The sequence below is a fragment of the Aythya marila genome (genome assembly GCF_965140915.1).
Source record: "Aythya marila genome assembly, chromosome: 14".
Lineage (NCBI taxonomy): Eukaryota > Metazoa > Chordata > Aves > Anseriformes > Anatidae > Aythya > Aythya marila.
Window position 1 is genome coordinate 16,442,127 of NC_139055.1, and position 71,731 is coordinate 16,513,857.

At 46.5% G+C, this 71,731-nt stretch overlaps 1 protein-coding gene across 1 annotated transcript; it reads right to left on the reverse strand.

Moving 5' to 3' along the window:
- Positions 1-6,983: 6,983 nt before the first annotated feature.
- Positions 6,984-20,320, reverse strand: SLC25A48 (solute carrier family 25 member 48). The gene is made up of 8 exons (XM_082771455.1): positions 20,188-20,320; positions 18,759-18,802; positions 15,605-15,676; positions 14,541-14,793; positions 13,806-14,054; positions 12,256-12,389; positions 9,526-9,655; positions 6,984-8,960 (listed from the first exon to the last, which is right to left on the reverse strand). The coding sequence occupies exons 1-7, from the start codon at positions 20,267-20,269 to the stop codon at positions 9,533-9,535; spliced, it is 957 nt and encodes a 318-aa protein (XP_082627581.1). The 5' UTR covers positions 20,270-20,320; the 3' UTR covers positions 6,984-8,960; positions 9,526-9,532.
- Between the last annotated feature and the right edge of the window lie 51,411 nt (positions 20,321-71,731).

Below are 71,731 nucleotides of genomic sequence, written 5' to 3' on the forward strand. Positions count from 1 at the left end.
CTGCAAGCTGGCTCTCCCCTGGATTCGAAGCAGGACTGTTTCTAAAGGAAGCTGCTAATGCCGCAGGAGTCTGATGACCAGACAAACACACCACCGGGGTTGTGCACGGGTGCCAGCAGAAGCTGCCGTGCTGAATTACAGCTGCTGCATCCAATAGTCCTTGACTGGGGTCCCACTGCACCGATGTGCCGATAAGGATCGGGCCCTTGGAGTACAGAGCCTTGCTCGCTGACTCCTTCCCTTTCCCTTTTAAGCAGAAGGGAGTGAATACAAAAACATCCCTGGGCGACAGACGATAGTAACTTGGAAAGCCTCTCAGATGGAGTCTTCCAAATCAGGTTGAACGCCTCCAACAGCCTTCTGTCAGAAAGAAGTCTTCTTTGTCCAAGAACGTGCAGCAGTCCCTTGGATTTCTCCTAGACCTCTGGGTCTGCCTGTGAAACCTCCCTCCTCTTACACCTCCAGGATCTTCTCCAAAAGCCTCAGCCTTGCGCTGGCCGGTCAGGCTGAAAGATGAGCACCGCTCTGCTTGGAAAACATCCTAGAAAGATCAAAAAGCAAAGCAAAGCAAAACAAAACAAGCCATCGGGTTCCAGTTTGCTGGCTTTTTTTTTTCCAGTTTGCCCACCAGCGAGTGATTTTGCTGGCGGAGCGTGGCTCCGCTCAGCATGCCAGCTGCCAGCGCCGCCTCTGCCCTGCCCCACTGCCAGCCCGGGCTGGGGCGGCTGCTCCCTGCCTTCGCTTTGAAGTTCGTCCTTAGGTGATGGAGGGTGGGAAGGGTTCATCCCATTAGGCAGCTTCGGTTTTCAAACAGGCCCTGCGGAATGCCTACTGAATGGCAGGGGCCCTCCCTTGGTGATTTACGGCTGGCAGAGGCCTATGTTATGAGCTGAAGTGCATAACAGGGACAGAGGGCTTGGGAGGGGGGTCTTTCAAGGCAATGGGGCACTTGAGAAGGGCTGAAATCATTAATTGTGACCTAGAGCACATCAGTCACTGAAAAGCAGCAAAAAGCCTTTCCTGATGGGTAGGCCTCACTTGAGGCCTTGGCTCAAGTGAAGCAATGGCCATGCGGCCCTCTGATTCTTCTGCCTGTAAAACCCCAGAGCAAAAGCTAGGACAATTGGTTCAAAGCATAAATCCCTGCACACAATAATCACTGCATAACATTTCTGGGACACTTGATTTCTCAGAGGGCTGGTAACGCTATTTCATGTGGGTTTAAAGGACAGAATTCACAAGCATCTTTGATTCGTCCCAAGTTCTTCAAGGGATATGGGGATAGCAGGGTGGGAAGGTCTCTGTGAAAGCCAGGCATTTCTACTGCTTCTTTTTTGTAGGGAAAATACGTCCATTATCAAGCATTTTCCAGAGCTGTCATGCTCTGTCTTTGCAATGATTTTATAAAAAATTATATACTTATCAGGGTCCCCTGCTGGGGCTTTTTACCTAGAGAACGATATCACAATACAGCTGCCATGCTCTGTGATGACAAATAAGTGGTGACATACATGATATGCAAGACATATAATTAGTGTCTTTCCTTCCATGAGATGTAATTATGTTCACTAGACAGCCAATAGGTCAGACAGGTTCTTCCCAGGCAATACAGCCCAGAAGTATAAAACATGTTTGTGGCTCATTCAAAACCAGAACTTCCAGGGGAGGAAGGGAAATGGCTGGGATCCATCTCCTTAATCTAGGAGGAGATTAAGGAGAAAATCTAGGCATTTCTTCATCCACACTTCACTAAAGCTAATGAATTCTCTATTTTTGAAACTTCCACATGGTGGGGAAGGTACCAGCTATGTTCTCTTTGGCTTTGCTGCCAGGTCAAACCTCGTCTATAAAAAAGTCACACTTCAGTCATGCTGAGCAGTGTGGCCAAGTGGAATAACTGATAACAGGTAATTTTGAACAGAGAGGAAAACTCAAATTCACTCTATCTGTTTGTGTTATGTAAAATGCACTCTGGAGCTGCTAACTGAGCTTAGTGATCTCGCCTTGCGGTCTACCTCTGCCAGCAGTGCCAGCATTATCTCTCCATCTCTGCATTTCGGTTTGAGCACTTAGTGAGAGCCGACCAGCTGCTCTAGGGCAAATAGGTCACCAGTGCAGGTGTGAATCTGCAGTGAATCAGAAATCACCAGGAGTCACACTGGCACAGAAAGGACTTTCCATGTACTGACCACAACAGTAGAGGGCTGGGAACATGAGTGGGTGGCACCAGCTTCCCTTTGGACAGTTCAGTCTCTGTTCCAGTGTTTACGAGCTGATCCAAAGCCCCTGGCGTTGTGGTTTAACCCTGCAGGCAGCTCAGCACCACACAGACCCTTCCTCACTCTCCCCAGGTGAAACGGGACAGAATCGTTAGGGTAGAAGTGCAAGAGCTCATGGGTTGAAATAAAGGCAATTTACTAGGTTTTATGGAAAACAAAAGCTGTGCAAGCAAAGCAAACCAAGGAATTCACTCGCTGCTTCCCATCGGCAGGCAGGTGTTCAGCCACATGCAGGAGAGTAGGACTCATCACACACAATGGTTTCTTGGGAAGACAAACGCCTTCACTCCAAACAGCAACCCCTTTCTCCTTTACCCCAGCTGTTATTGCTGAGTGTGATGCCACATGGCATGGGACACCCCTTTGGTCCGTTTGGTGGTGTCCCCTCCCAGCTCCTGGTGCACTCCCAGCCTGCTTGCTGCAGGGCAGCAGGAGAAGCAGAAAAGGCCTTGGCTCTATGCATGCGCGGCTCAAAACATCAGTGTGTTATCAGCATTTTTATAAAAAATCCAAAACATAGCATCGTATGAGCCTTGCATTAAATACAATCATTAGATCAGTTTTTGTCCTCATGCCTGGCTATCTGATCTCCCTCCATTCCTCTCCCCTAATCTTTCTTTAAGCAAAACAGGCCAAAATGTAGAGAGGAAAAAAAGGGATTTTTTTCACCATAATTCAAAAAAAAAAAAAAAAATTAGTAATTAATTCAGTAGCCAAAATGCTAACCTTAAATTGCAGTAGGTAGGAAGGTGACTGCAGAGCCCACTTCCCTCCGAGGTCACAAAACCACAAATTCTATGCCTCAAAAGACCTGTGTTCAAAATGGGAGCCACCAATGTTATGTATGGTCTTTCCAAAACTTTTTTTTTTTTTTTTTTTTTTTTTTTCTCATTGAAGCTTTCTGGCTGAAAAAAAATTGGAAACAAAATGAAGAACTGAAAGCCAGGAGCTTTAATCTAGGTCACTGAGGTTGAAGGTAGCGGGTGCATTAACCCGTAAAAATATCTCCTACATCGCCACTGGGAAACCAGAGAGGGGAACTCACTGTGGTCAGGCTGGGGAAGGGAACATGCATCAACAGATCAGATATCCATATTTCGTGTAAGTTCCCTGCACACTAAGGGGTGCAGTGACTGAGCAGAGCAATGAGGGAAGGGGCAGAGAGCTGCCTAACCCGTGTGCTGCCAGCGCCAAGGCAGCACATTGGCTTGGCGAGCCTGGTCCAAGGTCACAACAAGTGACAGAATTATAAGATTTCAGGCCAGAAGAAGCATTTAAAAAATGTGAACACACCAAATTCTCTGCTATATTTCTGTGCTCCCTTATAGACTGCTCCCCTCGGCACCTTTGGAAATCCTCTTACGATATCCCGTAAACTCCTTGTTTATGTGCAAATACCTTGGGAAATATTCTCTTGTAATTCTCTGCACATGTTTTAATGGTGGGATGGCTGATTCAAAATACCACACAAATCTCCAATTTCACATCAGTATTTTAGCCTGGTCAGCATAAACCTCCAGCTCTTGAGTTCTCATAAAAGAATTTGCAGCCCACTCTAGTGTTTCCAAGAAGCTCTGTGCAGGTATTTTTTGGTGGTTGTTAGTGTTTTTTTGTTGTTGTTGTTGTTTGTTTTTTTTTTTGGTTGGTTAGTTTGGTTTGTAAATGTGGAAAAGATTCTCTGTAAGTGACAAGCGCCGCGATAAAATAACAGCTTATTTTACATTTGCAGTGCGCACTGATCAAGATGAAAGAGCTTGAAAAAACACCCATTAAAAAATGCTATGGATAGTTTCAGTTTCCAGACATAAGGTGACTTGGAGTATTTGACTTGGAGATTTATTTTTTTTTTACTTTTTTATTTTCTTTTTGATAAAGATGACATATACTGCTTTAGAAAAAAAAAAAAAAAAAAAAAAAAAAAAAAAAAAGAGAGAGAGAGAAAGGAAATAGAACTCTTTCTAATCCCCCTGTGCAAGTATAAACCATAGCGTAGTAACACCAAGATTGTCTATGGCAGAAAGATGTAAATGCCAGATAAACGCAGGGAGGACTTCAATTGTCAGCTTGAGGAAGGCAGTGGCACCTCCTGAGAGCACACGCTCTGCTGTGACCCAGCAGATGGACCATGGGATGTCCTCAAGACCCTCGTTAGCTTCTGTGGGTAATGGAGCCCCTAATATGCTCAGGAGCTGTGAGAGCAGGAAGCAAACACACCAGGGCACACCCGAGAGGGATCTTCAGAGCTGTAAGTCATCCCTGTTTCGTGCAATAATAGAGACACCAAAGCTTTCCAGGGTTTTCTAGCAAGTAGAGCCAAGCTTTCCATGCTGCAATAACGTTTACCAAGAACTGAGGCATCTCAAAGCAGAAAGCCCTGACAGCAGCATGTCAGCTGTGCTGGGCGTTGCACGTATTGCAACTGCACCTCACAACCCACAGCCTCCAGAAGTAAGCAGAAGAAAGCAGGAATTGTCAACAAAGGTCACCAATTCCCTTGTATTTTAAAGTTGTCCAGATGCCATTACCCTTCTTTCAGCATCCCCTTTTGAGGGCATGACTGCTTTCATGCCAGGACAGAGAAACATTGCAGAGCTCTCATATCATGAGTCCACTCACCCTTCCTTGCTTGGCCCGCTGGTGGCTTTTGCTTGGAGCATAGCATGCAGAGGAAGGTCAGACATGCAGGACACATGGACAGCACAGGGCTTTCACTCCGTTAGAGCCCTCCACCAGCTCTACCCACATTGCAGCTTGCTTCCCACACTGGAAGCACGGAAAAAACACCTGCAGAGTGTGCTTAATGAAAAGGCGGCAATCACGACTTGATAAAGTAATAAGCATGGATGTTGTTTCACACCTACCTGCATGAGTAAGAATAGGCTGGCCCTCTTCCATAAGAGTTGGCAGGATTTTATGTACTACGTGCGAAGTAGGATATATTCATGCTAAAATGTTTTGAAATGTGGGAGAATAGAAGATGAGGCAGCCCAGTTACCCACTGCTTTCACCATAACTCAGGAGGAGCTTCATACTCTTTTGAGAGACTTGGTGATTTACGATCCTCTAGCCTTAGCATTTCAGCTATATTCAGAAAGGATTTCTTGATTTATTTTACACTGGTTTTACATCTTTTTTGTAATGAGACTTCATATAGGACTTCTGAGACTTCCTTAAAAAGATATTCTCATTCTGTAGTGTATGTATGGCTCTGAGTAGGTTGGTTGTTCTCCTAACACCTGACTCTGGAGATAGGCAAAGCTGGGGGGGAGAATAAGCTGTTACCTTTCTTCTGTTGCGTTGGGTGATGTATGAACTGGGAAAATCAGCTAAACAGCCCGCACCTCATTAAGTAATATTGGGTGTTGTAAGAGCTGGAACACCACCAGCAACAAGAAAAATGGGCAGTTAGAGACTCATTAAAGGCATGACAGGTCTGAGTATGCTTTTGTATTCCAGGGAGGAAAAGCATAGATGTAGGTATCCCTGTTCCTTCTGGTCTTCCTTCTCATTTTTTTTTTTACCAAGATCAGGATTTACTGCATTTATAATAGAAATGTGGGGGTCTGGGAGGGTTTGCAAACAAGCTGTCATGCAGATGGACTCCTCCATGCAGCCTGCACCGGGCTGGGGAAGGTGCCACCAATGCTGGCAGAGCAGCAGGTCCATATGCTGGGTTATGCTGACATGGGCGATTTTTTGCTTGTGTCATTCAGGAACAGACCCACCAATGTACGCAATTTGAACTTTATAAATTCAGACTGTATGTATGGCTGCTTGTCTGCCAGGACAGGCATTGTTTTACAATGTAATCAGCAGGTCCCTGAAAGGATTCCTTAGAAATCCTGACATCTGTCGGTGGATGATACCAATATTATCTCTAGAATAATAATGAGATATCACAAAGAAGAGCAATCACAAGACCTGTCAAGTGTTCGTGCACTTAAACTGCAATTGCCATCGCTCTCCTTTGTGATGTGGGGCTGAACCCTCTGGTGTCACCCTAGCTGCCACTGGACGCCCTTCCTTGGTGCCACTGGGTGCTCACTGCATCGAAAGCAAGACTAAATTATTTATGGACTCCGTGCACAGAGGTGTGCAAGGCCCCACCATGCTCCACTGCAGTGCTGGGTACAACCGCTCGTCCCCACCTTGCTGCACCTGACCCAGCATCGGGGTGACCTCTGTGCAGAGATGGGGTCTGCCATCAACCCAAAACCCTCCCGACCCATCCCGCTGCTGCTTTGCTTCACTGTGGCTTTGGGTGAACGCGAAAGGGATGATACGCTTCTTAAATCCTCTGTCCAGCAGGCATCGGGTGGACAGGAACCCCACGAATCAGCCCTAGCAAGCCCTAGCTCAGGACTAAGTTGGGCACGACAGACAGACGGACAGACAGACAGGCAGCCCGTGTCTGCCGGTCGTGCCCCACGCAGCGGACGAGGATGCCATCGTGTGGCCGACTCGTGTGGCTCATTTCCCACATGCTTTCCCGACTTTTGCGTGGAAAGCTTTCTGTCTCAACACCAAGCTCTCCCTGAGAGCTCCTGAGAATTTTGCTTGGGTAAATCCTGGGCATCCATCTCAATATTTGTTTCTCGGGATATCAGGAAAAATCATCACGCGACCCCAACACGGGGATCACACACCAAGGGCATCAAACGCACCACGAGGACATTATTTCAGATTCACAGCCCGTTGTAAACTTCATATTTTTAATTCATTCACGGTCCATTTTACTCACTGCAGGCAGATAACCAACAGTTTATTTGCATTGAAAAGCCAGTTTCCCAAGTACTATCCCTGGGGACACAAGACATTATGCATCTAGAGAACATATTTTATGTATACATATTAAAACAGGTAACATGGAAAGGATGACTCCATAAAGGTAGCCAGCAACAAATACTTGAGTGAAAGCTCATTAATTTTATCCATATTGTTTGTCAAAAACTGTTCCTTGTGTTCTTGCCAAGCTCAAAGGCTATGAGCCTCCTTGCCTACAGGTCCTGAGATGAAGCAACACCAGCTGTTTCTCCCACTTTTTAGGGCCAGTTTTGGGGGAAGCCACCCTTCTGATTTTAATTCAGGCCCCAGCAAAGGGGAGCCCACACTGTTTCAGGAGGTCTGGGAGCCCATTTCTGAGCGCTGCTCCAGGCCCAAGTTTTTAGGCGATTTCTGATGAGCTCTCCAAGTCTTGCAGCCAATTCTTCCATTCATCAAGGAATAAGGATGTACAAGTTTCTCCTTCTTTCTTCTCCTTTTATGGAGGAAAGCTCGATGGCTGCTCCAGGCTGTCTTCAGAAACATCTGCTAAAACATTGCTGAGCTTTATCCCCAGGGGTCTCTTTCTCCAGAAGAAGAAGGAGGGAACCAAACATTTCCCTGAGGACGATGTGGACCCAGACCATTCCTCCTCACCGCACGTCCCTTGATGTGCCAGCCTGTTACCCCTCAGCCTCTCCTGCCTGTGCCACCAGAGTCCTCTTGTCACTGCAGTGCTGGTTCTTGTTGTTTTTTTTGGCATCAGAAGCTCCGTGCTTAGAAAATAAAGCATGGAGATTTTTAACAGAATAAACAGAAATAATCACGATGTAAAAAGTCTTGAGATTAATTGAAAAACTGAGGTAGACCAAAGAGAGACCTGGATGCCCCAGTCATCTCTGTAAGATTTCAGCAGAGCTGGAGGTCTGAAGGCAGCTGGTGTATTTTAGAGGATACAGTTTGGGACAGACTCTGCACGCCTTAGGGACTTCTTTTGATGGCATCTCTTCAAGGCTGCAAAGCAATGTCTGCAGGATTTGGCAGTTGGCAGGCTGCACTGTCATAGCAGAGAAATCAGATGGGCTAGCAGACACCGGCATGTACCGCTAGCAGGTCCCTGGAGGGCTACACAGGGCAAGTCAGCTACATCAATAGGCAGCCTAAAACACAATATGAATTGTGTTTTATGTGTGGCTTGTTTTATTATCTTCTGAAGTAAAAGAGTGGCTTAGAATCTGAATTTATATCATCCTTATGTTTCCCAGATTAATTTAGACCTTGGATAACAAACTGAAGTTGTTGAAGACCTTCAAATCTGTTCATGATAATGTATTAAACTGTGGCAAAGTGGGGAATTCTATAATGAAAAACAAAAGCATTCATTCATATAGATGGAATCATCCAGTTCTTCAGTCCTGAAAGTGAGTTAGGATTTGGTAGGAATCCAGATGTTCCTACACAAAAAGCACCCACGCACCCACAGTGCTTTCCCCTTCTCTTTCCAGAGCAGGAGATCCTTGTTCACAAAGATGAGCATTATACATGGTATTGTACAAAAAACACTCACTCGGATGATGTTGTGTGGGCTGGCTTTGGGTGTATCTCACTTGTGTGGGTAAAGGGAAAGTTGTTCCATTGGTTCAATGAGCAAAATGCCATTAGTGAAAAAGTGCAATACCACAGTGAAAATTAGTAAGGTGCTCTTAGACAACAGACTGAAAGCTTTGAAAAGAAAATGGTCTTTGGGCTTGATTGGGCTGGTGCAGGTTTGGAGCCTCCCAGGGACTAAGTCCGTCGCAGAAGAGAAAGCAGATGCTGTGGGCTTCTGCAGTGCCGGGAGTCTTCGATGAGACCAGTGAGCCCTCACCATCACCGTACTGCTCAGGAAAGTAGGAGACTGATCAGGTCTTCTTGGCAATGCTTTTGAAACAAGAAAGAAGGGGGTTTATAAAGTACCACACAAAAGAGCAGACTGCCATGAAAGATTTTGAGTATTTAGCTGTTAAAATTTTCCATAATCAGATATTTTTAATGATGTTCCTTTATTCAACCCTAAATTTATGAGGAAAAGAGTAAAACTGTGAGTTGATAGTCAACACACTTTGTCAGGGTTTAATTTCAGGTCTCCGTGGTAGATCAAGGGAGGAAAGGATACTGTGAAGGGACTTTAGTCAGAATATTTCAAAATTTATGTTAGAAAATACTCTCCTTTCAGATTTTCTTTTCTGAATTGAATCAATCAAGACAGTCACAATCAAAATGGATTGCAATGAAATTCCAGGAAATCTGGAATGCAATGAAAATCCATCGGTATATCTCTTGTGCTCCAAATCCCAGACCCATATTTGAAAAGCGTTTGCCTGTCCAGATGTTGGTACCCATGTAAGTTACCTGATTTTCAGCGGACCTCTACAATTGCAACTCCATTTGATTCAAAGGTTAATTTTCTAATTTTAAGAAAGCTAGAGGGTCTTTATGCGCTGACCTGGAAGTTAAGGATTGGTCTCAGTTTGGTCTCTTTTCATTGCTTTGAGAGAAAGTTCATAGCCAAGAAACATGGCTGAACTCATTGGGAATCCTCGCACTGCATTGACCGTGATGCCCCTAAAAAAGACCTGTTGGGGATGGAGAAAGGTTAGAGCACAGGAATATACTGGCTGTTTCAAGAAGAAGAAAATGTTGAACTAAGTCATGGTGGGGTTCTGGAGAACCCAACCTTGGTTTGCTCAGGAGATAGGCTCCCACTGATAGTCTTTGCTGAAGTGTGCGCTGAAGAAGGGAAACGTAATGGCTAAAGTGGCTGGTTTGGCATCAGTCTGCTCTGTGTTCCCTATAGACTTTTTTTCTGTATCTGCCAGCAAGAACCAGAAGCAGTAGAGGGCCTCATGCCACTGGTGGACATCATCAAAAGAAATCTAAACCTTCTTCTAATGCTGTCCTATATGGCTAGTTTTTCCTTCCCTTTGCATACATGAGCATTTGGGCATCATGAAAATGCCAGGGTACAACAACAAAGCTCTTGCTTTCACACAGCTAATGTTTCAACTTCTGGGCTAGCTCTATGGCGGCAAATGACAGCTGGGAACGAGAGAGGGAACATTTTTTATGTGTTTCATTTCTGAGTATAGCAACCATTTCTCAATCAGTAGAAATCTGGACTTAATCTGTGCCTTGCTGAGAGCTAGCTCTCACATACTGGCTTTGGAGAAGATATTCGATATCAGCTGATATTTTCACATTTGGGTTCCTAAGGTCAAGCTTCAGTGCCCACCCACTTAAGTGCTTTCTGGATGTGGAGCCTGGTCGCTCCCCATGCCAGGCCTAGGCCCGTCTCCCTGCTCGGCACCCTCACCTACAAGCGCTGCTGCCAGGCCGAGCACAAAGCACCGGGGGGCCAGGAGAGACAAATTACAGAATGATGACTGCAGGGAGTAGCTCTGCTGGCCTGCAAAATCACCCCATTAACCACCCTGGCTAACCATGGTGGTCACTAATCTAACCACCAGAATTTCAGAGTAGAAAAGAGAAGGTCTCTTCCAACCTAGAAATTTTGTGATTCTGTGTGATTAAGGCAGGGCCTATCCAGGCCTTAGAGAGGCAACACTCCCACAGCTACTGTAAGACTGATTTGGAGACCTTGGCAACAAGACTGGAAGCCCATGGATTTAAATGTCTAACCAGTGTTTCTCCCCTGGAATCCTGAACTCAGCTAAACAAGCCTTCTCTTGTATCCAATAAATCCATTTCTGCATGGTGTTGACTCGTACGAGACAGAATCAAAACACATTCACATTGTTTAGGATGGCATTTGCAATGTGAAACTGTGCTATTGGGATATTTGGGATATTACTCGATTTACTTAGGGTATTTTATTCTGTCTGAAAAGACACAGTTTTCTGGGAGAAAATTCAAGTTTTTCTTGTATCCATAAGGTAACACAATAGATCCAAGTTAAATAATAATGAAGATTTATAAAGAAAAGTCCAGAGGCTTTTTTTTTTTTTTTTTTTTTCTCACCAGTGTGAGCACACCTGACTATGGAGAAAGAAGAAGGATACATACATATACATATATATATATTATTAATTATTTTTTTTAATTTTTTTTTTTCATATGCCACTGAAAATGCTGTTCCTTTGTCCCAGCATGAAAACATCCAGACCTGGGCTTGCCTTATATCAGTTCTGCGTCTCTAAACATACAAAACAATTTATCTTATGACAGAAAGGTCTGGTCTTATCGCTCAGCTATTACTCAACTCTACCGCAGGCTCTGTCCAGGCACCAGGAATGACAACAAACAAACCGCAAGCAGCTCAGACCCCAGGCAACAAAACTGAGTGCCTGAATTAATATTCAAGCAGGCCAAGGAGGGTACTGGGTGAGCGCAACCGAGCACTCTCCTTAGGATTCCTCTGGGTGCCTCTGGGTGCTTCATACCACTGTGATTTTCTTCACTTAACAGCCAAAACCCAACCAGACTGCAAGCTCCTATGACAGCTGGCATAATATAGTGGCATGTTGTCAAATATTTAAATCCCACTGACTTGTGATTTTGCAGGTTATTTTTCTTGCTACTTCAACTTGTTACTTTTCCCTCAGAATGTGAAAATTAACACTTTTGAGCTAGGAGCCCACATGATGTTTTGATGACAACTGAAATACAGATTTAATTCAATATCAGAAGACATCACTTCCCATAAGCATACATTGGTGGTGCAATAAACCTGCAAACCCTGGTTTTCTGCCATTCTCATTTAACTGAGACAAGGTTTGCAGACAGAAAAAAACAACTTTTATTACACTAATAAATAAAGTCAGAAAAAGGAGGGTGGTTTTTGGCACACAGTCCTTCTTCACAATGAAAACTGATGCAATTCTGATTTAAAAGAGCAATTTCCATCACTAATTTATGATATGTCAAATTATATCCACAGTTAAGCACACTGATACAAAATGTTATTTTAACTTAATAACACAAGCAGACTATGACCCTCAGTCACTCATATTTTCATTTCTGCAAGGCACATTATTACTCTCACAATTATGAACTATAAAGAATCTGTACTATAATTACCGACTGTAATTATTACAATTTATAGCTAACTGGCTTTAGTTGTCTCTCAACCCTGCAGATGGGTTTGTAACAGCCGCTGTATTTCCCAATTAAAAAATCAGATGCCTGACACACAGATTTTACTTCAAATACCACTTACTTTTAGGCCCTCGTTCTGGTAGCTCTGCAAGATACAGTCAAGGATCCCCTTGTACTTGTTTAAGTAAACTCCATCTGCCTGAAGTCGACTTTTCACAACATCCATTGGAGTAGCAGTCCCCCAGGAAATTACTCCTAAAAAAAAATACAGAAGAGAATCCTGTCCTTATCCCAACACACACCTGGGCTTTGGCCATGACAAGGTATTTGAACAACTTCTCTGTGTTTTCTTGGCTGCCGGCCAGCGAACTGGGAACATCATGTCTCGCCCACCGCATCATACTCACTGGATATTCATCTCAGGGCATTCACCCTGCTCAGGCACAGAAACGATATTTCTGGGGGCAAAGTTCCCTGTTTCAGGAAGAAGCACTGGGATTTTGGGGGTTATGCCAGTAAACAAATGCAGGCAGCCCAGGAGGTGCTCAGCCAGGTAAAAGTACTGCTTCTGCAGTGCTTCTGGTGGACATGGACATGCCCGAACTGCCAGGAGCTGCCACATTTCAGACCTGGAGTCCTCCAACAGTATTACTGAAAAACAAATTTCGAGCTGAGAATGCAAATAAGAGGCTGTTCTCGTGTGGCCAAATTTAGGCTCCCCACAGCTGAGATACATTGTCATTCCTATACATAAACTCCATTTACACTGATTATCCTGCAGCTGGATGGAACATTTTGCCTCTGAAAAGGTCAGTGTTGCTTCCAACACAACCAAGAGCTCCTCCATATCAGCCCTGTGAACGTGTAGCAAATACCATCTTCAGCTGTTCTCACTTTCCCAGACACATCGTGTTGGTTCCATACAGAGAGATTTACCGCATTATGAAATTTCCCTGCACGTGGCTGCAATACATGGCACAGCTGGGGTGACAAGAGCATGTCTGGACCTTACATGAGTGTTGGGGCATACTAGAGAAGCTGTTCAGATAAACCACAGCTCCGTTTATTTGCGGGAAAAACAGAGAGAGTGCTGTTTAATCATTACCTGACCTAAAAATTGTTCTGTATTTAGGGATCTGCAAATTTTAAATGGCCAATAAATGGGTAAGGAGCAAACGGGTGGACTTGCACACGTAAGCATGGGGGTGCACGTGCCAGCCCTCCTGGCAGGTGTACACAGGAAAAATAAAAGGTGGGGGAGGGAGGGGAAAGAGAAAGAAAATCAGTAAGTCAACTCTGGTGATCTGTGGTTTCTGCAGCGTGCAGGGAGGGTGCACACCCTCCTTGGTGGGCAGCCAACAGGTTGAAGTCCTCTTCTGGAAGCATTTTGGCTGCCGTGCGACATCCGGGGAGAAGGCAGCACCGCCTGGTTTCCTTCTTGCTGCCACCGAGCCTGGTGAAGAGCTGACAACGCAGCTTCCATACAGTCTGTCAAGTCATAAAACGCAGCCTTGGGGCCAGCGGGCCTGGCCCTGGGTGAAATGCTTCCTCAGCCCCACATCCCCTGCCAGTGACCAGGAGAATGAGGCAGTCCCTGAGCCAACCCCGCACATCTGCCCTGGGACCCTTCCTGCCCTCGTTTTGCCAGTATTGTGGGGAAAAAGTGCTTACCTGCTATACCCCCTGCAAGCCACACGGAAGAGGGATTCGGAGAAATGCATCCGTCGGGGGTAATCCATCCACAGAAAAATGTGTAAGGGATGAAATACAGGCAGTACCCAGGAACATCCCTCAGAAGCATTGCTCCCACACCTCGGTATATTCCTGCTATCCCTTCTTTCTGTAGGACTGTCCTAAAGCAGTGAATCGGGCCTCGGTACATGGGAAATCCAGGAACTGTGGGCTTTAGTTTATTGTTGGCTAAAAATAAAAAAAATAAAAAATAAAAAGGAATTTAAAAAAAAGATACAAGTGTTATGATAGCTATTTAGCTACAGTTCCTTGCAAAAACCCAGCGTTAGGAGCAGTCACAGAGGTGACATGAGTAAAATGGGAGAAATGCAGATGAATGGCTGCTGAAATACTGACAGGAGATGTCTGCCAGCCTGGGAACCCAGCCTGGGAACCAGAAGCATCCTTGAAAAGTGCAGCTGGCATCCTCGAAGTGCAGCTGGGTGCCAGAGAACCAGAGACAGCCTGAGATACCCTCAATAAGCACAAAGCCAAGAAACTGCAACAGCAAACTTATCACCCGCAAAGGCAAAAAATAGTCTGAAAAGATGGAAAACACCCTGAGAAGCAGCAGGTACTGGTTCCCACCATCATGATCCTCACACAGCCATGTGCCAGGTAGCTCTGTACGCCAGGACCAGCAGAGCGAGCAAGAAGGACCTTTTGCTTTCCTACCTGTGATGTATGGCTGTGTTTGCATCTGCAGCCTTATCTTCACCAGGTCAACAGGAGTGCCGATCCCGACGGAGACGAACCCCGCCACCATGCTGGCCAGCGCCACGTCGGCCAGCACCGGCGCATGGGAGGCATCTCCGTGCCGGAGCTGGCTGAGGAGCCGCTGCGTGTTGCTGAAGACACCAAACACCACCGAGCTGTAGACAGCAATGCTGGCCAGCGGGAAGGACATGCCTTTGAAGAAGCCGGCCACCTACACGGGAAAGGAGCAGGAGTTACAGGAGCAGCTTGGCACAGCTGCTCTTATCTGTCTGGCTCGCAAAACCACGGCAAATTCCTCCTCCCTGTTCTGCTTGCTCTGTGCATCTGCCTTCCTACTCTGTCCCCAAGGAATGATGAATTGGCTTTCGTGTGATGCAAGACACTGATCACTTGGATCTTCCTCTTGTCTCTGTTTTCTGGGTTTGGTTGCTCCCATCCCTCAGGCAGGGACGGCAGGACCGGGAACATTGCCTGCAGGGAGAGGGGAGTGGGGCTGAGTGACGCAGCCACCCGCTGCTCTATCAGCCAGAGCTGCAAATCCAAGCAGCAGATGTCTCTTGGAAGCAACCGCCTGCACATGCTGAGCACGTGGAAATTGATTCATCCTGCTAAGGAGAAGATCGTGCAGGATGCGGGAGTCTTCTGAAAGCACAGGAAATCCTGCAAAAGTCTCTCCTATGGCCAGCTTCTTTCCTGGCATCACCAAAGACAGCAAAATACCTCCGGTAAAGGGTTTTGCTGGCAGATACAGGCAAAACAGTGGGTGTAACAGCCTGATCCATGTGGAAACATGGGCAGTGTCATTTATCATGTCTTCTCCCTACAGGGGTTACCAAGAGAACTGGCAAGAGTTAGCAAGAGGAGGCTGCGAAGATTCACAGTCTTTCTTCTTCCTTTAGGCATTGAATGGAATTGCACCAACTTTGGTGTCAACACTGATTTTATATAATTGCTCCGTGCATTTATTTATTTATCTTTTTGTGTTTTCTACCAGCATATTTTAAGTATGATAAAGTACTTACAGACTCATTTCTGTACACAGTAAGAACACAGTTGAGTGTATTTCCATATCCTTGTCCAGCTTGCAAACGAGTCTGCAAAACACATTCATGAAATGTGATTAAAACCCCACACTTCCAGACGGGTGAAAGCTCATGCTATGTAAACAACGCGTACTTTGCTTTGAGAGTGAATCCTCGCTTAGCTGTAAAGAAAACAGAGCAATAAAGTAAGATATATATGCATCCACTCCCCTTGAACTTTGCCAGAAGCAGGGCTAAGCAGGACCTCAGGGCTCTGAAGCTGTTCTGCAACATCTGGATTCGATGACTGTCAAATCGCTCTTGAGAGCAGACCAGCTACTCTGTCCCAGCCCAGCAATCGCAGCGGATCGCTGGTGTGCAATACCATCACTTGCAAATTCATGATTTATGTACAAATTGGAGGGTGATGTGGTCTGCTCCGCTTGGAGGCTTTCAGCGGAGGCTGGGACGCATTGCTGGAGGATGGGGAAAGAGCTCCCCTGGGAGGCTTCCAGGACCCTTCTGCTTCAAGGTGGATTGTAAAGACATACAAATACTAAACAGGGCCAAAAATAATTCAGCTCAGAAATTCTCCATGCTTCCCTCAAAGATACAGTTTTACATCATTTCTAACAAAGGCATTTTGTTTCTGGAAGGCAATAGCTACGCGCCTTCCAAAAAGTGCCTACAACAGCTGTAAGAAACGGCCGGTAAATCATGGCAAGGTCTGCATTTTTCAACATACTTCCCTTCTCACATATATACTTACACACACACATACACTTAGATCATCTTTCACTCGAGCTGTTCACAAGTTTGCAATAAAATAATCCTTACAAGTAGGTGATGCGTTTTGGGGCTTAGAGGTGGGCGAGGAAGTGGAAGTCCCGTTCTGTCCACAGGATCTCTTTTTTTAAAAAGTGATTTTTTTCTGTAGGGAGACACTTGCATGCACTCTGTCGGGGATGTTTATAAGGAAGCTGGACAGTATTTCTAGCTGTATCCACCAGCATTGCTGCTGGCAGGACATTGGTGTGGTAAAAAGAAGGCTGCAGGGACGGTGCCACCCTGCACCGCTCCCCTTGGCGGCACAGCCCTGGCTTGCAGCAGGTGAGGCAGGAACCCAATTTAGGTATTTAAAGCCCAAAAGAGCGAGTGCCCTCTGGAGTTTCTGCCTGGGGAGAACAGGTTGAATGACCCAACCGTTCGGTCCTGCGCCCCGCCAAGAGCGGAGTCCCACCCTGGCCAGCGGTGCCTTTTGCCACCAAGCATCTCCAACCCAGGGCATGGTTCCTCATCTCCCGGGTTGGGAATACCGCTTTCCTCGCCTTGAGCTCCTTCCCCCAGTGCCATTTGGGGCTGCTTTGGCCTCCTTCCATGAAGATGGGCTGCTCTGAACCCCCGGGCACTGCAACCACGGAGAAGCAGAAAGTGAAAGATTTACTAAGCGCTTCCAAAAAGCTCAGACACAGCACTGCAGCCCCAGCTCCTGCAGAGCACATTGTGCAAGGTGCCCAGCACCATCCTGCTCTGGGTGCACAGCCCCCTGTTCCCTGGGACCAGCACCAGTGTTAACAGGACCCGGCTGGGTGGCTGCGGCACACAGCTCTGCATTCCCTCCTGGCTTAATTTGCACGCATAGCCCACAGGTTCCCATTTGGCCTCCATGGACTTGTTATTTTTTCTTTTACACAGTAACCAGGTATTTAGAGGTTCAAGTTAATACATTTTTTGAATAACTGAGAGCAACCGAGCACCCTCACAAGCTGCTCGGTGCAGACCTGCCTCTTAGATAAGCTGAAATCCTTCAGCCCTGTCCCCTCCAGCTGGGGAGCCCCCGGCCCCAGGGGCTCTGAGTGCCCCCAGGCTGCTCCTCATGGGTCTGCTGCTGTGTAAAACCTCCCCTTTCCATTTCCCATCCCCTAAATTTGGACAGACAACAAGTCTGCCTGCTTGATATTCCCCAGCAACGTCCAGCCCCCAGCGCAGCAGGTTCAGGCTGACACTTGCCTTTATAAGCGTGAAGGATGGGCTCTCCTGGCACCCAGAAGCTCGGCACAGCCCGGCAGGATCCTCCAGCAGCTACTGCCAAACTCCTCAAACCCAGCAGTGGCATTCCTGAGCTCCATCCTCAGACAGGGATGCCAGCACGCATCCTCGGCAAGCCGGGACAGAGCTTGCACTGCCTGAGCCCTGCCCAAGCCTTGCTGCTCCTGCTGGGGGGCTGCACCTTTCCCATGCTGTGATGCTCCCAGGGCTGATAGCAGCATCTTGGACACAGATGGCAGGGCTGGAGAGCTGGCTGTGTGTGAGGGGAGGGCTGTGGTGGCTGGGGAAGGATGTGGTGTGGGCCCTGCTGGCCCCTGTCACCTCCCCGTGGCCCTCCATGGGTCCTCCAGGTGCAACAGGACCTTTTGGTCTTTGGGTCTGCCACACCTGACAGCCCTACCTGGTGCCAGCAACGTGGCTTGTGCTAGGTCAGGGCATGTGGGCAGAGCAGCTGAAGCCAGGAAAAGTGGCCCGAGATGTCAGACTTTGCCAAAGGAGAAGGGAAGAGCGGGGTCTTCCTCCGTAGCTCTGCACCAGTGGGGATGGTCAGCCCGATGGGGCGCGCTGTGTTAACGTCTGCAGGGGCCTGTCTGAGCCAGGGTGGTGAACCTGGTAGCCAACACCTCGTTTTATCTCTCAGTCCTTCCTTCTGAGGAGTATTTTTCTTGCAGGAATAGTAAATATTGCCTGTCATAGCCCTGGGATAGCAATTTCAACATTCTGCCCTTACAGGACTGCCGACACTAGGAAAACATGCAAAAATGCGCCTGGAGCAAAACAAATACAGTTCTCCCACTGCCCTTTGAATACCTTTTTGTGGCAAAGTTCAATAAAACGCTGGCAGAACTGTTCAGCAAGCCCAGCACTACCTAAGGCCACTTTTAATTTCAGTATTAATCCTCATCAGAGGAGCTCACACGTATCTGCCAGGTGTTTTGGTTTCCCATTCAAAATGAACACTGGAGAGGGAGAAAGACTAAAGTCTGTGAAAACATTTCTAAATTCCCCCTTGGGATGAAATGAAGGTTTTCTGCAGTCATCAGGCCGTCCCCCTGCCCATGGGTTTTTGGGTGGTGCTGTGAGGGCGCAGATCAAGGGGTTTTACCTTGATGGTGTCCAGCGGGTGGCCCACAACCACGCTCGCGGCTCCTGGGGAGGAAAAGAAAGTATTACACAAAATGCTGAAGAAGCTTTTTGGACAGGACAGGACGCAACGGGTTTGCAGGGGAAGAGGAGGGATTTCCAGGAAAAGAGCCAGCCTGTGCCAAGCCAGGGCGACACCACACGGTGCTCCTTCTCTGGCAACAGGCAGGAGGCAGGCAGACACACCTGAGCTTCTCCCCTGCGTGTCCTCCTAAACTCCAACTGCCTTACACTTAGAGGTGTCTGAGCAGTAGGAGGAGGTGTTAGATTTTAACATCCTGCCCATAAATGACCCCTGTCTCCCTTGCACTCATGTAAACTCATGCAACTTTTAGTCGTGACATGGCGAGATTCAGATTAGACGTGAGGAAATGCCTTCTACTTTTGAGACTATGTGAAATTTTGCACTCATAGTAGGTTCAGGCTGCAAAGAGCATCGTGTCCTTGGACAACACCTTACGACTTTACTCAAAATGCCTTATTAAAGTGTTCCTGCTTGTCCTGGATGTTCAGCACTACACATGAATATTTGCCACTGCCACCTGGGCCTGAGGCTGCGTGCTGGTGGCTGGTCACCCTGTGTCCTGCCCCGCTCCTGGGGGTGCATCGGGGATGTCCTGGGGGATAGTATGGGGTCAGCGTGACAGGCAGATTGCCTGAGTGCCTCACAGCCTCGATGGGCTGCATCGATCTGACGGCCAGTTGCTCGCGTAAGCTTTTGGCGGAGGCTCTGGATTTTGTCAGTCCAGCTAACCTATTAACCTCGTCTGGCCAGTCAGGATCCGGGAGCACCCCACACCTCCTTCCTCAGCCTGGCATCAGCATGAGCCTGGGCAGAGCTCCGGCCTGTGGCTGCGGGCACCGCGCTCGCCCCGTGCGCTGCGTGTCCCACGGCTGTGCCCCTTCTCACCTGGTCCACCCAGAGGGACCTTTCCCTGCTGTAAGACACCACACCGCTGCTGTCCCTGCGCACCTTTCCCTTGCCTTTGCTTTCTCTGAGCTATTTTTCCGACGGTTTCCAGCAGCATTCCCAGCAGACCAGCCCGAGCCCCTCCCCTCCCAGCGGCACCCTTTGCTTTAGCAGGGCTAGGGGCGCACAGGGGGGCTGCGGGGGTCCTGGCGCTCCCCTCCCAGCCCCACTACGGAGCAGGGAACCCAGAAAAGGGTGCTTGGGGTGGGTAGCGTGGCACTGACACCCGTGGGTGTCCCACCTGCGTGTGTGCAGAACCCACCGGTGTGCCAGCGAGATGCTTATGCCTTTGCTTTGACCCAAACGATCTCACCCCCAGAAACTGCTTAACCTGCACTATTTCTACCTGCAACCCCCCCAAAAAAAAAACACGCGCCCCCCCCCAAATCCTCCCCTCGCCCCCGACCCACGCGGCACCTACCGCCCACCCAGCCGGCGGCGAAGTCCTGCAGCTGGATGCTGCCCCTGCCCGTACCCGTGCCCGTGCCCGTGCCCGTGCCCATGCCGGGGGGCAAGGGGGGGTCGCGGAGCGGCGCAGCGCGGAGCCCGGCGGCGCTGCCGGCAGCAGCCGGGGCTTAAAAGCGCAGCGCGGCCGCGCCCGCCCTGCCCAGAGCCCGGCCCGGCGGGGAGCGGCCGCGCAGGGGCCGGGGGGGCCGGGGTTGGGGCTGGGAAGGGGGCTGGGGCTTGGAAGGGGGGGTCCCCGGGCTGGAGATGTCCCCGGGCACCCCGAGCATCCATCCCGGGGGGCGGCTGCCGCGGCCAGGTACGGCTCCTGCGCACGCCGGGGCTGGGAGAGGAGGGGAGGTGGGAAAGCGGAGCCGCTCCTTCCCTGCTCGGGTGATTGGGAAAAGGATTTATTTAGTGGAGGGAAAAGGCAGGGACTGCAAGGAGCTGTTTATAAATTCTCCAAGTGGAGGAGTCTGGAGATAAAGTTTCTCGCACTGCTTTGCACAAGCGGCAAACTCCTCCGCTGAAATCCCACCGCCTCGCCCTGCTGGAGGTGCCAACAGTGAAGGATCGCTCCCCATCCCCTTCCTTCTCCAGAGCACCCACAGCCCGCTTACACCCCCGTTGCCTGCTTGTCCCCCAGCCCTGCCGTTCCGTGGCTCAGGAGCCCAGCCCTGTTTGGTTTCGCTCTCGTGCCAGATGTTCACCCTCAGCCCGCTCGCCGAGCGGTGCGACAGAACCGCAGCAGGAACACAGCAGGTGCCCAGCGCGTTGCTCTCCAACCCTTCTCTGGTAACTCCTCACATACCCGTCTGATCCACACTGCAGGCTGGACTCACTTCCCTGTGTGGCTAATACCCGACTTTAAGCCCTGCCTGGCTCTTTTGCCCCCTGTGTTAGCAAAATCTGATGTCTTATGTCTGAATTGGATTGAAATATGTCTGGATTATGTCTGCATCCAGCTACGTAGCACGTCCTTTTGCTCCTTAACTGGATCACTTCAAGCTCTCTCCCTTGCCCTGACTTCAGGGCCACGACTTTGCTCTGCAGAAGATGTGTCGGCCCTTCCACACCGTACATCTGCCCATCTGCATTGGTTTATTGCAGCCCAAAGCGAGCCCCGTGCTGCAGAGATCAGATTGCTGCAGGCAGCAGCTCCTCAGATCAGCTTGGGATGCCTTCAGAAAGGGTTGGCATCGGGCTTGGTACATCGCCTTCCTGGAATACCACGTTGGTTTTGTTGAAACGTATTTTGTCTGCGTATTCTGGCAAGTGCAGAACATGTTGGTAGCTCGTTAACAACTCCTGAACACCAAAATACTAGACTAAAATATAATTATTTAAAGTTTGGCTTAAACGGTTAGTATTTGAATTTCCATTAAAAAAAAAAAAAAAATGACATTTTCCACAAAAAGAGACATGTTTTTTCAGACTGACCTTAAAACAATGTCTCCTTATCTGCGTGCACATATACACAAGAAACCTTATCGCTGAGCTGGATGAAGGGAGCTTTTATCTGCAAAGTGCTTATGGAAATTTGATATTAGGTGTGCGGTTATAAGCTCGGATCATCTCCACCCGAAACCCAAGATTTTTCAATGTATATAACCCAGCACCTTCTCCATGCAGAGGCTGGGGGGGCTGTGGTCCTTTGTCAGTACTGGAGACAGGGCGCATGCACCTTGTAAACTTGCCAGTTGTTTGTTTTCCCAAATATATTTGTATCCCTCCTTTTAGAAAAAATCCATATAGGCAGCAATACAGAAAGAGGATATTCTCCTCATTTTCCATGCATATTTTCTTGCAAAGCCAAAGGAAAAGCTGGCTGACTGAGGTAATTATTCAGATAGCAGCATTAATCATTAATCACAGGAATTCTCTCTAACTCCAAGCAATGCGTTTCCATGCCAAATTCGGAACATCTGCTAGCTCAGGGAAACGGTCTTTGTGCAATGCTGGATGGAGGGCTGGAAGCAAGCATTGTGGAGACTTGTTGGTGAGCGCTCCCAGCCTGGAAGAGCAGGGCAGAGGAGCCAGGGTGGATGCAGAAAGGAGCTGAGCTGCTCTTGATGTTGCTCCTTTGTCAGTAGGACAGCTCCCAGCTTCGGGCAGGGGCACCAGCAGGAGCATTTTTGCACTGAAAAATATTTGCCAGCCTTCTGCCAAGTCCTGCCGGCGGGCTGAGCAGCTCCTATCGCCAACCAGACAGCCTCAGGTGTGCTGCTGTGTGCTCAGACCAATGTGTACAGCTCCAGCTCCCGGGTCTGCTCGTACTGACAGCAGCGGCGGTGTCCTATGGAGAGCTGGAAAGGGCCACAAACCTTCCGCTGCTCCCAGTCCCAGCCTGGGTTTGCAGCCGCTCACAGGAAGCCCTGGCTGGGGGGATGAGCGTGGTTTTGATTAGGGACGAGGAATCTGCTGCCTCCTGCCAAGAGGGGGAACGGGGAGGTTGTGTCCTCCTGAACGTTGCTGTTTCTTCTTCCTCAGCACAAAACCATTGCTTTGCAGGGCACGGCACTCCTCTGTCCAGCAGGTGCCAGTGCTAGAGGCAAGGAGCTTCCCACCCCTTCCCGGGAGCCCTGCGGTTCCTGCGGGCGAGGGACTTGGTAACTCGTGGCCGATTCACACATGACCACACCGGGAAATAAAAGAACAACTCAGCAGAGAGGGGATGTGAGGGATGAACAGGGGTTACACATTTCTCATCCAACTGCAAAGGGTCTGTGGGCTGTGATGCGTTTTACTGCAAATGCTGCTGATCCAAGGAAAAAAACGCCTTTAAATATTAACCTTTTAATAACTTTGTGGCTTCAACTGCTGGGCAAGATACAAGCAAAACAACAATAAACCTTGCTGCTGTGGCCAGAGTCACAGAGCACTGGGGTCTAATGCCTGGGGTCTCTGTGAGGGGCTGTGCCCCATGAGCAGAGGCCAGCAGGTTACAAAGCGACGTGCACAGCCCCCCGAAAATTGTGCACGCTGTGATAAGAGGGCAGCTCCACCGGCTGCATCTCTCAGGCAAATCCAGGCGGCAGGAAGACAAGTCAGGGGCCACATAGCAGAAATAGCTGTCCCCTCCAGGAGCTACCCACCAAGCTCATAAGAGATAAGGCTTTTTCCACAGGAATGTGTAGAAGGTGGATTAAGGACCATGAAGACCAGGAGCAGGCATGGAGTCCCCACTATCAATGGCTGCAAAGCTCTTCTGTGCCCTTCCCTGCCCTCAGCCTGGTTACATCTTGCTGGAGAAATCCTTTCCCAGGAAGAATTAGGCAGTGAGGGGAATCTCCTGCTCTTTTCATCCCCGTTTTGCTTATTCTACTACATAGGGAAAATCTTTGCAAGATGTCTGGAGTAGCTGGTGTCCCATGAGGACAAGATACATCTTCAGACCCAAAGGCAAGGCTCAGCTGGGACTGCAGATTCCCAAAATACCTCTTTGCCATCTCCCTCACTACTCAGCAGCCCTTTTTGGCAGGCATCCCAAAGCCCCGTTTGCCTGTCTGACCACCACATAGTGCCCAGAGCTGGGCAAGTTCAACTGAGCTTCCCAAAGGTTTTGAACAGCACAAGAATCTACCTAACCCCACGGCTGGAGACAGCACATAGGGATGAAGCCTTCCAGTATCATTCTCACCTCTCATCACCCCAAGTTGCCAATGCAAACACTGAAGCAGACCTGAGAGGAGCTGCTGGGGATGGGGAGATCTCAGGGGGACATCCAACACGTCCCCCAGGCCCTCGAGCACCAGCCAGCACTCGGGGCAGTGTCCATCAGCCGTCCCCAGGCTCCTGCCAGCAGCAGGGCCACGAGGAACCCATGTCCTGATGTCTTCCTCTACCACAGCCCCTGGTGAACAGGAGACGTGGCCACATCTGGAGCCTGGAGAGCTGCAGCCGTGCTCCTGCACATGAACCATCCCCAGGAGCCAGAGGGGTTTTGGCTGGGATGAGCCAGCTCGGTGCGGACACGCTTGAAGCAGGGAGCAGAGCAATATTGCAACAGGCGGCTGCAGCACGGACGGAGAGGCATTTCTCCCTGCCGTGCAGGGACAAGACAGCCAGCTGTGACTCACGCTCCCCGCTCCCATCCCCCAGGTCCGTTTGCCACACTGCAGCTATTGATAAGACCTTGAAAGAGCAGGAAGTTTCCCTGGCAGAGGCGCCTGGGCGGGCATCGTGTGGTTGTACTGCTAATGAGCCTAAGTGGAGCACTTTGCTCAAGGCATTTACAAGTTTCCAAGCTTTGACTGCAGCACCGACAGCCGCCTGCTTGGCCGCTACCATGGTATGCAAAGGGACGGTGCCACCAGCACCACCGCTGTGCCGGCTTTATTAGGGGAGAGAAGACAGCGAGCTGCCAACGAGGAGATCGAGGGACGGGTTGATGTTCAACCAGTGCACATTTAGCAACGTGGGACGTGCAGCATGCAATGGCAAGGTGACAGCCACGGGGACAACGCTGCCCCAGCTCTCTCAAGGAAATGCGGGCTCCCGTGCCCTGCTCTCCTCCGTGTTAGACCCTCCACGCTCACACAGAGAGAATTGGGGCATGTAGAAAGAGCAGTGGAGCAGGGAGGAGGTTTACTCCGAGGGTAGAGGCAGGAGTGTCTCTGGAAGCTACAAGCGAGCTGCAAGGCTGGAGAGCTTCATGCTCCATCAGCCAAGCATCTGCAGCAGCCACCCTGAAGTCCTGGAAATAGCTGCAGGAGGGATTGTGTGTTTGCTGCCCTGGGGCTGGGGGGCAAAGCCTTGCCCAGGCTCTCCCAGCCCTCCTTCTAAACCCCAAATATGTTAAATGGTGTTACCATCAGGTGTTACCCCCCCTGGCAGTGACCTCCTGATGGACAAACGTCCTTGAAAACGCCCCTGGCAGTTAACCAGGTCCTGTGGGGTTTTCATTCCTTGGACGGTGGTTAATGCTTTCAGCAGAAAACCAAGTCATTTTGTTCAAAGAGCTGAATGAGAAAAGCTGAGCCTCAGCCAGCTTCTAGTGGAAAACAACAGTGAAAACATGGAAAAAAAGCTTTGAAAGAATCATGGAGCCCTAATAGAGGTTTGTCAGCTGCGATGGCTGTCCTGCCCTCTCTGATGCTGGAGGGAAATGGAGAGGACAGGAGCCAACGTGGAGGGGGAGGAGGTGTCTTCTTTGAACAGGTTTTGTCCCTACAAACTTTACATTTCCCTTCTGCAGCTGTCAGTGCCTGAGCCTTTGCAGTCAAAGTGGGACCATTTGGAGACAAAGCACTACGGTACCTGCCTGAGGATGAGCTGTGGCTGATGACCCGATGGGAACCTAAGCCCAGATGCACACATCAGCACCCCAGGGATATACATTTAGGTAAAATAATCCCCACGCCTGGCTTTCAGGTCTCGTGTCGTGCCAGACATCAGCCAAGGACTCAGCAGGTGAGAGGAGCTCCCCTTGAGCTCCAGCTTCGTGAGATCACCCCCCTGCTGCTTACCCAGATGTGGGGTTTGGCACGTGCACTAACAGCACGTGAGTGCTTCTCACGCAGACCCCGTTGGCAAATGGAAATGAGAAGAAAACATTTTTTCCTGCTTATGGAAGCTGGATATCTAACCCTTTGGAAAAACGAATGGCAATTTGGAGCTTGGCTTTTGTAAATTGCCCTGAAATTCTCACTAATTGCGAGCAATTATTTAGTCCTCAAATTTAGTGCTGTGGGTTTGTGTGTGTGTGTGTGTGCATGTGTGATTGTCTTCAGCTAAATATAGTTTCCTCCATGTTTACCCCTCCAAGCATCCTTCCACCCTTCTGCTTCTATTATTCTCTTGGAGGAAAGGGATTTTGTTATTCTGCCAGGCCCAGCTGGGCCGGGGTAGCAGCTCATCATCAGGGAACGAGGAGCAGGCTAATTTTAAAAGGTGAACACTGCTATTTGCACGGAAACATCTCTGCAATCAATAACACCAGGAGGAAGAATGGCAAACAGAGCTAAACCAAGATCTTTGAAGTTGCAAATCCTAATCAGAACACTTGAAATCTGCAGGAAAATTTACTCAAGAGATGCAAACACCACTTCTTTGCGGGCAACAATTTGACTAAACAAGCACAGTGAGACAGTTTCTCATTTATGTTAATGGAGAAGCGTCTTTTGTTCGTGTTCAGTCCCACTGATTCCCTGCACACAATGTCCTATTTAAGCTCCATTAATTCACTGCAGAGACTGTAGGAAGAATTCGTGTTCATCTGTGTTGGAAGGACTCACAAGTTCACCACTAGTGAAAGAAAAAAAAACTGAAGATAGCAGCAGCGAAGGACTCAAACTAAAAAAAAAAAATAAAAATAAAAGAGAAAGAGAAAACTAGAAAATTAGAAGTGGAGCCTTGTCTCTGCTGAAGACATCCTGGTGGTTGTGCCTGAGCCGGGAATTCACCCTTCAACTTCTTTATGGCAAGTATCTGACCTTATACATCAGGAGCCTCAGCAAGTCCCTCAGGATGTTGGTTGGGGCTGGTGAGGCACGGAGTGAGGAATCTGCCCCCGTGCTCAGCGAGAAGCTGTAGGGCTACATGAGAGCTACTGCTTTGTCCAGAGGCTTGTCCCACTAGAACTGCATGATTCGGAGCTCACCGTGCCTTTGGGACATTTACCCAAAGTTCAAGGAAATTCTGATTTTTCAGAATGTGTTATTTTTGCAAAAGGCTCATTCCTCTGAGCCCTTATTTCACAGTGCCCTTCGGTGTGACTGCTACCAGAACGAAGTTATGCACAAAAACTTCAGGTTGAGAATGGAGCAGTGATAGGATTTGCTCTCTGGTTTTCCCGGTGGATATTTATTGCTGCTGCAGTGATGGCTAATTGCCTGATTGTAATCGGTACCCGGTCGACACCTTTCCTCCAAAACGTGGGGAAAGAAATGGAACAGTTTGCTGCGATCCATTTCTACAAGTGACAAGGGCCCCGTGGAAGCCAGACCCACAGGAGGGATTTCCACCTGCTCCAGCAGCTGGTGATTTGGTAATATTTGGGCAGACAGTGCCACCAAAAGGAAACATAATAAACTACCCAGCCCAAAAAAAAAAAAAAAAAAGCCTTTTTTTCAGTGCTTTCTGAGCAGTTACCATGACAACAGTCCATCCACAGGCCCTTTGTTCCCCCATCGGCTCCTCAGACCAGCTTTGGTGCATCCATCTCTATCAAATATGCGGGCCCAAGGTACTAGGGATGAAAAATTAATGTTTTTGGTCATTCAGCTAAAAACTTCCTTCTTAGCCTAGCAGCTAAAGATTTTTCAGCCCTATGCAACAGTCTCTTAAAATTGCTTGGATACTAAATCGCAACACATGGAGAAACTTTATTCTTTGAGGATTTTTAAAGAACCTATTTCCCTATCTCCTGCAAGGCAACACTTCACTCCTCGTGCTTCTGATTAACTGCCATGCTTCCTCATTTTTCCTCAGAGCAGGCATTGCAAGGGGAAATTAAAAATAGGGGAGTTTGCCTGGATGCCTAAAGCACCTGCTGGCTCCTGGATGCAGCTGAGGGGCTGAGCACGGCTCTGTCCCACGGCACCCCCGGAGCATCCGTGCCGGCCCTTCCCCAGGCGGTGCAGATGATGCTCTGTGTGCCAGAGGGGCCGCACAACAAGCCGAGAGCACAGCGGCACGTTTCTCTTAATATATGAGTCTATTCTCATTTCTATGGGATGCTGGTTACAGCGATTCGGTGGTGCTGGGTTTATCCGGGCGGCTCGGTGACTGCAGGGGGAGCTCCTCAGCTGCGCACCAGGGGGTGGTCCCAAATGGAGACAGGACTCAGGGTTTTTCACCCATCGGGGCTCCAGCATCACCTTTCAGGAGGCACTAACAAGTATTTCCCTCCTTCGGTGTCATTCAAACCTTCATTTTCTGTTTGCAAAGGCACCTTTTGCTCAAACTAATGACAAAAGCAGGCTGTCCTTTCCTCTGATTTTCCCTAATTCAGGAAAAATTGCCACCAGGTTGAAGGTGCCACTATGAGGCTTGCAGGGAGCATACAGGGATGGGGACAGGGACACGAATGGCAGGCAGTGGCCATGGAGGTGAGACTTATCCGACCAACAATGTCCTGGAGGTGCTTTCACAGGACTCAGCCACTGAGATCATTTTTTTATCAGTAGCTTTTAAATCCATTTCATTTCAACATTAAATGCATATGCCTTGCTCATCAACAGCTATGTGATGGTTTAAAAAGCTGTTTTCTTCCCTTAAAAATCCTGCCACGATTTTCCTCAGGGTTGCTCTCGGGTTCCCTCTAATCCTGCTGTCCAGCAGAGGCTGCAGCAGCTCTTCCATGCCTCTGCTCTGATGCAGACCACCTTTAGGATCGTGATTTGCAGCATTTGGTTTGTCACACAAGCAATTATTTTCCGTTCAGTGAGTACATGCAGGTGCCAACTAGCAGATGCAACCGACAGACTGGTTTGGAAGGGCTAAGGGTGGCGAATGCCCTTTCCAGTCTGGACTGTGACATTTGTCTATATGGAATACAGTTATCTTCCCTGGTTGTTTTTTACTTGTTTGTTTGTTTGTTGTTTGTCTGTTTGGTTTGGTTGCTTATTGGTTTGGTCTGGTTTATTTGCTTGATATAAGTTTCAGCATCTTTTCTCTGGCTTTCTGCTTATCCCTGTCAGAAAGAGTAATGCCAGAGGAATAAGTCCAAAGCTGATCCAATTTTTGTTGCTGCTGCTGCATGAGGATTGGGGCAGGAGAAGACACGGGTGAGTGAGGACCCTCCCAAAGGCAGGCTGGGGCTGTGCAGGGTGGGAAGAAGGGGAAGCTCCCATTTCCAGCCTTGGCACTGCTTGGACGAGGCATGAGGTACCCTGTGTTCCAATAGCAAAGGCAGTGAGATTGCAAAAAGGCAGAGATGAAAGACAAAAGTGAGAAAAATGCTCCTGGTGAGAGACTTGAAGGAAGCACCAGATGACCATTTGTTGAACTACCCCACAGAATCTTCCCACTCCATCTGCTGTTGCTGCTCAGTGGAAAAAGGATGAAAATCATGCAAATCATACCAAAAACTGGATGTACAGAAATGCTCGGCATGAAGGCAAACAGAAACACTCAGCTCTTTTTATCACCCACTAGCTGCTTGCTACTGCGCAGCACTTCCTCCAGCCTGTGCGACCCAAACTGCAGCTGGAGGTGCTTTGGCTGGACGCACTTTCTTCATCCCCATCACTCAGCATCCTGGCTCTGTCTGCAGAGCTGCCCTGGCTGTGTGGGCACTGGGGAATCTGAAGGGAATGAGCTGCAATTAGTGCCAGCAGCACCGGTGGTACCATTAGCACCCTGGCAGTGCCTCTCCTGCACGGACCTGCTGCCAGGCTCCCCGCTGCCTCCTCTCCTCTTTGTTGTAGGAGTTTTCATGTTTTATTAAACCTTAGAGTTCCTTGATTATCCATGAACAGTATCATCCTATTTTCTGTCCCTTTTGTTCCCCATGGGACAACAGCAGTGATTTTTGAGGGGGAAAAAATAAAAATAAAAATAAAGAAAAAAAACACTCATTAGCTATTTCCTTGCTAGTGATTCAAGAGTGCCGTGGTTTCCCTTCAGCTCCTCCAGAGTTTTCAGTAGTTCCTTCTCCTGTCCATTTTCCGTGATAACTGAGTATGAGAAACATCTGCACCCCATTAGGAGCAGCTTTGGGTACATAAAACTGAATACAAAGGGTAAAAAAATGTTTGATGGCCGAGTCACGCTCTCATCCAGGAAGCAATCTGGCAATCAGCACAGGGTCCCTGGAGTATCCAAGCTGAAAAACAGGCTCGACCCTCATTTCTAGCACATCAGTGAAGCTACTTATTCTGTTAAAACACTAAATCTGCTATGAATCATACCTAGAGCGTGAGGAAACTGATGTCTTCTGTGTCACTTAACAGCATAGTCCTCCTTTTTGGTGCAAACTATCCAGTGAAGTGCTGTCACCATGTTACCACCCAGAGAGAGGGGCTTTTACCCACTTTCTGGCTGCTGCAGCAATCGCCTTCATGTATTGTTTTTCTCAGAAGGTGGCACTCAGTGCTAGAAACCCGACCCATCAGTGAGCTTCAGGTAGATCTGATTTTGGTAAACCAGGGGTTGTTTGGCTACCGTCCCGTCAGGCAGCGGTGATATGTGGTTAATCTGGACACCTCTGTGGGATATGTCCCTGCTGGACTCAGGTCCTGAGCCAACCGCTCCCAGGGGCTGGCTGTACACCCCAAGTGCCTGCCTGGTCGCACAAACACACCCTTTGCGAAATTTTCTTGTGAAATTCAGAGGCCGAGCAGGCCAGCCAGGGTGTCCAGGTTGCTTGATTTATGGCACAGCCATCAGTGCCACCAAGAAGACCAAATACAGCCCCGAAATGAGCTCCTGGTGCTGCTGAGGGAAGCAGGAGCCATGCCTGGGCCCTGCGGAGCTCAGCCTGCCTCAGCGGGCCTCAGGCCCCAGCCTGCTCCTTGTGGCGGTCAGCACACGGCTAGACACCATTACCACACTGTCACAGCTGTGCGGACATTTCTGTCAGACCCTGAGGACAACTCAGAAACAGTCACCACACTTCTATTTTTATTTTTTTACATACAACTTGTGCGTGTTTTCTGTGCGCCCACATGATCTAGAAGCTATTTTGCGCAGTCTGACTCCCAAGCTGAAGTCTCTGCAGGCTGAGGACTGCTTCAAACACAAAGGCTGACCATATTTTGTATCCTCATCTGCTGATTTTCTTAGTCTTTATGTGGATATAATCACAAGATTCATGTTCTTACTTTCAAATGAGAGCACAATCAAAGAAATAATATCCACCTAGTCAGGGTTCAGACATGCCCGGGGACAGTAATAAAATATTAAAAAAATGGAAAATGGTTTTCATGCTGGTTATTGCTGCAGCTGACAGAGCATTGCTGAGAGCCGGGAGGAGATTTCTCCAAATTGAATAGCCAAGACTTAGATGGATAACTAGAAATAAATTAAGACAATCATAGACTGGAGCCAAATGGCTTGCTACAGTGTAGACAGAGGATCATGGCTTGGGAAGCATGGTGATTAATTTGTTTTCATAGAGTAATTACCAATTAATCATTTGGCTAATGATGTTGTATTATGAATTAGTTATAAACAGACTTCATCCCAATTATAAGGACTCAACTAGATCATTTAATTGAATGTTTATTCTTCCAAAAGTGCTTCACAAGACATTTTTAGCAGCTGAACACATACATCTAACCGGAAAAAGGCACACGTTTAAAATCACCGGCTGCTAAAGATGCCTTAAATTACACCCTGTTGTAATTAGGAGGCTCAGTGGTGTATCTGTAGCTGAGCTTGACCTCTGTAATAATGCTAGTTGGTTAAGCATTCATGCATTCATTCTTTTACATCAGATCCTTTTCCCTGAAAATGTTGGTATTCAGTGTTGTTGTTTTTTTACTTCATCAGATAAGTGGGACTAAAATAAACATTCTTCTCTAGTCTGACACGTGGCAGCATTAACAACGAGTTGAAAATAAAATTGCACATAATAAGTTGTTTAGAAGAATGTCCTCGAAGTTGCTGCATAAAATACCAGCTGTACATAGCAGTATAATACTTAGCAATTCAAACTCCCCCCTGGGGGTACATCTGCCAGATATAAATATTAATGAAAGGGAATTGTGACAGAAAGATTAAGATTCATTAATCATTATTATTATCCAGCATCAGGTGCTAACAGGGCAGCTGCTTGGAGGGAGGCGCTGTCACCTTGACCTCGCACACACATTTGTGAGGATGCCGTAAGAAAGTGAGGTCTTCAAAGGAAGCAGCAAACACACTGCTGCTCGATGGGGAGGACTTCGGGAGCAAACCCAAAGGTCTGTGGCTGTGTGTGGAGTCCCCAGGAGGATGCAGTGAGACAGGTGAGGACGTGGAGCACAGCCTCTGGTGTAACAGACAGCATAGCATCCTCATTCTTTGCATTGCCGGGTCGATTCCTCCGGTTGATTTCCCCTCTCCTTGGGATCTACATGCAGCCCATATGCTGACAGTATTGCAGCTATGGGGAAAATATGGTCAGAGAAACCAGGAAAAGCTGCAGCTCACATGCTCCGCTGGGATACAGGAGATTTCATGAACTTTCCCATCTGACATGTTGTTCAAACACTTTGCAGCTGTCAGAGCCCTGTTGTTCAGGTTTATATTGTGCTGGCTCTATTTATTTATTTATTTATTGGTTGTTGTTTTGGTTTGGTTTTGATGTCTCAGCCATTGCAGAGCTTCAGAGTGGGAAGGAGAGGGAGCTGCAGCCTTCACACTGATCCTTGCCTCCCAGCCATTTTGGTGTCTATTTTCACAGCCAGATGAGCTGAACTCCTCACATTCCCACACACTCCCTTTGTCCTGCACATACTGCCAGCTGCCTTCAAACCTTATTCCAGCAAGAATTTCCATTTTATCTGCTTGAATTTGGCTTTATTGCTTAGTATTACCCAACAAGGAACGTGCTTGCTCCTTGGTCCAGTTGCAACAGAAGCAATTTTGCACCAACCCCAGACTTTGCATTCTTTTTTTCTAAGTTAATAGCATGAGAAGGTGCCACAGTTTTCCCCCGGACTACAGGCAACCACCATGCAGGTTGTTGTGCTCCATGCAATAGCAGTTGCACAAGAACGCCTTGCACTGGGTGTACATGCCCAAAAAAGCAGCACTAGAAACACAGCCATTCCCTGCACCGCTCAACAAGGCTGTTTCAAATATTACCTTGGAGGAGACCCAAAGATCAGGTGATCCTGTTGTAAGGCTGTCCTGGGAAATACACATCTCCATTGAATTCTACCAGTAGCAGAAACTAGCCCAAGGACACCGCCTTCGATAAAACACCGATAACTAAAATACATAGCTCGTGCTTTTTTTCCATCTGTGAGACTCTAATGGCTGCTGCAGAAGCCAAAATAAAGACTGCATAACTTGTATCAGGTGCTAGCATTTCTGCCTTATCCACACCTGCAAACCTCATTAGCTTGCATTCCTGGGAAAGGCGAAAGTGCCCCGAGCAGCCTGGGAGCCTGGAGATAGTTAAAGAGAACTGGTAGCACTAGGGTAGGGACAGGTAGATTTATGGGGGATTGCGTAGGTCAGGGGGCTTATTTCTTCTCTCCTCATCTGTTCCCACCTGTATCATTATCCAGGAAAGGATTACAGGCAGGACCAGCCTGCGCCTTCATCCCAGCACAGCTTTTCTCTTCATTTTCTAGGGAACAGTTGCTCTGGGCAGAAACCACACTTGGATTCCTCACATGTTCCTTCTGGTGAAAATTAAGAGAGATGAAATCCGCCTAGATGGATGGATATCTGTCTATCTAGACAGATATAGATACATGCTTCTATGTCAGGACAGACTAACCAAATCTGCTTCAGGGGCCAGGTGTGACTGGGAGCACAGCTGCTCCGTCTCCTGATGCACCAGCTCCCGTTCATATCACTGGAGTTTGCATTTCTTCCTTCCCCATCCATCCGTATGTCTATTTATTCCTGGGGATTATTAGCCCTCAGCACAGCCCTTGGGCAGTACCTTAAACCTATTCCTGTTCAGCAAAACATAGTTTCTAATGTTCAACGTGGTTTCTAAATTGCATTGGCAAAACAAAGAAGGACAGGATGAGCCTGTCTCAGCCATGCTGTTCCCCCAGCTAGCGGGCTTGCCAGCGATGTATGGGAGGTATATATTCCTCTACCACCTCAAGGTATCCTCTCATCACTCACGGTAAATACCGTTCTGAATGGGAGCCAACTTGTTTCATGTTAATGAATCACTTCCACTCCCCCCTCACTTCGCTGGGAAGGGGCCTGTTTAAGCCTCTTTGTTTAATGCTGGGTTCTGTTTCTCTCTGATAAGTGCTACTTGCCAAAAGCTTCGTTTCTAACAGAGTTCAAAGGGAAGTTATTAAGTCATATACGTCGACGCAATCAGGGTTTTGGAGAGGAAAGAGAGTTTAGCTAATCACAGTCCTTGGGGCAGGATGCACCCACTGATATAGTTAAATGTTGGAGAGCTAATTTTCTCCCTAAAATAGCATCTGCTGGGGTTCAAGTTATAGAAGTGAACATTTCAGACTGCCACTTTGCATCAGATGGGGGAATTGGGGGCCCAAGACCAATGTAGCTAAGGCTGAGGGAGTTTTCTTATAGATTTTAGGACACTGTGTCAAGATCTAAGGCCTGAAGTACTTTAAAATAAAAAGCCCCTTTTTGTTGATTTCAGAGACAGATTCCACACCCTGAAATGTCTGTGTGAACCATTTTACTGACTTTGAAGTAGACTTTTCCCTAGGGGTATGCAGATTAGCAAACATTAACAAATTTTTTGTGACCATGTCCTTTTTTCCCCTTTCCAAATGAAATCTAACATCAGCTCTTGAGAAAGAAGAACCTGCGTTAGAGCAAATCCCCAAAGACAGTTATGGTCATCACCACTTTTGTTATTAAAGGGCATATTTTGCTGTGGTTTGTTTGGTTTGTTTTATGAATTAACTTTGTGAATTCATGAGATTAAAAGCTTAAATGGGATCAATGAAGACTACACAGCATGCATCAAAGTAATTGCGGATTGTTTTTTCAGACTCCAGAAGACCAGTAACATTGAAGCACTAAGGGTTTAGAGCAATAATTATGAATTTTTCAAATAGAGAGATGAAAGGAAATACATTATCAGTACACTCAGCTGAACTCAACGGTTTGTTATTGCCAGCTGACGGGGACCTCTCTTGGGGCAAAGGTACATGATGTCCTCTCGAAGGTAGCAATCTGATCCACCAAGCAGTTTGAGAAAAATCATTTGCTGTCTGTGTACAGGATGTTAACTATGTGGAAAAGTAATAAAGCAGCGTAAGCCTTAGAGAGAATCACAGAAACTTCCAGCGCTGCCTCCCATCCTTTCCTTTTTACTTCAGAGCAAAGCTGGATGGAAAATATATTAAAATCGTGAGGTTTGTTCAGCTCCAATTTCCAGATGGCAACATACGATATATTTGCTGGCATTTGCTTAAAACTAGGCTTTTCTGATCCAGAAGGGTAAAGCATGTAATATTCTCATCTCCCAAATCCTTGATTTCAGATGTTTGTTGTTCCCATAAATTATCAAGTACAGCCAATAGAGAGAAGTTTTTATGTAATGGAAGGAAGACAGATTTGTGGATTTGATATCACATAGTGTGAAGTATTTTAATATGTTGAATTTATAGAAAGGCTAAATTTAATATTCTCATAACAAATCACACCCAATATTCAGGCAGTATTCCCTCCCTCCTCTACTCAATCCCTTGAATTGAAATGATCCCACAGTATTTTGTATGGCCTCCTTTCAAAGTTCGCCTTTGTGCTTAAAACTAGAACCTATTTCATACAGCCTGACTCAGTTCAACCAGAGCCTGATTCTTCTTGTTTTTTGGTGGGAAGGCGATGACTGAAGAGGATGAGTGGCAGGACAATGTTGTGGTATACACCAGGTCGGGATGCAGGTGGGAAAAGCACGCTGGCTGCTCCACTTGCATTCCACTTCCAAGCCAGGCAGCTGCGTGTGGACGTTGGGGTGAATTGTCACTGGTCTGGCTGACCCCAGGTTTCCTGTAACAGCACCAAGCTCATGTCCACTGTGGGACATATGAGCTGCTGCCTAGCGGTGGTGCTTCGGGGTTTATACTGAGTGGTGCAGAGCAGGAAGACCAGGGTCAAAGCTCCTGTCCTCTGGAGGGTCCCATCACCCATCCAAAATCCCTTCCCAACCTGTCAAAAACACCCAAGTGCAGTGGGCAGAAATCATAACCCAAACTGTAAGGTGGCTTACAGGGCTGTAGCCTTTCCCGTCTCAGTGCCACATGCACACATGGGGAAAACTGGTCTAACTATGGAGATGTGAAATAGCCAAAAACAATGTGTTTCACCTCTTGGATCACTGAGAGAAAATAGGTAACATCAGTACATTTAGCTGCAGGCTGCAGACCTCTAAAGAGAGTTTACTGCTAAAGAGAAGTTTATTGCTACAAGCATGAAATCATTACAGAAGCACTCAAAGATGCACTGAATTTCATGGTTGGAGTAAATGTGTCTATTTTGAAGAGAAAGTGTCCACACACATAGCAGGAATAGGAAAAAGACATGTTTCATCAACTTGTGTGGTGTCTCAAAGAGGTGACATAGTTGGCAGTACGGTCAGTATGTTGCAACATTTCACAATTGCAAAGAAAACACTGAGTTGGGCTTTTTTGGACAGATCCTCATCTGGTGTAAATCAGTGAAGCTTCACCAAAGTCAAGTTGCTCCTGGATGCCGTTGTCCAGTCTTCCAGAGTCAAAACTGATGTTTTATAGAAGCCCGTGGTTGCACATATTAAAGTAATCAAGAGCATTTTCATTACAGACTGTGCAAGTGAAATGAAGACAGACATAATGGAAATGTGTTCAAAAAGTTTTATTGACAAAGATTTTAAATAAAAATGCTTTTTTTCTCCTGTGTATGACTGTTGTCTAACAGATGCCATTAATACAATGGAAGGATTGTAGTGGAGGGGAGAGGAAATGTATTTCCCAATCCCTACTGGAAATTATGTCTCCGCTTAATTCCTCCAAGCAGCTTAGATTTAAATAATACTTATTTTTTCCCATTGGCAATTTCTCATGGCTGCACATCCCTTCTGCACTGGCACTGTCATTTCACTTGTTTCACAGCTGTCAGGGGTTCCCATGAACAGGTCACCACAGGCCCTGGCAAAAGGATAGTTCATACTGGGCAATCTGACGGCACAGGTAAAAAATAAAAGGGACATTTTCCATTTGCAAATCATTTAATGTCTTTGTAGGTGGGTTTACTTTCTTTCCTCTTTGTAAACACAGGCATTTGCTCTTGTTCATCTCCATGGTCACCTCTGTCACTTGGTCTTGAGTGCAGTTGCACAAAATGTGTATTTGAACCCCATCCAGCAGGAGCCGGGTGCTGCAGGAGGATCAGGAATCTGTGCCCAGCACGGGGAAAGGAGTGCTACCAGGAGGGGTCAGCCTGGCTGAGACATACCCAGCTCTCTACCCTGCTCTTGGGACAGAAGATGTTCTCAAGTGAGCTTCCAACCTTTGGGATCAGCCACAATAAAACAGTTCTGATCTGCACCCTCCTTCTCTGCTGTGTTTTGCAGAGCAAATAGATCTGGATTCCCCCAAGCAAGGCATTTCCCTCTCTGTTGCTTTCTGCTGTCATTCACAGCCCAACTTCTCACTTGCTGTCGTTTTCAAAAGGAGGATCATTTTTATTCTGTACTCATGCAGATGTTCATGTGGTTGTAGTTTTCAAGAACTTCTCATTTGTGCCCGCATTGAATCAGTCTCTGCCTTTTGCTGACAAACTCGCTGCTTTGTTCTCAGCACACCAGGCAGCTGGCACCAAAATTCCAAATTCTGGTTTCTCCCTCTTGTCCTCCCTCCTCATTCTCCAAAATTTCTATCCTGGTGAGAAACCTGTCACACAGAGCCAGGCCAATGCAGAGCTCTCCTTCTGTCCTGTAGTAAGGGAAATACCCGCCAGAAGAAAAGGGCTGGTGCAGGCCCAGCAGCCAGCTGGGGAAGGAGGTGGCTGGCAGGCACTTTTCAGAGGCGCTGTCCCTTAGGAGCTCATGGGATGTTGGCTCTGCAGTGCTCATGGAGGAAAGTGCCCTCTTGTCTGTCTCCAGACTTGGTGGGGTGGTCTGAAAGAAACACATATAGGACCAGGAGCTAAGGTTGTGAATACGTGGAAGAGCGGGGGACAACACTTTGGAAAGATTATCAGAGTTATGCATCTTCCAAGCGGGGGGTGAACATCTATTCAATGGGAATGTTAATCAATAAAAATCCACAAGATTTTTCTGAGTGAGAAGGGGGTAGGCTGGCTACCCCAAAGGCTAAGACCTCCCAGAACACCTTGTAAAGTCCTACATTGATTTTCTTCTAGCTGCAAGGAGGTGGCAGAGGGCACTGCACTGCCTTCGGGGATACAGCAGTGGAACAGAACTCATTCAGAGCCAACAGAGTTCCCAGAGAGCTGGTGTGGGGTCCATGGGGTTGTTTCAGGGGGTTACTTGGACAGCAGCCTTTCCAGGGCTGGGTCATGTCTCTCCCCTGTCAGATATCTATTCTTGTTTTATGTTTTCAGAGCACAATTCATTATTTTGTTCTGAAGAGCCTAGCTTTGGAAGGCTGTATGGCGTGAGGTGTGATGACCTCTTTTTCTCTTTCTCCACTCCTTTCAGAAACATTAAACTTTTCATTTCACCTCACTTGCAGATATTTAACACAATTTAATCACTTAGACATAGAAAGAGTCTCTGGGGAGCAACAAGCACCCCTCAGAGGCAGCTCAGTGGATGAGGGAGCAGAGGGGCCTTGCCCAGGCACTGATACCGGTGCCATGGGAAAGGCCAGCTAGGCCCAGGGCAAACAGGAGGCACCAAGGCTGGCCGAGGATGGAGCATTCCCTCACTGCCCAGTCTCTGGGAAGGGTTTTTCCCCCAATTCACCTTCTCAACATCTCCACCATCCTCTGCGCATCCATCTTCTCTTTCATCTTTCCAGTCATTATCAGGCTTCTCGCCCTCTGCGTTCAGGCCACATGTGAGGGGCTGGACAATATGCTTCTCACACGATCTGTAATATGGAAAATATCCCATGGAGATGGCTGAATAATCCTCATTCTCCTCCTGCTCGTGATCAACCTTGCCATCGTCAGAGCTTATTTCTGTTCCTGTGTTGATCTGCAAGGCAAGGAAGGAAGACGGGCCCATAAAGACCTGAAATGTTCTGAAGTAGGGAAAAAGATCAAAACAAAGATCAAAACAAAAGATTCAAGACAAAGCACCATGTAATCTGGGGGTGGCTGCTCGCTGCAAAGTGACAGTTTGGTATTCAAATCTTCAGGACTGTCCTCAGCTGGCAAGACGTTGTCAGGGACAGTTGGGCCAGGCAGTGAGGGAGTGTTTTCATCCCCTGTCTCCAAGTCTCCTGGAATTCCCTGAAAGATATTTGGTTTTGATCAAACATGCTAAAATTAAGCTACTGATGGGCAAGAGTCACTAGTAAAATTCATCAACAATGTTTATCTGTTCTATCCACCCAGGACATGGCACATTAGCCACTGCAAAATGATAATGAGGCTTACTATAAGACTGGCAAAACTAGCCCTGAGGATTATAAGGATTTGATTGATTATCTGAAATTTCTGCTAGTTTCTGTACCTGATCTCACCTCTCTGCCACAAACTGCTTAAGATAAACAGAGGGCTGGTCAGAAATTTCCCATCAAAGACACTTTGTGATGGAAAATTGCGTCTTCAGCTAAAACATTTGAACACCTGCAAACATTAATATTTTCTTAGAAGCTTAAGTGTCAAAAAGTAGTCGGGATGTAAAAAATATATCAGCTTTCTTTTTGAGTCTTAAAACTGTTTCTAAAGTAGAGTTTTCAATTAAATACCAAGTTATCTATTACACTCTCAAGCAGTCTTCAGCACTTGACATGGGCTGTTTTGTGTTTTCCCTGTGCTGATGAAGGGTAGCAATAAGCAGGCTCCAGAAATTAAAACCCAATGTCCAACCTCTGTCATCTAATTTTTTACAGACTACTGTTTGGCATGGTCCAAAACCATGGCCTGCAGAGACAGCATTTGTACCTGATTTGAGGTTAAACTTACATCTGACTTCATGAGTTTCCTTGACAGATTCCAAACCGAAGAAATGGGGCTCCCACGGGCTATTTAATCTGATTTATGGTCTCCTAAAGATCTTGGTAGATCAGCAGTGCTTGTGAGCATTCTGGAAATGGAAGAACATTAAAATCTGGGTAGACCTTAAAAACAAACAAACAAAACAAACAAACAAACAAACAAACAAACAAACAAAAAAAAAAAAAACAGCCCTTTTCTCCCTCAGATATTTTCTTTTTGATTTTTCTATATAACCCAAACTGGCACATGCAATTCAATGCTTTGAGAGACTTTGAGCTTGACATTTAAATTCAGCTTCAGTTCTATCAATTGAGAAGTCTGTTTATCGTGTCATTACTATTATAAGAACCTATTTAATTGAAAAAAGAATATCATCGTACTGTTATAAACATATACAAACATTTTGCTTCCAGAAAAATTGTCTGCACTTAGCTGTTTGTTACTCTGGTTTTATAAGTTCCCCATCTGCATTGACTTTCTTCAGATTTGCTTCTTATTAAAAGATCAGCCTCTAAGTTTTTTAGTATTTTAAACATCTCTTACAAAGTTCTCATTCAAATGGACCTTAATCTGCACATTTGGGTAATCTAACTGCAACCCAAGGGTTCCCAAGGGAGAGATAAAGAGTATTTTTATGGTTACCAGTTATCCAAGAAGCACTGGAGAAAGGAAAGCCTGTGGGGAGAGCATCATCCCACTCTGCTTGGTTCCTGTGGTGATGGAGTTCCAGAGCAGCATCACAAAGGGGGAACAACTTCCCCCCACTCCCTGCTGGCAGAACTGACCTCCTTCTCCATGCCAGTACGGTTTTGTGGGTATCCTGGATTTACTGACATGCTCGCAGGTGGGCTGGCTTCCTTCTAAAGAAGCTTTTATCCCTTTCAGATAGAAAAAAAAAACTACTGAGATAACCCCTAATAAATGATCTCTTCTTGGATTTGGGTTTATATTACTTCCATTATACACAGAAATCCCTCCTTTTGGAAACAAACCAGTTCTTCTCCTAGTTTTGTTTTGTTCTGTTTGTTTGTTTGCCCACAGCTGTTGGTTTGGTGTTATTACATACAACTAGAAAGAAGAGACAGGGGGCCCAGGACACCCACTTTTACCCAGTCAGCAAACCATTATAAGACATCATTTAGTCTGGAAAACTCTTTTAACATTTCTGCTACTTGCTGTTTATATTCTTACATAGACAGTCCTAGTTCCCAGTTTCGTAGCTAAGATGATAGCTTGAAGGAGAAAAATGAGGAAAAAGTCCACTTGAAACCACCCAGCTAACAATGTGTTGCAATCTGCTGGTAATGATGACAGTCTAGACACTTCTTTACTTGGCCCACAGATGAAATCTCTTGGTGAAACTCATCAGTTCTTAGTTGGTTAGGGGCAGATGAGGCTGATGAGGGGTTTCCTCCTCCTTGCATTTCTGATCTTTCTCCACACACTCACTCAAAATGAAAAGGGCATCTTTTTCCAGGTTCCAGGAATGGTGAGTCAGGGCGAGTTCATCAGCAAAGACCACAGCAATCATAGGTCTGATCTGGGAGGAAATTTTTATTATGAAAATGCACGTATGGATTTTATCCAGGGACAGCTCCCATTTTCCAAGAGATTTCAAAAGAAGGATTTATTTTGTTTTCAATTCCCTCTGGATACATAAATTTTCCTCTCCATCCCTTCACTGACTGAAGGTATCAGGCTCTGGTGTGACGAAAAGACAGCACAAAAAAACTGCCCAGCACCACGAGCACAGAGGAGACCACAATGGGACAAACCCTATAACAGCGCAGGAATTGCAAATGGGCACAGCATTACGGCACGTTGAGTACATGCAGAAGCTCTTTTTGTTTTGATGTTAATTTGATGCTTAAAGCAGTCCAGAAATACCTCTTTTATTATTGCTTATACTTTACAGTCCTCACATCGCCAAAAGCCCACTGAACATGAAAATCCCACCGGAAGAGCCCAGAGGCAACGCATGAAATCACCCCAGGGCCACATGTGGCTGGTCCTCCACCTTCTTCACCAGTGCTACAGAGCCTGTTTGAGGGACTCCCAGCCAGCAACCACCAGCCAGAGCGACTCATTTGGAAGGATAAATTACAACAGAAATAGTAACAGATTCATACATTTTTTCATTTTCATACTAATCACTGCAAGACAGTGATAAGTAAAATTTGACTTTGCTGTGACTGAATAGTGCTGCTTTCTTTGTTTTATAAACGTAGAAGGAAGCAGGGGAATGCTTCACTTGTGCCTTTCAAGGCACTTTCAAAAGCCATATATTTCCATACTTTAAATATATATATATATGCTGTAAATATATAGAAACAGACATCTACTTCCTGATAATTCACATTGAAATAGTTCTAATCTATTTTTTTCTCCATTAAGTTTTAAGATTTTTTTGCTAAATGACAGCTGCCTTTTCTCTACTGTATCAGCGTGTATGTATTTCAGTGTTTAACTGGCAAGTGAAATAGAGTGGAGCACTTTCTCTGACAATACATTAAAAATTCTCATAAATACCTGAGCAACTGAGAAATTCAGAATGAGACTCATTCCCGTATAGTGTTTGATCTATTTACCAAAATTCCAGAGCTCTAAAGCCCAGAGACGATTTTGAATGGGCTATATTATTATTCATCCCATTTATTATCCTTGTTGCTGCCTGCAGGAAAATGTGGTTTATTATAATGTGATTTCTCAACTGCATCAGGATGATATACCAGCAGCTAATGAAGTGTTCAGGCACCCAAAATCCCAGCTTCATTGAAATTCATTACCACAAAAATTCTGCCAGAACTAATTGCTGTCGGGGCTGCTTGTGCATATGTCTTAGTTCCATTTCGCAAAATGACAGACCTAATGCTGGTACAAGCCAACACAAAAAATCATCAAAGGGGAGAGGAGCGGTCCCTTGGCTCCTGTGCCCGCAGCTGCCCCATTTGCGGCGCATACCCGTGCGTGGTGTGGCTGGAGCATGGCAGGTTTTCCCAGTGAGCTGGCACTACTGCTGCGCCGGGAATAAGCCTGAGGACTTATTTATTTTTAATTGAAACACGGCACCTATGTGTAGAGAAAAATAAGAGAGAATAATGAGCATGGGAGGGTCTTAAGGAAAAAGTTTCTGCTGCCTCCAGTGCACCCCGAATCACCAGGCTGTGGGTACAGCATGGGTTGGGACACAGAAGGACTCAAGTGCCTGGGATGTGAAGGCAGAAGGCAGGGGTAAGCACTGTCCCCTGGCTGCAGGGTGTCCTGGCCCCCTGCTCTCCTTCCCTCACCCTCCCATACAAGGCACAAATCCTCCCTATGCCCCCAAACTGATGCCCATGCCCTGAAAAACAGCCCCTCTGTCTGCGCTGGGAATGCTCCTTTGCAAAATTGCCAGGAAGGAAGGGAGAGGAATCTGCGAGCACGGCTGAAGTCTGTGAACCCCGGGGCTGCTGGAGGAGTTGCTGCACAACTCAATTTACACGATGTTGGAGCATTCCAGTTTCAAAAGTCAGCCTAGGCGGATCACTCCAGATTCGCCTTGCCAAAATCCTTGGGACGGGGCCAAGGGAATGACCTTGACTGCTGCAGGTGGGTTATCGACCCCCTGAGAGGTGCCTGAGGTGTCGGGGAGTTCACTAATTACAGCTCATTACGGCTTTTAGGGGAAGGATGCTCTCAGCACGGCGAGGCACGGTACTTGTAGCAGGACACCTTTTCAGATGCCTCCTGATGTGAGCAAGGTGAACGGGGTCATTTTGCCTTGCATTTTTGCTTTCTGGAGTCACATTTTGTTCCTGAGATCAGTGGGAGCAAAGCTGCCCTTTTGTGGAGCCTTTCAGCGTTTTCCGTAATGATTTCCCTCCAACTTCAGACCTCTGCGACTTGGCCAGTTTGTTTCAACAAAGACAACTTTTATTATCTTACTGAAAAGCCTGGATGTGCTGCTATGTTGTGCTTGCTACATACACATTTTTAAGCATTAGTCATGCCATAACATCTGCTTTTTATTGGTAATTACACTATCCACATTTTAATAAGAGGTAATTCTTAAATTTCTCATAAAATATATATGACTCCAGGGAAAGAAGGTGAAAGGTTTCGCAAGCCTCTCACAGCCACAAGACCAAAATGAGTGGAAATAAATCCTTCCTGAGCAGAACTTGCACAGCCACTCATGACAGCACGTCCAGGGATGCTTGTGACTCGCCGTCCCCATTCCTCCTAATTGTTCATGCTCTGCAGAGCAGACCTGCAAAGTCTGAGCACCGCAGCCCTTCTGGGTGCTATTAATGTGCTCAAAACCAGGGACCTGGTCCTAAAACTGCACGTCCACGGATACCCCCTCCTGGGTGTGACTTGACTGGAATTAACGTGAAGGGGGTTCTGTGAGCTCAGGTCCAAACCGGGGATCAGTAAAAGTTTTAGGTCTGTTTCCAAGTGTTTTAGGCACTTCAGAATTGCAACTAGGTGTCCAGATTAATGGACCGTAGCTTGTTTTCCTTCTTATTTGTTGTAGATTCTGTATAAATTGAGTCAAAATGGTGTGCCTGAAAAATGAATCACAGCTAAAGCGGAAGACCAATATCCAGATAAAGCATCATGAAAAAACCTTTCAGGGTCCATTAAAACCTCCCTGGTTCCTATTTCCCACTCTCTCCCTGCAGGTAAGTGCTGCTGGGCTGCTCTGCCCATGTGGGAATTTGTCTCTGTGATTCCACAACACATTTCCAGGGATTTTTTTTTTTCTGGAAAATTTGACATTTGACAAATGACACTTTTGCAAGGCCATCCTTAAAGCTTTGAAAAATGGGGAGCTTTCTCAGTTGCCCCTGCCCTTTGCTGAATGCCAGCAACCAAGCCCATATGGAGCATTGTGGTGCAAATGCACACAACTAGTTTTGATTAAAAGCAAAACGCAGAATTGACTCAAACTGCCTTTTTGTTTGAAAAGCTCGAAGCCTCTCATTATCATCAGGGTTTCTTTCAGGAAGGGAAATTGGAATTTCCATAAAATAATGCTGAAAGGCACAGGGCAAAGTCAAAGAACGATTATGTTCCAAACAAATGGAAGGATAAACAAGCACAACAAATTCGGGGACACTCAACTAAACATTTTGGAGCACGTTATGGCATGTGGATTGTTTAAATTATCCAATATCTATTAAGCAGCCACATAGACCAGCAGGACAAAGCGGTGGGCTTGAGAGGCCTTTTCCACGCATGCAGAAAATCACAGCTCTGCAGGATGTGATTATTGCATGAAAAGCCAAGAAGGGTTTGTGGTGTGGCGTGCCTGGATCGCACAGATTTCATGTGAAAAAGGAGCTCATTCCAGAGAGAAAAAAGACTTTGTGCAACCTCAAAGCTGCTCTGTGGTGTTTGGAAATGGGGGTGCCAGGAGGGACTTGCCGAGCACAGCCAGCACGCAGGTGGTCCGGCGCTGACCTTCCCGTCCCTGCGATGGCCAGGCTGGTTGGAAAATCCTCGTGCCAAGGGAAACTGGAAAGCCACAACTGCTTTCTTCCCTCTTTCAGCACCAGGATGATTCTGGCCAGAAAGCGTCTTCATTTTTATGGGGGTTTAATTACAGCCAGGGCTGGCAGTGCTCCTCGCAGTGCTTGGTGTTTCCCGGTATAAGACCTCATGCATGATGCTACAGGGTTTTTTTTAGTTTCTGCAAGGAAGGAAATAAAGGGAAGCACATTTTTGCCAAGAGCTATATTAAAAAGATGTATTGCAGTTACAAAGACAAGATCTCTGGAATTAGACAACTGGGGAATTTAAGTTGCTTTGTCCCTATTTCTCTGCTTCCTTCTAGTGCAGACTTTAATGACAAAAACAGATATTTGCTTGTGTTTTCTGCCTGCCTTCCCAAGTCTGCAGCAAGCTTGTGGCACTCGGAGTTCAGGTGTGTTTGGTGGGGTTGGGGAGAAGGAGGAGAGGTGGTAAGGTGCTGTTTTGCAGAGGTTAAAGTGCCCATGAGTAGGAGAGGGTCTGGCAGGCTTGTGGCTATTGCTTCACTCTGCTCACAGTTGGCATTACTGGAAAAGAAGTTGCTTTGAGATACTTGGGAGCTGGTGGCATGGTGCTGGGGAAGCCTTGTAGAGGAAAGAAAGAACAGGACAGGAAAAAAAAGAAAAAAAGAAAAAAAGAAAAAAAAAAAAACACCTTCTGGTGGATTGGAAAAATACTGGAATAAATATTTTCTTCTGGTTGTTTCACTACAAATGAAATATCACCATATCTGCGCAGGACAACCCCAAAAGAGGGAAAAGTGTTACAGCTGGCAATGTCTAGGAACTGTAAGAAGCCTAAAGCAGAGAGAAGAGAAGGAGGATGTGTCGGGGATTGGCACTTTAAGGTTTTCTTAAAACAAGCCTGACTCTGCCTTCACACTTGTAGGTGACAGCAGAAAGAAAACTCCATTTGTGTTTAAAAAACAGGTCATCTTCAAGAAACGTCATGGAAACTTTGGGTAGACATGAGCAAACATCCCTGAGGGGGTCATTTGTCTTTGCTGTCAAGAGGAAAATTAAGACTCCAGGGGACTCGGAGGCTGGGTTTGATGGATGCTTGCAGCAGAAGACAAGTGGGTCAGCGTTTCTGCCTGCCATGAAGTCACGTTCTTGCCCAGGAGAAAAGCAACTGCACAAAGTATAGACCTGTAGGGAGGAGAGAGGGGATTGGAAGATGAATGGTCAAAAGTCCCTACAATGAAAAAACAAACAAACAAAAATCTCTGTTTGGTATTGACAAGAATGACCTTGCTTCGGAAAGGAGAACTGGCTCACCATGAACTGGGTGCTTTTTATAGCTGGGTGAGCATGTCTGTGGTTACTGACTACAACTGCATCTGTCCATGCTACGTGTTTTCAGGGGTTACCTGTCCCAGCACCGAGCATTTAGGTGAGCTGGAGCACATCACCTGGTCCAGAGTCCTCCAAAAGCCATCCAGTTCAACTCCATGGCGCAAGCCAAATTGCTGCAAGGGGAGCTGGTAGGGATGTTTGCTTCAAAATTCCTGATCCCAGTGACAACTACAACGTATACAATCCTGGATACAGTACCTGTGGGCTAGGAGAACATTCCTCAGCCTGGAGAGAAAAAATGTACAGTAAAATTGTGAAAGCCAGGTGGTGGGTGGCTTTCACTGCTGTGCTGCTGGTCCAGAGGGACCTCTCCTGTCCTCTCCATCCTCTTGCCACCTATGAAAGTCCATGTCCTGTGACGGATGACACTGTGCAGCTGTGCAACCCCCAAAACATCCTGTATGAGACCCAGACCTCCAGAGGGAAATGAAAATGCAATTTCTGTTACAATTAAAATACAAGAAAATATTGTCCCTCTTATATCATTGTAGCTCTTCTAGATCCAGTACCTTGCCATCCTTTCAACACATTCACATACACATGCACACACACAAAGGATATCTACTAATTAATTAATAGCCTGGATCCATTTTAAATGACACACACAAATTAATCAGCTCTGCAACACGTATATTTCTACCTGAAAACAACGCTTGACTCCTGTAAGCATCCTGTTTCAGCCAGTGAAGATGTGGCCATTCATGCTGCTAGTTTTACTGACTTTTTCTTTCTGTTTTCTAATCAGATTTATTTCAGCCATAAAACACAGGTCCTGATGGTTAATGCTCAGCAGATTTCAGCTGAGCAATACATAGGCTTGGAATACTAATATAAAAAGTAAAGAATCAATTATTTTCTGATAATATCTCAATATTGATAACAGCCAACACTGGAAAAAAAGTCATAGACAGGCTCAGAATCTTGAGGATACTTTAAAAGTTGTTAAAGGTTTCCAACTTTTTAATTAAATTAGAGTTTCTCCATCTACTCTTTCTGCTTCAGCACTGAGGCTGTACTGAGGTCTTTAAACTGACTTTTCTGGCAGTTCTCACATAATCACGGGCTGCGGGAGGGGGGCTGTACGGAAAGCACAACATCTAATGAGACGTGCTGGTAAGCTGCAGAGTTTGGCAGGCACGGAGCTCTCCAGAGAGACTCAAGGTGTTTATAGACATTTCAGCCGTGATAGATCAGAAGGACTCGGCTTTACATTCTCAGCATCTGCACCTGTTTCTGAGCAGGTAGAGGAGGAAAGGTGCCAGTACGCAGGGGCAGGATTGGACCTGAGAGCAGCCCCTAAACACAGCATCGCCTCCACCAGCTAATTCCTGGGGTGAGACGAACCCCTGCCTGGCCACAAGCCTCCTCACTACAGCATCCCTGGGAACACATTCAATTTCTGTCACATCCTTTGGCCTTGAAAGAGGAGGAAGAAAGAGAAACATTTTGGGTGTCCAGCGGTTCATGTTGATGGTCCAGTAAGCCATTCCATTTATTTTAGGGAATATATTTTTCATTTGGCATCTCCAACTAGTTCTGAACATCACCAAAGAATGGAACAACTCATGGGCACAGCAATTCTGTAGCTTTGCATTCACATGAAGTTTTGGCTCTTTTGCCTCTGGCAAACTTGACAATGGAGCTGGAAAGCAGGTCCACAACTGCCTTGGTGCCTCTGGAAACATCTCATGCTGTTGGTTTTTTTAGCACCAATGCCCAGTTCCTGCTCACTATTTACTGCAGCAGTGTCTGCAGACAGCTCAGCTCTTCCAAAAACTGGGTGAAAAGGTCTTTGCCCTCTGGTGCTGGTGCTTCTTCAAGCACCCCGTGCCTCCTGCAGAGTGCAGGCGGTGGATGCAGCGAGTGCAGGAAGCACATTCCCGGACCCTGACGGCACCTCCCGGGGGCTGGGGGCTGCACGGGGAAGGAAGGACTGGGCTGGCTTTCAGGCTCCCCTCCTCGCTCGGGAGCCCAGCTCTGAATACATTTGCTAAAACCACTTCTGTGTTTTTCCCAAATTCCCTGCTTAATACTTCCAGTATGATTCAGAAGGAAAATTAATGCTTAAGCAAGGGCTAGCGTGCAAACTGCTGGGAGATCGTGGCAGGGCCAGCAGAGCTGTCTGCTCCCCCGCCCACGTGTGTGCCCACGTCTCCCTGGTCATGGTCACAGCAAGGGCAGGTGCAGCAGGACCAGAACACCCAGCATCATCTCAGCTGGATGGGCTTTGCCCAAAGTTGTGCTCAATTTTTATGGGATTAAGTTTGCCTGAAGAGGTGGCTTAAGGGAAAAAAAAAAAAAAGAGTTCACCCACACAATGCTCAAGTGAAATTTGAATTCATTTTTCACAGTCTCCTTGATCCAGAAACCTGATTTCAATATTCGCACTTATCTGATCCAGGACTAGGAAAATCTGCCATTTGCTTTTCTCCAGTGAGCCGCGCAGGGCAACAAAACCAAACTCTTGAGTATTATGAAAAGGAGATTAATTGTTCTTGAGTCTCAGATACATCTGAACCCATATTAAAAGCAAATGACAAAATCGCATACTGCTGGAGCCAAGGCAGACCTTGATCATGCTGGAATTAAGGTTTGGACACACACCTTCTGAAGAGAGGCAGGCTCCCCCGTGATGAAGGGCTTGCAAGCTTGCAGCAGTGCTCCAAGCCTGGAATTTGCTCTGAGGGAGCTGTGGTTGAGTTTCTTTCTTTCCCGGTTGTTTTGCAATGCCACAATAAGTGTTGGTGAATTTGCAAACCGTAAGAGCTTGAACAGCGGGTGGGTGCCTTCATCCAAGCACTAGAACAAACATTTTTGGTGTCAGCCCATTCCAGAGAGATTTTCAGTGTTATAAATTTAAAAATAATAGTAAAAAAAAAAAAAAAAAAAATATATTTTTAAAAAAGCTAAACAAGCAACAGCTGTTTGGAACTGGGCCCAAAACCCAAAGTGTATAAGTGGTGTTCAGACAAATGCTTAGAGACAGTGACAAGAAAATGCTCAGCACAAGATCTGCAGGGAGATTTCTGGCTATTCTTCGCACATGCAGCCACAAGAAATTAACTATTCTCAGTGATGAGAGACACTTAACTTACAGATCCACTGCCACATCCACCTGGTGGGCTGGAGCTGTCCAAGCCCCCTGTGACGATGGGTGGCAGCTCTGGGACACGTCCCCAGTGACTTCGCAGGGATGCGGCACAGCAGGTTAGGAAACCTTTAAAATCACTGAATTAGGAAACAGTACATAGAAATTCCAACATTGGTAATAACAAAGAAGAGATAAGAAGAAAATAAATATCACAAGAAACCACAGTGATGCTAGGCAGCCACTGATAGCATCCTATCAAGGAGCTGTAGACACACACAGTCCTCCAGCTGAATTATGTGTTAGCATGTTAGGAAAGGTATTTGCCCTTTGGACAGCCATATTTTTGTTTTGAGCTTCAGAAACATAAATTACAGTCATTTAAAGCCCAGGCTTACATTTTATTTCAATGACGTAAATGAGTTCCCAACTTTCAAAGGCCAGCTGTCCCTTACAGCAAGAGGTAGCAATTATATAAAATTCTTTTACTGCGCGGAGGTATTTTCAGTCCTTTAAGTTTATGTGCCCCAGGTGAAGCAATATAAACAAACTATAGCTGTCACAATCGTGTTAATAATGGAAACTGCATTTGGGAAGTTTTAGGGATAAAACCTATAACTTTATACTGCTAAGGTGTCAAACCTTTCAAATGTAAACCAGAAGTGCAGCTGCGGAAGGCTCCGGGAAGGGTTTCTGAAAAGCCAACGCTCACAGTCCCTCCAGATACACAAAGGCAGTGGCTTCCAAGCTGCGGTCATTAATAAGAATTGCTGGAAAAAAAAATAGGCTTAAGAATACATTTAAATGGCTCTGGATTTTTGGTAAACTTCAGATACGAGGTTAAATCCACCCCTGATTCCAGCCCCACCAAAGTCCATCCTTACAGATGTGCATGTGTGCACCAGCTCGGGTGCTGGAGCTTTCCACTGTGGATTTCTCATCCTTTGGCTTAAACTTCAAAAACCGACCAGGCAAAGCAAATGTTTGAAATAGTGCAGGTAGCTGGGTTTGCTTTCTTTATTTTTTTCCCCTCCAACCCCTGTAGATGAATGCCCTTCACAGAGCTGTTTGAAGGTTGAATACCAACAAACCACATCAAAACGTGCCGGGTGGCTCTGGTTTGCTGCCCTGCCCACCCTGTGAGCATGGGAAGGGAAGGGAAGGGAAGGGAAGGGAAGGGAAGGGAAGGGAAGGGAAGGGAAGGGAAGGGAAGGGAAGGGAAGGGAAGGGAAGGGAAGGGAAGGGAAGGGAAGGGAAGGGAAGGGAAGGGAAGGGAAGGGAAGGGAAGGGAAGGGAAGGGAAGGGAAGGGAAGGGAAGGGAAGGGAAGGGAAGGGAAGGGAAGGGAAGGGAAGGGAAGGGAATTCAAATTCACCCCGCATTCAAATCTCAAGAACTGGTTTCGCATCGGGGTGGCAATCCAAGCTCTTCTCTCCTGCTACCTTCCTGTACTTTCAGCAGCCGCTTGCAGCAGCTATTTTTTAGCATTTAACATTTTCTGACCCCAAACCTTATCTCATGAAAAGGTCGGGGCTTTTACTGTAGCCTGTATTCTACCAGCTCAGGATTCAGCACGTTGGAGCTGCTGTGGGCTGATCAAAGCTCTCAGAGGTGCTGGGAAAGGACGAGGTGGAAATGCTGCAGAGCATTTGAGCAGCTGCTGGCGGGGCTGGGGCGGCGAGGTAAGGTGAGCTCTGCAAGGCAGGGCAGAGGCTTTGAGGCAGAGGAGGGAAGGCTTGGATGCAGCGCACGTCTCGTGCCTGGTGAGCTGACAAGGGGGAGAATCGAGCTTCAAAGGCCCCCATTGCACAGCTGATGACATTTAGGAAGAAAAGGAAAATCGTTGCTGTTCGAAGAGATTTACAAATGCCATCCGTGTCCATGGGTGTAATTTTCCATTAAGGAAAAAGAAGCAACATATGGACCATGCAGTAAAGATGTTACCATAGCAACCGGCCTCCTAAAAATCCCTATATATGTATACCGAAATCAGATGCATGTAATAATTATGGTTGCATGTCTAAAGTCAAATATAAGTCTCATCTTCCTGGCATTATTTTGTCCATTAAAAGTCTAATTCATGCTTCATGCAGCAGCTTACTGTGCTGCCTCTTGAACCCACAAAGTCGAAATCATCATGAGCGACAGTCGGTGACAACAGCCCAAAATCTAATTTAGCTAATTCAAAATACATGCTTTGTGCTTTAAGCCAAAAGAATGGCTATGGGACCAGAAAGAACTGAGCTCCAGGAATACAGCTGAGATGGTGTTTAAGTTCAGAAAAATGTTAGATGATAAAAAGAAATAGTTGAAAGGGTGTGAATCTCAGAAAAAAAAAAATATATATATATACATGTATATATAAAAAAGTGATTTACCAGGGCATCCTGGGAATTTAGCAAAGATGGATTTGCTATTTGTGGGGTCAGTGCAAGGAAAGGACCTTCTCCTGACACAGCTGGCTGTGGGATGAAGTCTGTGAGGTGCCCCAGTGTTGTCTTCTGGATCCTGCTCTGAAGGATGCTGCAAGGAACCATTTCACCCCTGCCCCTGGGGCACTATCACGTTGTCTTGGCTGGCCAGACGTGGGGAGCATTCATCATTAATTAAAGGTAACTTTTGCAGGCTGGTGTCACAGTCTGACAATCCCTGTTAGTTGTAAAGTGGCGGTGATGAACGTCTGGCTGCAGCACCCCAAGCCCCAGGTGGGGCTCCGGCCCCATTTTGATTTATCTGCAGCCAGGAAACAAATCAATTGAATGCTAACAAATGGGTAGGCTCTCCCTGCCTCCTGGTGTCACAGAAAGACCCTCGGTGAGGTCCAGCAGATGTTCTAACCCAGCAGAGCTGAGTCTGTTCTGTTAAAACCACCCCCTTCCATCACACCTCGCAGGTGGGAGCCGACTCTGTGCGAGCTGTGCCAAAATCTGCACTCCTGATCAGGGGATGCTGCCTCCCCGGTGTGCAAACAAGGCTCGTGCTGTCACAGGAGCAGCCGGTTCTTCAGAAGACGCTGACATCCTTCTCAAAACAAATCATTTCAGGTGTCAGGCAAGTACCTGCTCGGTGCCGGGACATTTCGCAGCCCCTCCGCCCTGCAGCTGCTGCTCCTTTTCCTGCTCTGAGCACCGGCTGCGGCACACGCCGTGCTCAAGGAGATGAAACGCAGCCTCTGACAGGTTTTGTGTGCGTTGCCTCCACATGCATCTCTTTAAAGCACTTCCAACTGCTCGTTCCTTCACCATCTCAAGGCAAGTTGAGCAGTTGGAGAGAAGGCTGAGGAGGGAGAGGTCCAGAAATGTCTCTTTGGAGGAAACGTATGGCTAATGCTCTTAAACAGACATTTATCCGGCACCAAACAGTGACAGAAAGTTAATAAAAATCACATTCCTGAGTCCCCAGGGCACTTGTTCTTAATGAGAGCTATTTCCATCACAAGCTTCAGCTCTCTCCCTCTGGCTAATTTGTGGCAAAGCCACTCAAGACGAGACCCAGCCACCATTCCTCTTACATGGGCAGTTTGATTTGTTCTCCCTGCGTGGGAAGCTGTGCTCTCAGAGACCCTACAGGAGACCTGGCTGAACTTAAATCCCTTCTGTAGTGTGGATGGGGTACACAGCAAGCTTGCTCTCAGGTATCATGTGGATATACACGATGTATGGGTTCCACTAAATGTTTGCATGTCACAGCAAGGCCACGCCTGTCACTCACAAGGGGACCACAATTCCACCCTCGTCTCATGGGGAATTTGTGGTTTTATGGATGGCACAAAGTTATGCAAACGCTGCTTTGAAATGGCCATTCTTGCTCCTCGAAGGCATGCAAGTTTCCCAGTGCCTGGACACATAATAATTTTTCTTAATTATTCCTCTATTTAAAAAAAAATTAAAAAAAAAAAATTGCTTGACACAGAGAGCTCCACATGTCTTTAGGACTCGAAGTGAGTTTGAAAAATATGTATATCACTCCATCCCTTACTTTACTGTGAGACAGGAACCATGTAAAGGCACAAAGGTGCAGGAGTTGCTCAGATCCCTGTGACACGGAGCATATGGGCTGGAACAGGAGGGACCTTCTGCTCCTCAGGGAAATTGCTGCACACATGGAGACGGTGGGTTTTGTAAAGTCAGCTGCCTAAAGACAAGCTCCTCCATCTGCACGTAGCCTGCCAAAAGTGAGGCTTGAACATTTTGGTCCTGTCTGCTCTGTGTAGCCCACTTTCTCTCACTGACAGGGAGTTTGCCAAGGCTGATGCTGTGACCTGCAGGTTGTACGCCTGGAGGGCAGCGCTCAAAACCTGCCTCCTCCTCCCGACCTGCTGGGCAGAGTCTGTCCAGCCCCGAAGCAGAGCACCCTGAGGCTACCACCAGGCTCCCTGCAGCACACGCCGTGCTCCTGCTCACCTCCCCAGCCGGGTCAGCGCAGCAATGCATGGCACCGCGCCTGGCCCCACTCAGGGAAGAACTCACACTCCTCTGAAACGAGATTTAAACACGTGCCCAGGTGCCTATCCTTGAGCAAAGACGTCTGTGCCCATGGTGATGGAGAGGAGGTGGTACAGCTCCCCTGGCACAGACACCAAGAGGCAGGTTTCCATCAAGCTGCCATCGCATCCTCCTGGGGCCAGCACCGTGGTGCCCCAGATCCACAGATTTCCCCCTCGGGCTGGTAGAGAGGCCGTTCGTGGGACACATTTCTTTGTCCTTTCCAAAGCTTTCCCCAGGCTACAGAAGCCAGGCTTGAAAAAAAAAAAAAAAAAAAAAAAAAAAAAAAAAGTCATTTGCCAAATGATTTCTTAATGTTTGTGTCTTTGGGTGAAATTGGTCATGCTTTTAATCTATTGCAGAAGAAAAGTGGTAACACAAAATGTTTTATGATTTTTTAAATGTTCTAACACTTATTTCAGTGCCTCAGTTTTTATTACAATTATGTTTGTGGCAGGGGAAGTTTTTCAGGGCCAACAGCTAATATTTCTTTCAGCCTCTAACACATTTTATACATAATTAGTGTCAGGGAGCGTTAAAACTCTCCTTTTGCTGCTTCAGCAGTGAAGAAAAGCCTCTGGTACCTGAATGTGCAGCACTTCCACTCCCTTTGGAAGCAAATGGTGGTGAGATACACCTTCTTTTTGTTATTGGTTTCCCTTTACACGGTTGTGATTTTCCTCAATTGTTTTTCTCTTGGGCTTACTTTCTCTCTGCAGACTTCTTGGCGAGCATTTTGCAAGAGCCACTTAATTCTTTTCAGGGTGGTGGGTAAGAAAAAATCTGCTCTTTTCTGACCAGAAATGCTGGGTATGCATCTCTTGCGACAGCCACTCACATATCCATTTCTTCAAGCACATCTCTAAATGTCAGGTTCTCCACCAGAGTACATCAGTGTAGCTCTGGTGTCGTTGGATTTACTGGATCTCATTTCAAGGCTGCAAGTTCTTTCATATGACTATGAACCTCAAATAAAAAAATTAATACAGCCTCTTAATTCCTGAGCCTGGATGGCCCACCTCAGCATTGCTAATAGCTTACAGCCCCTCCTGGCATTATGTGGCACAGGTCTCACCACCCAGTGAGTTGGGTCATGGTGTGACTTCCTTGACTTTGAAGTCAGAACAAGCAGGATTGACCATTCGGGTGCTGTCCCTTAACTGCTGTGTTTCACGGAGGAAATTTTGCATGAATTTCCTGCTTGAGGAATAAGGTGAAATGTAAGCGCCGAGAGATGAAAGACACCTCTTTGTGTTCTGAAATTTCGATTCCTGATGCTTCCCCAGTGAGCACCCATTAGGTAATTGTTACGTTCTCCATCCCTAACATCTCTTCCTGATGGCTGGTTCCCTTTCCTGGCGGACAGAGCTCACGCCCTGGCTGAGGATGCTCCAGCACATCTGCATGGAGCTTTCATCCCACCAGAGCCGGGTCGGGCAGCCCTGCCCTCCCCTTTCATCCTCCGAGGGGAGGCTCTGGAGAGCACGGATGTCAGCCTGGATGCACAACAGTCGGCACAGGGCAGGGAAACCCGCCAGTAAACAGCTTCTTCGTGCTCTGTGATTACCTAGCAGGGGAGTATTTTGGTCGCCGATACTACAAATTTAGATGCAGCCGTGTAAAATGAAGCCAGTGCATGTGGTGTTCTCAGAGATGCACAATGCAGACGCCACATCTTGATCGCATTAGGTAAGGCTCCGTGTCTGTACGGGGTGCAGTCGTTCACAGGCAGAAAGCAGGGAAGAAGCCTCCTGGACCAGGATGTGAGCTTTGCTACGAGCCTCTCTCATGGTGCGGATGTGCTGGACTTGCTAAAGAAGTGTTTGTTGTTTTTTTGTTTTTCCCAGGCATGAGGATTGGGATGGATGGTGGGAGGTGAAAACACCAAACGTCTTGCGTGATAAACTCGTCTTATCATATAGGTCAGGAAACTAGCGGCTGGGAGGGGGATAAAAACAGCAAGGCTCTGAAGACTAAACAGACAGGATGAGGAAAATGTATCTCATCCTGGCAGTGAGACAAACAGATTAATGTAAAAATGTAAGAAAGGCTGCAGTGGGCCAGACTGAAGGTGGAACTGTCCCAGGAGTCCGCGGCCAGCTGCAGCCAACATCACACATCCAAGGACCACAGAGACCAGACTACAGGGACAAGGAAAACCCATGCCCCGTGGTTTCTTTTCCCAGCTTAAAGGTTATTTATTTTTATTTTAAAACTTCACACTTGATCTCCCGATCCCTGAAATCCTGATCTCCTTCGTTTCCTTAAAACAAGCGACATTTTGGGTCACTTCGCACACAGTGGCCCCAAAAGGGAGAACCCCAGGTTGGTTATCAGCCTGAGCTGGTAAAAAAACCCTGCACAGGGCAGCACATCGCATCCATGCGGTGTCCCCCATGGTTGGTCACAGAGGGAGGGAGCTGCAGGACTTGGGGATGGCAGCATTAGTCACCTCCATACCAAGGCCCCTGGAGCTGCTCTGTGTTTGTGAAATGTTTTGATGAGTGTTTGGTTTCTATTGGTGACATAAATCAATCTCCCTGCCATGGCGCCGCTTTTCCAGAACAAAGAATTCCCAGAAAAGGGGAACCCTGCTGCTGGGTTGTATAATACAAATGTAGGATCCTGCTGGCCACATGGTATTTCCTACACTGGATAGTTTTTTTCTCCAGGATGCAACCAGGATGCTAATGAAAACAACACATGGAAGACCTCAGGATAAGCCCCAGTGTCTGGTGAGGAGTGCATAGCTCTGGTCTGGAGCCTAAAGCAAACACAGATGCATCTAAGACAATTATCAAAGATAAACAACATGTGCCTCGAGGAGGAAAGGAAGGTCTATACATGCCTGCAGACCGACTGCTGGCTGGTCTGGTCTGCTGAACTAACTTTCAGACTTCACATATGAAGAAGTCTAGCAAGAGGAACACGAGCTGAACATACAAATGGCCACAAAGGGGGTGTTGGGAATGAGCTGACCACTCCTTCTGTGATGCTGGGTGGCTGTGCTCCTCTAGCCTGGGAGGGCTCCCCACATCCTGCCCCTATCTCTCTGCATGCAAAAACTCCCAACCAACAGGTAAACTCTGAGCACAACAACCAAAAAAATTCAAGGCTCTGCTCCTCAAACTGGATCTGTTTTGGCTGGAGGCAATGAGGGAGCAACCTGTTAGTGCTGCGGGCAGCCCTGTGCTGAAGCCTCCACAGACACCATCAAAAGGTTTTGAAAACCTTTAAAGTGCAGTTTCTGCAGGGAAAAATTCCCTCTCCCAGGTTTGACTACAACAAATGGCCAACATTTTTCTCAGCTACAAAGGTGAATATTTTATTCAGCTCTTTGATGGGAAAATTTTGTTCTGATCACAGATGATATATTACAAACACAGAAACGTGTCCAAGCAGATGGATGAGAATTCATCCATCAGGCAATTCACTTGGTGGAGGAACAGATGACTGAGCAGGAGAAAACTGCAAGAAGAAGCTGTAAAAGCAGGTCTGCAGCCTAGCAGAAACCTTTTAGAGCAGCTTCACGCTACTCAGTGTGCTGGATGGTACACCTACTGCTTGCTACGTGCTCTACAACAGTTTTCCCAAATTACTAATATGGGTCTAATTATATTTGTTGGGTTTGATTCCTGTAGTTTTTCAGTGGAAAGTACTAAGGAACTATAAGTGAATAGGAAATTATTTGGCTGGATGGCTGGGATCCTTTTTTTTAATTTATTTCTTTTTTCTTTTCCTTTTTTTTTTTTTTTCATTTCTGTCTCAAAATATCTCTGGCAACATATAAAGGACTTTTCCAATGATATTGGCCATTCAGTAGGCTCTTATGAAATTTTGGTTTGCCTTGTGATATTCGTCAGTTTGCTCCATGGAAAAGTATATTTTTGGACAAGCTGTAGAAATACCCAAGAATTCTGAGCATAAATTTCAACATCCCCCCAGCTGGAGGAATTTCAGATTGACAGCAGATCTGTCCTCCCGTCTGCTCAGTGAGCTGAATCACCACCCTGCAGCTGGCATCTCCCTACCTCCACTCGTGTTTCTGACACAGCTATTTAGCAGAATTAAACTTCTGAAAAGAAATTAAGTGCTGGATTAATTGCTAGCACGCTGGTGCCCAATTCACCAAATTTCCCCGAGCCCTGACCTGCTACGGCAGTGGCTGTGCTTTAAGGGAAATCCATTATATTTGCTTGTTACACCAAAACATGTTTTGGGTGCTGCCCATCATTCATCCAAATGCCGTGATCCTGCCACTTGTCCAGGCAGCTTCCCTCACCACATAAAACTCTTCTCCTCAAAGAACGGGGCTGGTGAGAAACCTGCTGGGCATCTGCATTTACCTGGGCTACGGCAGAGTGATGCATTCTGGCAAAATCCCTGCTTCCTCCCTTCCCATCTGCTCACCAGGAAACAGGTCTGGTGAGGAAATACCGAGGTGCTCAAGCAGCTACAGGTGGGTTTGGGATGAAGAGAGCCAAGGCTTTGGTTAACTTGGCTTTGGTGACTTGTTTTAGGTGGCAATGAGAAGACCCTGTCCTTTCAGTGTAATCATGTATCCAGCATATCTTCCCAGCCTAGCTTGGTCACTTCATTTCCATCCCACTGAGAGCCGCAGATATTTATATCAGTTATTGTTGTTTGTTTGCTTGTTAGTCTTGTTTTGTTTTTGTTTTTAAAGCAGAGAAAGCTATGGTGCCTTCAGAAAACCCTCTGTATCTCTGATCTGTAGTGCCAAAGCTTTACACATCTGTTTACTCTCCTATTTCATGAAAACAGTGACCCCACCACATCTCACAGGGACTCTCATTTTCTTCAGAACTCAAAAAGAAACAAGTGGTTCTTCAAGAAGGCTGTAAACATACTGAATTAACAACATGCTTCAGAGTTTTTTCTGCTGCAGAAAACTCTGAGTACTCCTGAATTAGCAAACCTGCAATAATTCATACCAAGTGTCATCTTATTTCCAAAGGGAAATCTGAAAAATGTGTACAAGCTCGTTCAAGTGCCATGTCAGATGCATACCCTTGAAATGATAAATTCTCATAAGTTGCCTGCCTTCTGCATTGTATATTATTGCTGGATTTTATATGAAATGTAAAAAATAAAAATAAAAACTAATAATAAAAAAAAGAAATCATAATCACAACAGTGAGTGGAAAGAATATCTACAATCTACATTTGTTATTGTTGCTGGTTACAGGCAAAACAGAGAACAGTGTTGGTAAAGACCACCTCCAACCTCCATGGTCACACTCTTTCTTGGTTGTTTGTAAGATTTCAAAGCCTCAGTTTTTGTGTTGAACATTTTCTGCATGGTGTGCCTGAGCTTTGGGGATGTTTTTCAGCTTCAGCAGGAATGGTTCAGACACAGGGCAGGACAAGAGCTCTGCTGCTGGTGGGCAACACCTTCTTGTGGAAAAAAAGTGGATTTTTTGAGGATTCCAAAAGAGCCACTCCATCTAAATTCATGAGATTTAAGCATCCAAATCCCTAGGATTTGTTAATGCCTCAAGTGAAGACAATTTTTTCTGATGAGACTTTGAATATCTGAAATAACTAAACATGAAAGCAGGGAAGTGGATTGAATAGAGACATCCTAACCTCATAAAAAATCCCCCCGTGTCTTTTCTACATATGAGCTTTAGCACTATATAGCTTTTCTTTTCTTTATATATATATATAAATGTATACGAGTGTATGTGTATATATATATATATATATCTGTTCCCATATTTAGGTTCCTCTCCTCCAGTGAATCATGCTCAGATGATTTTCAAGGACCTTTCATTCTCTCTCTGCCTCACACGTTAATCCAAATCTCCTTTCTTAATTAAACTTTTACTCTACAAGAGTCTGTAACCTCCGTTTCCAAGTGGCAAAATCAATTCCAGCTCTTCTTGATAAGGAAAACTCATTTCTGGTTGATTGACAAGTTTAATTAAATGCCAATATTTTCTTTTAATTGCTAGATTATTAGGAAAACAGCCACTTCAACGATCATTGCTTGTGCATAGGGAATGGTACCTAAAGCCCGAGCTGCACAGGTTTTTCTCCTTCTCTAGTTTCCCTTTCCAGCAGGGGCTGCCCTGTTGGGCATGGTGCAGAGCAGCAGGACGTGGGCAGGCTCTGACCTTGGATCACACTGGAGAAGCCTCAGCCATGGATCTTCCTGGGCATCCCTCTGAACGAGGTTATAGGGTCTCTAGGTAGTCAGAAAGGCACGTCCAGAAGGTGATTCAGATCTCTGATGTCCTAAATTGCATTCAGAAATGCCAAATTCTTTCTCCATATAGCACCTCGATGCAGATGTGGCTTTGAATTTCTGTGCTTCCACTAAATGCATGAAGTTGAGCAGGATGAAGCTGAATTCTTATTTATTTCCCCACAAGGCTGCTGAAGCTAGCAGTTAACCTCACACTGAATTCAACAGCCTCCAGCTTAGGCATGGATGGGGGAGTGTTTGCCGAAGTGCAGAACAGATCCTTGGCTGGTGCCAGGACCTGCAAGGACCAGGCAGGGACCTACTCCCTCTCTCCCATCCTCCAAGCCAGCTGAAGGAATAGTCCTCACCTGGAAAAAGAGAAAATGTATACATATAGGATGCCCAGAAACAACCCCCTCTGTCCTTCTGCCCGCCCGCCCATCCATCCATCCATCCATCCATCCATCCATCCATCCATCCATCCATCCATCCATCCATCCATCCATCCATCCCCTGCTGCCTGCTGTTGACAAGGTCAAGGACACGAACAGCCCCTTCAGCTCACCACAGCCCTCAGCCCCATCAGGCCTTCTGGTCATAGGGGTTTTAATTTGCTGAGACACAAGATGTAAGCAGCCAAGCCGTGCCAAGCCTTTTTCCATATATCTCTCTGTTTATGCTGAAAATCGCAATTAATAACCAAAAGATGGCAAGATGGAAACTGCATTATGAAAAACATCCCATCCACATTCCTGGGGCTTCTCCATGTTACAACACTCTGTGGTGTTGCAACACAGCGTGCGTCGCTGGAGAAAGTGGAAAAACCTGGTTATGGGTCTATTGCACCACTGAATGTGCCAATAGCCATTATCTTTCCAAAACCATCGAATGCCTAGAGAAAACAGTGTGGCCATCGCAAACCAGGGACTCTCTAATTAATTCAAACTTTATTCATGATGAATCACTGCTCATTTCAGTTGCAGTCTGCAAACAGGCCTAGGAATAACCATGTGCATATGCGAAACCACATTTTCAAGAATTTATTCTTGACACTGATTTTAACAAATAGTTGGTGAACAGTAAGCAATTGCAACTGTATGGTTTTTGTTGGTGGTGTTTGCTGTTTGTGGTGTTTTGTTTTTTTTTTTTTTTTTTCAGGTAAGTCCATTTTCTTTTGTTAGATTGCTACTACAGGAAACAATGAAATTATAACAGAACGTGGTTAATAGGTCTTTCCCCCACCACACAACTAAGCCTCTCTCCTGCTATAATAATGTTACTTGTGGGATATGAGTCAGACATTGGTTTTGCATGAAAAATAGAGAAAAGGAGCTGAATCACATGAAAGGTATCATGGTAATGATCTTGGTGACAGGATAGAGGTTCAAAAGCCAAGCCCGATAAACTTACCTAAGCAGAACTTCAGCAGTCCTCCCTAAACCGTATAAAGCATTTTCAGACAGCAGAGCTACCAAACAACTCCCTCAAAGAGCAATTACATCCTACGGCTCCCTATCTTGACAAAGATGTTGTCACGATGCCAAACCATTCATCATACCCTATTAAGATGTCAAAGCTGGAAATTCTTTTTAATTTGTTTATGCATCTTAGGAATCTGTTTATCATTTCCCATCTATTGAAGGAGCAGTATTTAATATGTATTAGCTGGGCTCTGGTTTTCATATGTTTTTACTGTAACTTTGATGGTATACGGAAATGAGGGATCCTGATCACTGATCAAAGAGACAGAGGGCCCTTGCTACCTTCCCTAGGCTCGTTTCTGACAGACATGCTGAAATTAAAACATCAAGCCACAAGTTCACCAAAGCAGGACTCGGGTGGCGAGTTCAAGATGACTTATGAATAAAACCAAAAGAGCTGCTCACCTTGTTCACCCTGACACAGTGCTGGCAGAAAAAGGCAATGACATGTCCAAAAATATCATTTGGAGAGCCATTGCCCAACATAAACCTCCAAGATATACTTCATTTTTATGTTCTTATTTGAAGGATATCTTAGCCACAGATTTTCAGTTTTGATTCTCATTAAGCACCTTTATCCAACTTGCATCCACATGATGTTGACATATGATTATGATTAGCTTATTATTTCATCTAATCATGCTTTTCACAATTAAACTTGATCTCAGTACTAGCAAACCATTCAGATATCACAAAGCTAAGAGGTTTACCTTTCTTCTGAAATCTTCTAAGGCTTACCATGGCCTTGGGGTTATTTCTCCACATCAGTACACCCACAATTCACTCCACATTATGTCATGCAAGCATCACAAGCCAAAAGACTTCATGACCATATTCTTTCAAAGTTAAAAACAAAACCACTGACCACTAATAGTTCCCACAAAGAGTAACCTTGACACCCCGAGGAACATTTCCAAGGCAAAATAGGGGATTTCTGGCATAACAGTCCCATTAAAATTAACAAAAACTAAGAGACCCCTACATACATCCATCATCGTGTCAGACTTCAAGATGATCCAGAGGCTCAAAATTCAGCTTTCAGTTTGGGTGATTTATTTTCTGACATGCTCCCCCATCCCATAGCTCCACTAACGTGCTCTTGGCTCTGTTTAACACGCACTCCGGGCTGAGCTGTTCAGTATTTTAGAGCAAGAGCATACACGACACGAAATAGGGCAAGAGGGGTTATCCCCTCCGCGTCAGAGCAAACCCCGAGCTCTTGCTCAATACTGCAAGCGATGAGTTGTGTGAGAGCGGTATCGGATACACTAATTAGCGAAAATTGTTTCCTTTCCAACATCCTGTTATTTTACCCACACAGTGATTTACTGATGTTAGAAATTGGGTTTGGCAGGTGGAGTCCTCCTTGCTGCTGGTAACTGCCAGACAAGCAGGTGTCTTGTTTCAGGATTTAAGAGGCCTTTTGTTTTCCTTTGCCTGGATACATTTTTCTTTTTGAATATACCTTCCCCTCCTTCAAGGATTCTTTCTCTTCTTTGCAATGCATATCTTTTTATTTATTTTTTTCTAATCTCTGATTTTGGACCATTTCCATATTTGACTGTCACTGGTATTTAAACAACTTCCTAATCTCGAGGATTTCCTTTCCTCTGTAAATCACCTTTAAAAACCCAGCAATCCCTTATTATTTCCTCTTTCATTTTCATTGTCTCATCTATAACAAGCAACATTAAATCCAGAGAGCATTTAAGACTAATTTCAATTTCTCTATGAAAAAAAAAAGTCTGAAGAAGGATTTTTGCCAGCACAAATATTTGTTCTCTCTCTAGTAACAAGGTGACATGGTGCCAGTTCAGTCTAATTTCACATGGGGCCAGGAAAGATTCATTTAAATGACAGTAATATACATTCAGTGCTTCTTTCAGAGTGGCCTAAATAATCTAAGAGCTGCATGATGTCTGCTGAGTTGCTTCCTTCCTCCCAGGGAAATCAGAGGGCTGTGCTTCTTTCCACAGGTAGCAACAAAAGAGGCCATCTGCTTGGCTATTTTATAAGCAGCTTATTTATCTGCATGTGACCACTACAGGAGGCTCCAAGCATGCCCCCGAAGCTGATGGCCAGAAGGGAGCACTGGTGTCTGCATATTCTTTGGGACGAGACCAAAGTCCACCCCTGCATTTTCTACCCCATCAGTAGTCCCTTTGGCTACGCCTGTGTTTGATGGTATTTGCACACAACATTATCTGCAGAAGCTGGGCTGAGACTCAAAGCTACAACAGGTGGGGAGAAATCGGCCACGTGGACATGGCAAGGGGATAGAAGGGGCAAGAGGGGGTGGCAATTAGCTGCGTGCAGCCTTCATAGATGTAAGGAGCCCAGCAGTGTCAATAATTGCAGTAATCAAAGTGAATCACATCTTGCCACTTGCCTAGATGACATTTTTCTCTCTGTACATGACAACAGAGATGAATTTTCCGGTTACTTTTGAAGACAATGATTTCAGAGATTTTGCAAGAAGATTAGTTACACATTTCATCTGGAAAAAGAGCTCATATGGAAAAGAGAAATTCAGAGCTTTTAGTAAGATTTTGAAGAGCGCTACGGAGATCTACACATAAGTCAGAGCAAAAACTGAACCTCAGGACTGCATATCGGATTGTGGATATCCTTAAAAGAGCAATTGTGCTTTGAAGTACAATAGGAAAATAGAGATCTTTATCTCAATGAGGTATGATGATAATTGCACTCAGAAGCTTTAATCAGCATGCTTCAGATTTAGGCAGATGGATACGGAGGGCAAATCTGTGAAGGATGAATTATTTATTTTGGGCACACTAAAACTTTGTCTCTTAAAGGTCATCAAACTTTCAACAGAATTGACAAAGTCTGCTGCATATGTGAATACGATTAATCTTCTCATTAGCGAGAGGCAACATTTTCTTTTGAACTTGATATGCCTGGTAGGGGGACAAAAAAAAAAATCAGAACAAAATCATTTATGGAAAAGTACAGCTGAAGAGCATCTGTTTGTCTTACATCAGTGATCCTGCTCAATTGCTTACCAAAAAATTAAACTGGAAACCTTAGGGCAGAATAATATGTTCTGTCCAGTAGGCATAAATATTTGATGGATGTATCATTTTTAATAGGATTATAAAATTAAAAGCCCCAAATCAGTGTTTATCAGTTAACACGATACATCTTTAGTGGCTGGCTAAGGGACTTCAGTGTCAAAGGCAATAGAAGTCATTTACACTCTGTACCAGAAATCAGCAGTGAATAAAGGAGAAAGCAATCCTATTGTTCATAATTGACTTTGAGACTGCTCGCATGGGTAAGCTTAAACACATGTGGGAATGGCTTTAAACGATTTACAATACTTTGCATTTAAATCAGGCATGGGTCAAAATCAGGCCCCCAGCTTGAGTTTGTCCATCTGGACCCTGAGCGGTGGGGAAAAATGTTTATTTTGGGGGTTGAGCTGTGTTTGAGACAACGTAGGGTCAATGTCTGCAGTGGGCAGGGGGCACAGTGAGGGAGCCAGCCCTAGCCCCTGTGGGTTTCTGGGGACTCCTGCATGAACAGAGGAGCCCCCAGGTGCCAGTGGGGTGCAGGCATCCCCACCGAACCTGGGGTCAGACCCCATCGTGCTCAGGATCCCTGTTCTGTCAGTGTCCCAATGACTGGGCAACTCTTGCTGCCTTTCCCCATGTGAAAAATAGGAAAATAATCTTTTCTTTTTTACAAAGCACTTTGAAATGTGCAGGAGATAAATGCTCAAGGTAAGGAATGTGGCATGAGCTGTTCACATTGAAAATATACATATATATTATTTTTATTTATTAAAAAAATAAAAACTTTTTCTTGAACAGACACTATTTCAAAAGCATTTTATATGATTTCTTTTGCATAAAACCCCTTTAATTCATTTGCAGCAGGCAGAGAGCCCTCTGCGATTTTTCAATCAAGCATCTCAATGAGCTAATTAGGGACAGGACAGGTATTATTCCGTCAGGCTTCTAAGCGCATTATAATAATCCCGACACTCAGCACATCTGACATTTGCAAATGCCTGAAGGAATCCTTCATGGAGGGATGGAGGGCTGACAAAGGAGAGCTGCACACTTGTGACCATGGCTCTGCATGGAGTCTGGGGCTGGGAATTTGTTATCCTGCCCCGTTATGACCCAGCCGTGTGCCCTTGTGCCCTGCGTGCTGCAGGTGGTGCCACAACCTGGCAGAGTGCATCACTCGGTGCCCCAGGACATTCCCCTGCCATGTCCTGCAGGAAGAACCAAGTTGTATTTTATGGAAAGATATTACTCATTAAAAAACAGAGTCAGTGAACAAAAAGGAGTGTGAATTTAGATTTTATTTTCCTGCTTCATTACCCCAGAGATACAATGTTTAATCGCCAGACCCCAAAGCAGAGCTGACCTCCCCATGTCCACCATCTCCTGCCAAACACCCAACAGCCACTGGCATGAAGGGAAAGATGAGGGCACACCGTGGAATTCAGAAATGCAAACAGCACCTTCATGCTGCCGTCAAATCAAGGATGTTGTGTGACTACTGCACGTGAAGGGGGGCAATTAACTTAATCAAATAACTGAGAGCACTTCGTAAAATTACATCTCTCCTCTTCATCTTCCCAGGTGAAAAATCAATAGCAAATTATAGCCTGATGTACCTGAATATTAAAACCTGGAGATTCATGTAGGATAGGAAAAAAAAGCTGAGATCCTAGCAATTACTCAGATGACACAGTTATTGAATTAATGACACAGCGCTGAGCTGATTTTTACTCTCAGAGTAGGGCCAGGATAATATTGATGGCTCCTTCTGTGGCTTCCATTAGTTGGGCTCAGCAAGAGGAAAACTTTTAGCCATGGGCACTTCTTTGTTCATGGCGTGGACTGCAGCCTGCCCGCATGGAAGCACAGCACACGTGTTTCAGTGCAAGTTCCCCTCCACTCAGGAAAGTGCTTCAAGATGCACAAAAGTACCTTTTTTGATCAAGAAGTGAGCAACATGAAAGGCCTTGGTGCTAACTTGCCTTTCATAAATAACTGCTCTGCAATGGGTCCTTAAGCACAAGAAGTGCTGCAGCTACTTTGAAAACTCTGCACCCAGCCTAAGTGCTTCCATAAAGGCAGCTTTGCCTGAAACCTGACCTCTGAAGAGGAAAACCTCACAAAGTTTGTGGCCTTAGGCTTAAAGAAAACACTCTTGGGTGCTTTATTTGTGGGGCTAGGGTTCATAGAGGGAACCAGGCCACAAAGCAGGGTGACAGCGCAGCAGCCTGGGCTCGGGGCAGTGTGCTTGCAATGGGGCTGCTGGGCACCATCTGAATCCTAGCAGTGCTCTGAGTTCAGCAGCGACACTCTTAATTTCCCCACTGTTTCTTCTTCGATTTCTTTTATTTCTTTTCCACCCTCTTTGGCAGCGCCTTGGCCACTGCGTTTTGCCACGCACCTCTGGCCACCCAGCAAGGTGCCCCCAGGGACCTGTCCCATGGCTGTGTATATATCGTGGTGGCACAACCCCAGTGCAGGAACACCCAAAACTCAACCCAGGGTGCTGTGCATCTACCAGGGATACAGTGGTGATTAAAAGTGAAAGAACTGCTGCCAGATATCCCAGCGTGGCATTATTTGCAGGGTGAGGGCTGAGCAAAGTAAGCTCCAGAGGTTATGTACTTTGAGAAGATTTTCTTTCGTAAGAGAAGGTTGTGATTAAACAGTCCTGGGAAGAAAAAGGCCTTTGAACAGCATACTTAATGAAGTACTAAATTTAAATTTAAACACACACACACACAAATCATTTCTGAATGTTTATTTCATTTCACAATGGGAAAATCCCCCTTCCTTTGGTTAGAATTATTACCTTTTAATGGGTACCAGAAGATTCGTTCATCGCTGTAATTTTTTCCAGGACTTTTCTTCCTTTGTGTGCCCACAGTGTTCCCTGCTTCCCTCTGTGTGGCGGTGCCAGGAACGTGCCCTGTGTTCAGTGGGACAAACAACGGGGTGGTTTCAGCATGCCTGAGATGTCCAGCCTGCTGCAGCAGGCAATCCACCCACAGATTTTATACTGGAGTCTAGAACTAAAGCAGAGCAAAAAAAAAAAAAGAAAAAGAAAGAAAGAAATGCCAAAGTGCTGTTATAAACAACCTCTTGGTATAAGGTGCTGCATATAACAGGGAATGACTCCGTTATCTATTGTGCGATTGGAGGTGCCACATCTGGGATGTCTGAACCTTCCAAAATAAATACAGGTTCGTGTGAGAGTTTGTGGGCTGGGGTGATACACAGAAGATGAATTTCATTAACATGCCGTGCTGCTGGGGTGAGCCTGCAGACCCCTGCATTGCAGAAGACTGGCAGCAACCAGCCCCCATCCCGGGCTGCGAGCACGGCCACGTCCCCGCACCAGCGAGGGGCTGAGCATGAAGCCAGGCCGCCTTAATTTATTGCACGGAGGAGGTCTGGAAAGTGGAAAATTCCCCCGGGCTGAACAAAGAGGCTCGGCTGTAGGCAGGGGTGCACGTCGAGCACCACCCAGGATGAGGGGCTGAGGGAAGAAGTGCTGCTGTACGGGGGGAGCCAGCTCTGCTTTCGCTGGGAAAGCGGCGTGGTTAAGGCAAGGATGGGCAGGAATTGAAGCTTTGGGTGATTTTAAGGAGAAGAAATAAGCTGCATGGCGATTATCTTGCACAGCCCAAGAAGGGTTTGACCCCCGTGAATACTGCAATGCAAGGGTCAATAGGCTTGTATTTTCGCACCATAAGAATGCCCAAATTTTACCCGGCCCCATAACTTGCTGTAAGGGGGAAGAGCAGTGGAGAGAAGCATGTGCAGATATGGGAAACCTGGTGTAGCAGCCAGGGCAACCTATCCTTTCATTTAAATGAAATAATTAGCTTTCCTAAATCCCTTTCTCACCTATCTCCTGGCACAGAAAGGACATTGCCATTTATTCTGTGACACATCCAGCACAGTGATATAAAGAAAAATCAAGGATCTTTACATTTATTTTGTTGCCCTGGTCAACCCTACAGTTATAATAGGATTTTGTTGGATTGCTAAAACAATTTTATTTCTTGTTTATTCCAGACGTCCCTCTGCAGTTACCAGCTGTTTATCATCTGACACGGTATTTTTTCAATGAAACAATTCTTTCACAATCACTTTTTTATCACAGCTATCATTGTTTAAAAGCTGCAGTTTACAAACAGATTGTGATTACAAACACTTGGAAGTGGACAACAGGAGATTATTTATGGTCTGTAAAGGGTGAGTAAATGTATAGGAGCCTGTTAAAGCAATAGGAAATGAGGAACTGTGGACACACACCCCAGAAGCATGCAGAAATTTGTTCTACTCTCTTCCAGGTGGACACAAATCTGGATTTATGCAACTAAATTTGGGGCGAAGGAGGCATTCCCTGCCTTCACGAGCTCCATCCCCAAAGCCAGGAGGGAAGCAGCCACCTGCACTCCAATAGTCTGTGACCCAACGGTGAAGCAGAAAAGGATAAGTACAGCTTGTGTCCTGTCCGTGTGTGTTACAGGAAGGCAATAATCACATTATTTTTCTAGCTTAGCTGCTGAAGTTTTAATCATTGCTAGGAACTCAATTAGTCACTGGTTTAAACAGCAGACTGAATGTCAGAGTGGAAATATTTGACATTTTCTTAACAACTTGAAAAAATCCAAAACAAACCCTTTTGGGGTATATTATTCCTACTGAGTTGCCAAAATCTCTCAGCTATCGCAGACCTGTGGCAAGCGTCTGAGGGTTTGGGTAAGCGAATCTCAAACCCAAACACTGAAGAAAGTCCCACGTCATACCCGGGGAACCACGAAAGCCACGAACATTTGTAAGGTTTTCCACTTGCCGGAGGGCCTTGGGCTTGCAAGAGCTTAGAGAGCTCGTTCTTCGCTACCTTAGGGTGAGAGACTTACTGAGAAAATGGAAAAGCTGTTCTCAGCTCTGCATTCTTGGGGCTGTAAGGGAAGCACCGAGCGCTGAGGGATTCCCAAAAAAAGTGAAGATCAAAGACCTGCACCAGCTGAATGAGGTGTTGAATACACGGGGCCGTGCTGGCAGGGGGAGAGGGGAAAGCAAAAAGGCCCAAAGGGGCAGAGGTGCAGGGCTGGAAGCCCTCGGAACCACAGCACCCAGCCCTTGGAGAGTCAGCGTTGTTTCCCCAGCTGCATTTTTAGGAGAAACATCCCAAAAAACAGCAAGGACAGACGAGAAAAGGGAGAAACCTGCCACCTGCCCCAACCACAGGGATCTTCAGAAACACGTGCAGGCCAAGCATGGGATGCTCCTTGGCTGCGTGGCTCATAAATTCCTATTTTTTTTAATGGCCTAGGAGCTGCCTCACCTCGCAGGTTCCCTCCCCGTCCGTGGGACACGGCGTTCCCCCCACGGACCCGGGTTTGCCAGCGCCTCGCAGAGCAGCTCGCAGCCCAGGCCGTCGGAGGAGGCGCGTTAGCGGAAGAGCTGCACTCAAAGCATATTTCCTGGAAAATGATGATTCCCACATGGTCCCAAACGCCTGGAGGAGCTCCCACTCAAACCTTGCAGCCGTGCTCGGTGGCTTCAGCACGGGCAGCGCGGGATGCTGAGGTTTTGGTAGCGCCCTGCAGGAGCATGATGAGCCCAGGGGAAAGGCTGGTGAGGGGAAAATCAGGCTTGGGGGGTTCCTTTGAAGTGACCTCAGCTGAAAATGAGCATTTTTGGCCAAGCGGGAACCAAGGGGGAAGGTGGGAGGCAGCAGCGGGACCACACAGTCGAGAAGCCCACGCTCCTAGCACAGCTGCTGGGACGCCTCCTCGCCGGGAAGGTGACAGGGAGGAATCCGCAGCTGACACACGCGTTTTTCTGCTGGAGGATTTCATGTCTTTTCTCAGGCACTGTGACTAATTATGCAAAGGAAAAAAAAAAAAAAAAAAAGAGGAAAAAAAAAGAAAATCGCAGATTTTGCCAGCAGACATTAGACTTTAAAAAAAGAACCCAGCAACCTACCAGGGGACAGTTCACATGACTGACCAGAAAAAAAATGGCAAACAGCTGTGCCTTAACATCTGTACTGCACGGTCTTGCTCCTCAAGAACGAGTAAATGGCCAGAAGAGAAATTGTTGAGAGCTCCGCTATACAAGCCCAGTTTTGAGGACAGGAGGGACTTAGACTCACATGGAATGACACTGAGGAAAAGTCAAATTTCCAATCCAAATGCATTCGCAAAGAAGGGTGCTGAACTGAAGTGCAGAATTTCAAGCTCTCCACCCCTCTGCGGATGGTCAGTCCTCGGGGACGTGGTGCTGGGAGCTGTAAGCAGAGCTGTGCCCACTGCCCAGCCAGCCCAGCCTCCAGGCTGAGCATTTGTAATGGTTTTATTCTGAAATTACCTGGGGTGCTGGTTGATTCTCAGCCCCAATTGCAATAGTAGTTGCAATTCCCAAGTGCACATTACGGGTGACAGCACAGGTCAGGACAGCAGCAGGGAGGCTGTGGTGCCACCTCTGTCCTGCACCCAGCAGGTCCCAGCTTGGCCAGCACCTCTCAAAGGAAGGTATTTGCAAGCATCCAAAAGTCCCGAAGGCATATTTGTTCCCCACGCACCTTTTCTTTAATTACAGAAGTAATTAATGTCCTGCCTGTTGAGATGCACTAAGATAAATTTACTGAAAACTGCAACTTAA

Excerpts from the sequence above, each read along its gene's own strand:
- SLC25A48 (XM_082771455.1), bottom strand. The coding sequence starts at position 20,269 with ATGGGCACGGGCACGGGCACGGGCACGGGTACGGGCAGGGGCAGCATC. Across the intron at positions 14,794-15,604 it reads CTGTGTACAGAAATGAGTCT|GTGGCCGGCTTCTTCAAAGG; the intron begins GTAAGTACTTTA and ends TTTCCCGTGTAG. Across the intron at positions 14,055-14,540 it reads AACACAGCCATACATCACAG|CCAACAATAAACTAAAGCCC; the intron begins GTAGGAAAGCAA and ends TTTTATTTTTAG.